The sequence below is a fragment of the Pelodiscus sinensis genome, chromosome 17 (genome assembly GCF_052426305.1).
Source record: "Pelodiscus sinensis isolate ZL-2025 chromosome 17, ASM5242630v1, whole genome shotgun sequence".
In the NCBI taxonomy this organism is placed as follows: Eukaryota; Metazoa; Chordata; order Testudines; family Trionychidae; genus Pelodiscus; species Pelodiscus sinensis.
Genome location: NC_143068.1, coordinates 21,917,580 through 21,978,527, shown reverse-complemented (window position 1 = coordinate 21,978,527; position 60,948 = coordinate 21,917,580). Strand labels below are relative to the sequence as shown.

At 49.0% G+C, this 60,948-nt stretch overlaps 1 protein-coding gene across 1 annotated transcript; it reads right to left on the bottom strand.

Moving 5' to 3' along the window:
* Window positions 1-1,741: 1,741 nt before the first annotated feature.
* On the bottom strand, window positions 1,742-31,193 carry LOC102450506 (opsin-5-like). Its single transcript, XM_075901221.2, has 5 exons — window positions 31,106-31,193; window positions 23,140-23,302; window positions 21,250-21,377; window positions 10,371-10,699; window positions 1,742-5,898 (listed from the first exon to the last, which is right to left on the bottom strand). The coding sequence occupies exons 1-5, from the start codon at window positions 31,191-31,193 to the stop codon at window positions 5,320-5,322; spliced, it is 1,287 nt and encodes a 428-aa protein (XP_075757336.2). The 3' UTR covers window positions 1,742-5,319.
* Window positions 31,194-60,948: the final 29,755 nt, after the last annotated feature.

Here is a 60,948-nt window from a genome sequence, read left to right as displayed (position 1 = left end):
ACTTGGGCAGGACAAGTACGCAGCACAATTATAGTCCTGGTGAAAGCGCAGCACTTGGACCACAGGCCTGACTTTTATTCCCTGCTCTGCCACTAATTGACTGTGTGGCCTTGGGCAAGTCTCTCAACCTGTCTGTGCCTCAGTTTCCCGATATGCAAAATGTGGATTATCCTTTTCTTTCTTGTATGAAGCTCAAATTATTTAATATTTTAAGTGGTTTGTGCCCTCTGAATGACAGATTCTGCGACATATGTGTAAAGCATTAGTACCGCTGAAAAGGCCACACAAAGCTAAGAAAAGATAGCAGTATTCCATTGCTCAGAGAGTGCATTCTAAGAATAGCAATTTCTGTATCTTCAGAGAATAATCCATGAGAAAGAGATAAGAATCAGATTACAGAATATAGAAGACAAGTAATTTATCGTGAGCTGTGGAAAGAATACAGAGCAACATGTGATCACAGTAGCGCGGTGTATGTGAAATGAAATTTGCCAAGATCTCACTAGAGAGAAAATAATTTACCATACTAGTTAAGTGCCTTAATGGTCTAGTGCCACTCCCCTGCAGTGCTGCTGAATGGATTGAGGAGCAGGGTAGTTTTGTTAATTAACTAATGATACTGAAAAATTGATGTAGAAAATCACTGTTAGGAATAGCTCATTAAATGTGACCAGGAAGGCATCTTGCTGTAATCACTACATGAGGGAGCTTGGGTTTGATCCCACCTCTGCTACTGACTCTCTGTGTGACCTGGAGTGTGTCTCTTGACATCTTTGTTTCTTGGCTGACCCTTTTGCAGATAGATATAACAATTCTTCCCCCCATCACAGGACTGTAGGGAGGCTAACTCACTTGCTGACTTCAAAGCAATGGGAGCGCCTGTGATGAAAGGAGCTATGTGAGGAGCATCATGATTTCAGTGGTTAGCAAAACAGTGTGAGAGCATAGAAGGTTGGATTCTGAGCAGCACAGTGCAGTGGCCTTGCGATGGTTCTGTGCTGGTCTCAAAGTATTTCAGAGTTGCTCAAAATTAGTCTGGGTTCTAGGCACTGCATCTCTCAACCAGGGATTCCTGAAGAACATTGCATTCCGGCCCTGCCTCCATCATGGTGAGGCTGTGTAAAAGCTGCTATCCCTGCTCTGTGCCAACCGTGCCCTTCGCATGAGGGTTTCAAAGTGGAGAGAGAAAGTAACCTCTTTCTGACTTGTTCTATGGCCAATTACAATGTGGTCTAATGGCAGCTGGGGGGTGGGGGTTGTTATGGTTTTCTTGTTCTGCCAGGTGACTTTTGCAGGGTTGCCAACAATTTCACAATATTTGGGGTTTTTCTTAGAGCTCCAGCTCCCAGATTCCTGGAATCTCACTTTTCATTTATTTATTAGAGATGGTGATGAAGAAAAGCTTGCAACTCCCATGGAGGCTCAGCAACCAAAGGGAAGTAGAAAGTACTCCCAACTTTATTTAAATTTCATGATTTTTTTTAAAGCCAATCTCCTGGATTTCTGTGAACTGACTCAGGACTTTTGAACAATTGGCACTGGCAATTCTGCTCATGCATTTCTTATTGGTCGCTAGTGTCCTATGTGCCTCCACGTGAAACTGACTGGAGCAACTGTTACCAATGTTCCCTCTAATTTTTTCATCCAGGCGCACAAAAAAAGTATGTGCATTGTAGCATTTGCAGATGTGCACCACCGCTCTGCTAATCAGCTGGGTGGCACCTGAATCTCTCCTGGGTGGCTTCCCAAGTGCACTGCTATTATCCAGTCTCTGGCTCTGACAGTCCTGCATTTCTTAGTATTAAACAAAAGTAAATACTTAGAGATCCTGAGATAAATATCCTATCAACAATGCTTTGCCTTTCTAGGGCCCCTTTCATCAGAGGACCTAAAATATCTTTAGAAACCTTAGTCATAGTCAGGTTTTCATAGAGGCTAAACTATTTTACAGATGAGGAAACTGAGGCACAGAGAGGTAATACGAGTTACCCAAAGTGATGCAAAAACTGCACGGGATCCAATGCTGTGAATGATGCCTCCCAGCCCTGAGCATTACGTTAAAGTAATGGAGTCAGAGAAGGGGGGCAGAAACTTGCAATCTTATTTTAATCATGTTTGTCAAATTTATTCGGTCAAAGAGCCATTTTCATATTTTATGGGATTTTTTCTTTAAACATCTGATCAGCTGATTATTATTAGTTTGTACTGTGAGCCATTTTCTTAATGTCTGAGCTGCTCTGTCTTTCCAATAGATGGGAAAAATCTGTTGATTTAAGGCCAAATTTTGCCACCCATATTCACACTCAGTAAACCCTTACTCTGTGCATAACCCCCTTGAAATCAGTATAGCCAGCTGGGTTAGTAAGGCACAGTTCTGGCTTTTAGAATCTGGACCATTGCTGCTATCATAGGCAGGGGTACAAGGGGGTTCTGACTGAAGCACCCCCACATTTTGTGCCCAGCATCTCCATCACTGGTCCTGCACCAGGATCCCAGCCTATGCCTAGGGGCCCCTCTGCCACCCAGGGTCCTGGCTACTGACTGTGGAGGCTCTCCTGTAGGCATCGTAGTCCTGACAGCCAGGCCAGGGCCTACAGTCCAGCACCTGGGGCTCTGCAGGAGTGGGGCAGTGATGGGCATGGACAGTGGTGGTGGAGGCTGCATCTCCAATTCCATTGGCTGTTAAGAAATATGTATAATCTTCTCCCCCTGCCCTGCGATGGAGTGTAAATCCCACAGCAGTACTGAGAAGATTAACAGGAGCCTGTGGACTTGATTAGTCTGCTTGCTGCCACCTGTAGCCCCTGCCATAAGTATGTCAATTAACAGATACACCTGAAAAAGTCAGGTGTTCCTTAAAGGGACTGAGAGTGCAATGAGAGAGAAGGCTGGGGGCTTCTGTTTTTTGGAACTGGCTTGGTGGAAAATAAGGGAGACGGGATAGGAGGGAGTTAGTTCATTCCTAGGGAGTATTTCAAAATAGGGACATGACTCCAAGGGTAGCACGCTGGAGAGCTGGTGTTCAGCTAAGGCGAAGCAGGGAGGACTTGAGAAGGATTGAAGCTCACACCCAGTGGGGGTGCAGGTGGTTTAAATCTATAGGGTTGATTTGGGATTGTTTAGAGAATTCAGAGGGGGAATCCTGCCAACCTTGGCCGGATGGGTGAAGCCTGACCCCTTGGGGTGGGCATGAGGAATGTTGCTACATAAGGCCAAGGAAGGGCTGTAGAGGAGGCTTGTAGATGGCTGAGCTAGGGGTAGGAAAGAGCCCAAGAAGACAGACCTTGCTTGCTTTGTACCGGGTCCCTGGCTTGGAACCTAGAAGAAAGGGAGAGTCTGTGGTACCCTACCAACCACTGGAAAAGGTGGTTGAAGACCCCAGAGACTGGGGATGGCAAACTTGGGCCAAAGACTCAGCTTGAAGTCCTGCCATTGTTTGTGAGACCTGCAGCTCTCCTTGAAGAGGCGAAGAGCAGTCTGGCTGGAGGGCTGAGGCACAAGATGAGCCAGACCACAAGAGGGCCAGAGCTATTGTCAGCAGGGATCGCCAGGCCATGCTCAGTCGTGAGGTGGTGCTCCAGCGGTGAGTTTACTCTTCTACAGCTCTGTTCTTCTCTTATTTATTTTTTTATCTCTCAGCCTGAACCTATTATCACTTTCCCCCTGTATTTAGGGTAGAAATTTTTCTTAGCCAGTAGCTTCTTTCAAAATGCATTGACTTCCATGCATCCAGACTCTATATGAGTCGCTTGACTGGCTGCTCCCTTTCCATTGTGTACTATTTTCTCTCACTCCTCATTTGTTTAGCATTCTTGGTGGCCAAGAGAGTTTCTACAGGATCTTAGAAACATTCTGCATATTATACAGCAAGGCAGCTAGTGTTCCATGTGTTAAGGATGTTGTGTTCATATTTTTTTTTTATGGTCCGAGAAATGTAATTTCAATAGCCAACTCTATAGGAGAGCTATCGGGCATCTCTTTGTGTATTCCATGTACCCATTCTTTGTCCAGTCTGGGTCATCTTGCACACAGTAACTCTGCAGTTGTACATATTGATCTATATTTAATACTTAGATGTAATACTTAGATGTTTTTGTATCTGCTCAACATAGCAGCCTTTTTTCTGTCACTGAAGGATATTCTTGTTTTGTGATTCCCTTAAATATCCAAATGCTTCAGTAAATTGCTTTACTTTCCTAGCAGGGCTTGTGCAGGAGTGTTCTGCGCACACACATTTGAATAAATATATATATATATATATTGTGCCTACTTGGTCAGTGTTGCCAGTGGAGGGTGTGTTCTGAGATCAGGAAGCAATTCAAGCTGTCCAGATTGAGTGTATTGGAGTCTCACTTCCATCTTCTGCCTAATAAATTGCCCTGTGTCCGGGTTCAGCACGTAATCATGAATTTTTCCATCCTCTTCAATGGATTTTGGATCAAGTCATTTGATAAGCTCTCTGAGGTCCTTTACCCTGGTTCCTTCCCCTAGCAATGTATTGCCTCCATGTTTGAATTGCACCTGAAATCTAAATGGACAACAAAGCCCGGTCTTGCATTGCTGCAAGTCCACCTAAATGGATGTCGTGCACTTGCAGTCTTGCTGCTCACAGTGCGGAGAGCAGCACATGAAACCTGTATTAGCTGAAGGGGATCATCTTAGCCCCAAATTCTTAGGTGTGGGATACTGTTTTGTTTTATATTCATGGTAGTGGGTTGCATTAATGTGAGAAGATTGGGTACTACGGCATAAGCACCAGGTGTCTCTTGAGACGTAACATAACATTGAGGGCTCTTTGGAGTCGACATTTGCAGAGTGCCTTGTCGTCTTAATCTTTGCAAGCCCCTGTGAGGTAGATGAGTGGGAAAACTGACATGATTAAATGACTGGGCTGCAAAAGGCTACTGTAGTCTGTTGTAGCTGGGATCAGGACTTCTTGCACTCCACCCTGCATGCTAGATAATGCTTCTCAAGAGAATAAAGGTCATACTTGGCCATCAAAGCACCAGAATATGGAAAAGGGGCCCTGAGGAGCCTGTTGCTATAGAAACATCATCATTGTCATACACGGAGGGCCAGACTCCCAGGCACCACTGTCCATGTTTGTAGGGACAATCTATGGGCCCAGAATTGCAACAGTAAAAATGGAAGGCTGGTGTATGGTTTTTCTGAATCCCATAAAGGGCATTTTGCAGGTCAGGGCCCATCTGCCACATAAACAGATTATTTTTTTTAAAATATATGGAGCTAAAATATTCCCTGATGTCTAGAATGTGGGAGGCCTCATCCTGCTTGGGAGACCCTGGCCTCCCGAGATGCTCAGATAAGATCTTTCACAATGTCTGACGGCAGAATGGATCCTGCCATGCTTGTGGTCCCCATTCCCGATTTCTTCCTTGTCACTAGCACCATGACCGGCATGTTCCTCTTCAGAGCTGGCTGGCAGGCAGGCCCATCTGCCAGGGACTTAGGCCTGGCTGTTGGGGCAGGCTGCTGGGTGAGCTTATAGCACCTAGGATAGTTACTAAAACATTCGAAAGTGTCGTTGCAGTTCCTGCAAGGCCCGGGGGAGTCGGGGAAGGCTGTGGAGAGCCTGGCAGAGGTTCTGGCCTCTCTGGTCTGGAAAGACTGGAGCGGGATGACACTGTGGTGGCTGCAGCAGAGGATGGCGCAGATGGCCTGCAGGAGGGACAGCTCTTTGGAGAGGAACTTCTGGAAGTTGGGTTTGAAGAGCAGGTAGACCAGAGGGTTGTAGGTGGTGGAGGACTTGGCGAAAACGGCAGAGAGGGCAAAGGCCAGAGCTGGAACTTGGCTGGCATCTCCAAAGGCTGCCCACATGGCAACAATTGCATATGGGGTCCAGGCGGCCAGAAATCCAATGCACACAGCTACGCTAAGCTGGAAGAGAAAAGGAAATGATAATGGTAGAGAACACAGTATCCCCAACCCTCCTGCAGTGCACACCAGACAGGCCTATGCTCAAAATTGCATGTGTAAGCATCCCTAAGTGAGGAGAGGATGGGGGAGGGTTATACATCGACCTTAACCCCAAATCATTCAGCCATGGCCCCTAGGGGCCAGAGCCAGCTCTCTGGCTCAAACTTCTCCTCAGCAACCCAGCTGCAGCAATGCATCTAAGGGAGGAAATGATACCCTGGACATGAACAGGAGGTGGGTCTCTGTCTGTCATACTCCCTCCCAGTCACCAACAGACCACAAAAACTTCTAATAGGGATGGAGTCAGGAGACCTAAATGCAGGAAATAGCTCCTGAGAGAGGCCTGTCGAAATGAAACCAGGTGTGAGCGTAAGCACTCCTGTCTGCCCTCTCTTGCTCTGAGGTTTTAACCCTGCCTACATGTTGAAGGACCCAGAGGTTATCAGCAGGTGGGATTGAACTTGGGACCTTGGGGGGCTAAAGCCTTGCTGTAGAGCAGACGTCACACTCCTGCTCACTGGTCTTGTGCCTCTGGGTTACATGGGGTGGATGTCCAGGGGAGTGGTGTACTGAATGAAGTCTGAGAGCCCTACTCACCTGTTTCTTTAAATAGCTATGCTCTAGAACAGGGCTTTTCAAACTCTGCGTGGTGGCTTGGAAGGGCAAGCCGCTAGCCAGCTGTGAAATGCTTTGTTTACCTGTGCCTCCGCCAGTACAGATGATCACAGCTCCTGGGGGCTGCACATCCCTGTTCCTGGCCCGTGGGAGCTGTGGGAAGCTGCGTCCTGGTCCACATCAGCTCCCAGGGCTGGGAACAGTGATCTGAAGCCCATGGGGAATGCGATTGCCTGTACCTGCCGAGGGGCAGGTAAACACAGCATCTTGTGGCCAGCTAGCATCTTGCCCTTACATGCCATGGTCCAGTGTTTGAAAACTCCTGATCTAAAAAGCAGCATGCTGCTTGGACAAGCAGGAAGGTGCAGTATGTAAATGGCTACCCTGCCACCCGGCAACCTAACCAACACAGGCCAAGCAAGGCAGCATGTTTCAGCTCAGTCATATTAGACCTTCAATGGCATTAACCATATTGTTTTGTTCTACATAGCGCAGGACACTTGGTGGGGAAAGGGTAAGAATCCTGAGGCTTTCCTTAGCGTGAGGAGATGTGAAAGAGCACAAGTGGGCTGAACATAAGCTCTTTGGGACAGAAGAATTCTTGTATTAGTCACACCAAGAAGCCCTAAGTCAGCTCTGTGCTTCAACGTGCACAGTGAGAGACAGCTCCTGTCCCAAAGAACATACGTTCTACAGAGAAAGCGGAGGGGTGGGGGTATTCTCATTCCCATTTTACAGATGAAGAACAAAGGCACAAAAGAAGTTAACTCAGAGCCCTGCCATTACGTGCTGGCCCAGTTGCTTCCTCACAAGTTCACTCTTCTTCCAATACCAAACATATGTTTGAGTTTGTTAGAAAATCAAATTTTTTCCTTTAAAAAGGGCATCAATCTCTTGGCAGACTTCCCCTCCCTCCCCCCAGCCCCTGGTAAATTACAGTATTAGCATGTAGACTGGGGAATAGTGAGTCATGAAGGCAGCCCTTTTTTTTTTTATTTCCAATGTAATTTAATAGAGGAAAACAAAGCCATCAGATGACTTTAAAGGAGGTAGGCAAGGGCTGTATTAGCACCATGCACATACACACCTAGAATATTAATTGGGCTTGGCAAACACTTTTCCTTTCCAGAAGCTTTCAAGGAGTCTCATTAGTTTAGGGGCACAGAAATATGGACTCCCTCAAATGTTTGACTCGGAGCTCCAAACAAATTGTTGTTTCAGTGAGCAAGAGCCTAGCATGTCTGAAGATGGCCTCCAGGAAGCTGCCTCCATCTGTCACTAGTGAAGGTGGCTTTGCCTTTCTGGCTCCAAACTGCTCCATAATAAAAGGAGAATGTTTGCCAGCAAATCAAGGCAGCTCTGGGAACAGTCTGAGATGCTGAAGCACTAGAGAGTCAGGAGATGCTCAGATTTTGAGATGCAAAGGGACGGAAGAGAATCACATTTTCAGCCTTCACTTCCCTTTTGTTTTAAGGTTTCGTGCCTGGGGAATGTGGGGGAGGGAAGGAATAGTTTCAGACAAGATTTGTTGCTGATCGAATGAGAATTTCTTTCAGTCGATGAGCCTGTGTGTTTCATTCATATGTCACTATGCAGGGAAATGGCAACCTCCATCTTTTCCCTTCCCACTTTCATGTTGTCAATTATTTATTACCTACACTTTCCCAATCCTCCACCATGTGTCTTGACTGCCATTGTGCCTAAGGAGGATTTGAAGAGTAGTGTCTGTTTCTTCTTTGAAAGAAGAGAAGGGGGAGAGCTAGGAAATTTCGAGCAAGGATTTGGATCAAATTTTGGGTGACATTTAGATGGTATAGCATCTGGCTTTTGGTTCAGATCTATTTCTAGTGCAGAGCAAGTGGTTTCAGAATTTAGTCTTCTGATGAGTTTGTCTGGATATGCCAGATCTTCATAGATTCAGCAGCTACAGGCATAGTGCTGTGTGTGTTACCTGGTTTGATTGAACAGTGGCAGTAAACTGAGCATTGAATGTTGCGAAGTGTCCATGTGAATGCATATATTTGCATGCCTAGCTTGTTTGAGAATCTAACCCTCAAGTCTTGGAGTATTTGAGGCATCTTGGCTACTAGTTACTCAGGAAAGGTAATGAAACCTGATACTTCTGGCGTCAGCTGATCCCTGCTGGGGTTAGAAAGGAATGGCCTAACATGATCAATTGGCCAGCAGCATGGAGGAAAGGAGGGCACACTGCTCTGGTGCTCAACCTATTTACCACTGTGGACTGCACACCCAGCTCTGTTATGTGGGCCGCTCCATGCAGTGTCTATCCTACCTGTATGGCCCTGAAGGTTGCATGAGCACAGCTATGCGCTGATTGGGCCCCAGGTTGGGAATCACTACTCTAAAGCATGAGGTGCTGGACTTGCAGTACTAGTGACGTGCTGCAGTAAAGCAAATCGTGTTGAATGCTACATACTGCATCGTCTTCAACCAATGACCTGGACAGGCATTCCAGCTGCACTAGAGGGTCACAGCAGTGAGAGATCACAGAGTCCGGTCCCCTGCAAGCTCTTCCAGCCCCTACAAGAGGTGTATCAATAGGGCCCTACCAAATCCACGGCTGTGAACAACGTCGTGGACTGTGAAACTTGGTATCACCCTACGAAATCTGCTGTCTTGTGTGCCATACAGTTTTCACAGGCAAGACCAGCATTTCTCAAATTGGGGCTCTTGGTCTAAAGGGGAGTTCTGGGGGAGGGGGGGTTGTCCTAAGATTATTTTAGGAAGAGGTGGAAGTAACTTCAATTGCTTACCAGTACAGCCGTAGCACCATTCTCCTATACACTTAACTTTGTGGCTTCCTCCGTGTGCCTTTGGTACAGAAATTAAAGCTACTCCTGCCAGTGCTCTAGAATTAAACTTTTAATATTGGAATAAAAGCCCGAACTCACTGTCACAATTCTCTCCTCTCCTCCAGCTTAAGGGATTCCCTATGGAAAGCAGATAGCATAGGGCGGAGGTGGAGAGAACCACATTCAAGAGAAATGTGGAAGGAGGGAGCCAACCCCACTAAGCCCAGGTGCAAGAGAAGACCCCGCAGGCTCTGAGCCCCATTCCACAGCATGGGATCCTGCACCGGTCCTCACCACTCCCACCCTTTCCAATCATGGCCAAAGCAATGGGCTCCACCACCCTGAGCTCTCCCCTCCCCCCACCTTCATGCAGCAGCAGCCATGGTTCCTCTCCAGCATGCGGCAAGGAGGAGGGGGGTTGGCAGGTGGAGAAGCCCAGCACTTCCAGGAATATTTCCAGCTTCAGCTGCTGCTGTGTTGCCAGGCTGCAGGAGCTGTCTATGAGGGAGGAGTTGGTGGTCTGGGGGTGGCAGCAGCACACACAGCAATGAGGGAGCTGCAGCTCCAGAGGGAGCCCACAGCAAAGCTACCCCGGCCCCTCCCCATCAGCAGCTTGGTCCTGGCTGGAGGGTATGAGCCCAGGCATCCCGGAGAGGAAGCAACAAGAGGTGAAAATAAGCCAGTAGTGAATGCTTTGGCCAGTTTTCTTACTAGTTCGCTGTACTAGCTGGTACCAGCTCATTTTAACCTCTGGTTTTTAGGGGAGGGGATTTCCAGTATCTCACCCTTACTTATGTGCTGCCTTAAGAGTTGGGCAACCAGAGAGTATCATCCCCATTTTACAGGTAGGAAAACGGAGGCACAGAAAGGGGATTGTCCTGGCCTCATGGGGTCCAGCATCCCAGTCTGCACTGTATCCCCTTAGTAATGCTTTCCCCACCTGGGGTGAGCGCCCCTGCAAAGCCCCTATGCTGTCTCTGCTGCTCGCCCACCCGCTTGCCCTACCTTTACAATCAAGCTGTGCACGCTGTTGGCTTTGCTCTGCGGTGACATGTGCTGCTTCACGGCTCTTCGGGCCACTTTCACAGTCCACAGGATGAGTGAGTAGGAGAAGAGGATCAGGAGGCAGGGGAAGAGGTAACAGAAGACGAAGAGCGCCACGATGTAGATCACTGCCTCCCTGGTCGTAGCTTTCCACTTCAGGCAACAAGCTGTCCCGTAGGGCTCTGGGCCATAACTGCCCCAGTTGGCCAGAGGAGCTACGGCAAAGACAAGGGCGTACGCCCAGACACACAGTAGCAGGACTCCAGCATGGGTGGGGGAGAACTTATTGCCTGCAAGAGAGAAATGGCAGCTGTTGGCAGGCATTCGAAGACCAGGGCTGAGGCTGACCTCTCTGCGTTCTGGTGGGTTGGCTTTCCGAAAAGGCCTGGAATCTGGAGCCATTTCTCTGAGCCAGCCCAACACGCAGGGCATTGATCTAGAATAGGCCCTACCCACGAACCACCCCTCTCCCTGGGCATTTCTGGCAGAGCAGACTTAGAAAAGGGGTGAGTCCTCCTTGTAAAGATAGTGAAACTGGGGCACAGCCAGGCGACTTGCCTGTCACCTTGGGCAGGAGGCAGAGCTAAGACCAGAACTTATCTTCTACTCCTCCACTCAAAGCATGTCTGCGGGTACATGCTGCTTTCCCTGCTGGTAGCAAAGGCTCTTATGGAGGAGATTTAATTTTTAATTTTTTTTTTTTTTTTTTTTTTTTTTTTTTTGGTACAAACCAAACTACCCTTAGCAGAGGCTCCTTCCCCTCCCCCACTGCTCTTAGCTCAGTCAGTAGCATTTCTTGAAGAACTGTTGCTCTCTGCTTTCGTTTTCTGAGGTACTCTGGGAGAGAGGGTTGGCAACTACTCCACCAAAGGCTTTAGACAAAGCTTTGCACTCTGGACCTTTAAATGTCCATGGGCTCAGGACCGTGTTTTCAAAGGGCCTCTGGCAATGCGGTGTTTAATGCACAGTAAATAGTGTGCACTTCTGTGCATGGAACTGGATTTACACACATCCGCTGTTACACCTGCAAATACTTTCAGAAGCCCTTTGATCCTGTGTCCCTTATTGTCCATGCTGATGGAAAGCTCCAGCCCCAAGCAGTAGGGCTTCTTGATATGTGCCACTCATGTCCATTTGTCTAGATATTAGTCACAGGATGGAGAATAGCAGATTAGGTCCCCCACTCTAGCAAGGCTGGCTGTAACAAGGAAACTGTGCACTATGGCAGAACAAAGGCAGCAGGCTGCAGGAGTTTGGTGGAGGGCCCCGTCATGAGAACTACATGCACAGGTACACCAGTCTGTCCCTCTGGGTTCTGAGCATGAGACTGACTCTGGCCTTCTCCAGTAAGGGTCACTTCCAAGACCCTGAGGAAAGCAGCTGTGGAGGGACTGGAAGGTCATTGTTACAGGAAGGGGCTCTGTGAAGTATCCCAGGACGATCCCAGGCAAGGCTTTGGAGCTTAACTCTGAGACCTTGAATTCGATGCAGAGTTCCACCGGGATCCAGAGTGGTAACTCCTGGTGGCTGGTGTTGCTGAGAAGAAGGTTGCTGTGCTATGGAGTTGGTAAAGGCTTCAAGCTTTCCTGATGTCCAAGCCCTCGTCTCTAGATGAAGCCTGTGGCCAGCACCCAGCCTGGAGGGCCAGAGGGCTTCGGTCTCTGCAACCAGGCCTCTTGCTGAGAGGAGGTGCAGTTCTCTGGCTGCTCACATGTGAACGAGAGCGCTGTGTGTGTGGTCATCCTATGGTGCGCACTTCTCAGCAGCCCGCCGCCCCGGAGCGCTGATGTAACAGTCTTCAGCAGACCCCTTTGAGCCAGGGTAAGGTGAAGGTGGTAGATAGGTGTCTACAATGTTTCCGTCCTCTGTGTTATGCTTGGTTCTTGTCCCACCAGGCGGAAGGCAATGGAGCTATTTACAATGATGCACAGATGACATCCTCTCTGTGTTTTGGCATTAGCGGCTATGGCATTTCATAGTTTCCCACAATGCCTCCAAAGAGCTGGAGAAGGGGGTCTGAGTTTTGTGGGACTCCACAGGAACTCAGTCTGAACGGGGAGGAAGATTTGCCTACCACCATTCTCTCTAAGCGTCCCACAAGGTAGGACGAGAGCTGTTCCACAGCAGTCCTATCAACTTCTGGTACAAATCAGGAGGCCTTCTGGAAATGTAGGCTTGAAGTCATTACAGTTTGCAGGCACATGATCCTAGCTCCAGTGGGTTAAAGTTACCCCTGGTGTAACTCCACATGGGAGAGAACAATAAGCTGTTAGTAGCTGGTTGTTGCGGAGTGAATCTTCCAGGGAGAGGAGCTGAGATGCTGATTGTTACGGGAAGCTCTAGGAGCGTAACACACTCTGGCCTAAGGCCTTGCTGCCTGCCATTCACCACTCTGCCTTGCGTCCAGCCAGGAGCATGTCTCCATGGACACCGTGCACAGTACGCTTTAGCTCAGGAGCACCGATCAGCCACGGCACTGCAGAGAGCTGCCTGGTGGAGAACCGCAATCGGCAATGAGCGGAGGACCTCAGACTTGAACAAATACTAACCAGGGAAGCGTCACCAAGCTCTGGGCAGCAGGCCCACTGATAGGGGTGAGGAACAAAGGGGACAACTGCTCCTGGGCCCAGCAATAGAGAAGGTCCTGGAGATGCTGACCACCACCACTAGTGCAGCAGCGGCGGCTGGAGCCCCAGGCCTTAAATCACTGCTGGAGTGCTGTGGGGAGCAGGGAGCATGGTGCTGAGAGCTGCCTTGCTCCAACCCCGTCCTTTCCACTTGAGGCCCCTCCCCTTCTGGGGCACAGAGCATGCCCCTCCCCACCTTGACCAGGGGCCCAGCGAGCCTGTGGGTCTCACTGCTGGGCGGGGCAATACAGCAGGGCTGAATTTTGTTTTGAAAGAGGTGCTGGGGCCTGAGCACCTTTTTAAGGTTCATAACTGATGCGCCAAGCACAGAGGTGCCGGGACTATGACCTGCCAAGCTTAGAAGTGCTGGGGCTGAGCCCTGTCCTAAATTAAGCCCTGCAGTGTAACGTGCTCTTAGTCTCATCTGACAGGCTGGAAAAATGAGGCCCAGGAGGAAAGAGGAATGATGTGCCCCAGTTAGTGGGTAAAACCCTGACTGGCTAACAGGTAGAAAGCCTGGCCTTCCTCTTCCACAGAATGGGTGGCCTATAGCATTCATGGTGAAATACTTCACTTTCTCCTGGTTATGTAACAGGAGACATACCCCAGTGAGATCTATTAGTCTCACATGCGAGACCTGGTGAGCATTGCCAGTCAATCAGCATTTATATTATTAAACCTGGACCAAGCACTTATACTTTGTAATAGTCCCTTTCCCCCATTCCTTGCCTTCTAGGGCTTACCTACCCAGGGAAAGGAGGTGGAGTTTACTATGCACGAATTTGGGGTGGAGTTCATTGAAATGGCCTGTGTACATATAGCCCACATACTGAGTGGGTATGGTTCAGTGTCCCATGGAGTGGCCCTTAGCCCGCTTACAGGAAGAGATGAGAATGAGTGAGCTCTACAGCCATTTTCCTTGACACAAATAAGGATTTGGAGGAGGTGCCTTGGGGGATTTGCATCTGGAAACGTAGAGATCAGAACTTTTATGTAAATTTAAATCCACAGCCTTATCAGAGTTTTCTTCAGAAAACCCAGTCAATGAAACACAAGTTGGCTTTTTCTCTGCTCCCTCTCCCTCCCCTAAATCCTAAACTCTCTCATCTTCTAAGGGCTTAATTTTAAAGAGCCCAATCTTCAGACATATGTTGAAAACTTTTCTTTGAAATGAAGCAATTAAAAATATGCTGAGATTAGTCATTTCCTAGTGGAAAATGCACAAGTGCATTACAGAAAAAGATAAGCTTGAGAAGCCACATAACCAAGTGCAGTAATAATCTAGAGAGCAGAAACAGAAATTGCAGAGGGAAAAGATGTCTGCCTTTTAATGGCCAAATTTAATCTCTCTTTTTTTTTTTTTTCCCCATCTTTTGTGATCAATTTCTGCAGCTATAAAAAGTGATCCCATAAGCTTTGTGCTGGCTGCTTAACTGAGGCGATTTCCTTCCAGTGCTGTCTCTCTGCATGGGATTGTTTGCCTCTATAGAACATCTGCTTTGTGTCCCTCCCCCGTCATGCATCTGTTAAAGTTTGCAAGCAAGTCAGTGTCTCCCTGCAGACAGGCAGTTGAGTGTGCAGGTACCAGCCTAGCTGTGGTGAAGGAGGGAGCTACATTGTGCAGTATGGAGGCCCAATCCTGACATGAATTAATGAGAACTCAACGGAAAGTTTGGCTCTGACTTGCATCAAGTAATGCGTTAAGTAACAGTGGCACTTCGCTAGTGTCCTTCATTTCTTCCAAAGTACTTTACATACAAACGATTAATCATTGCAAATCCCCAAATAGCAGGTCACTATTTATTATCTCCATTATACAGCTGGCAGAAACACAAACAATCAAATTACTGCTGCCAGTGTACTATGGGGAGACATTGGCAGAAATGGAACTAGAATCCACGCGTCCCTACTCTAGTTCTCGAGAGTCACTTTCTGCTACCACTAAGGGCTAGCTCTCCAAAGAGACCAAAAACGTGCCTCCTGGCGAGTGAATAGGCATTTGGCACACACGTATTGGGTGTTTCTGCAGTCAGTATTTCTGTGCATCTGGGATCTGGCCCCTGGGGGAGGGGTGTGAAAGTGTGAGGCTGCCAGTGCCTTGTGCCTCTCAAATCGAAGAATGTGACCACTCGTGGCACTTGCCAAACAAAGTTCACTGGGAAACTTTGTGTGTTAATTTTAAAGCTGGCAGGAAAATTTCTTCTCTCCTTTTGGTTCTGTTTCCTCCCACTGTTGCTGGGATGGGGAGAGTATGGGGGGGGGGGAGGAAGAGAAGTATTGAGACTAGGGGTGTAAATGGTTACCTGGTAAGCCTCACCCTTAATGGATGAGGTTTGCCAGCTTGGGTTAACCAGTAAGGGCTGGAGCAGCTCCCTGCCAACCCTGGGCAAAGGGCTGCTCCAGCCCCATGGTGTCCTCTGTAGGCTGGGGCTGCTCCAGACAATTGGCCAGAGCAGCCCCTGTCCATGGAGAGCCCACCCAGCTCTCTTGCCTCAGGCCACACACTGGCTTCCAGAGAGGCTTCGCTGGAGGCTCTGCAGGATAAAGCTTATTTAAGCTTGAGTCCACAGCACGTGGTTTTTAGTGGTTACCCAGTTACATTTTTAAATGACTTTTTACATCCCTAATTGAGAAGGGACGTGCCTGATAGAACAGAGGGCACATTTCCAATCTGTCTGGAGGGACGTGCTCCCAAGCAGGGTTCAGGCAGCTGCCACTGGTTGCCTAAGGCTTAGGTCAAGGGCTGCATAAGCTCATCAGCCTGTTCATCAGGTACTTCTACATCATCAAGAGGGACACCAATGTATGCACTTGTTTGGACTTCATTGGTGCCACATCAGGCTCTAATAACCCAGCATCATGGTCTCCATTGAGATGCTGCTTTGTGGACAGGCCTGGGCTTCCCTTCCCAGGACCTCCATTGCAGAAGTATGTTGCTGTGCATTTGTGGGTGGGTAAATCACCAATCCACCAAACTCTGGCACAAGATGGAGACACGTTCAACAAGTGACTGAAATGAGCTACTTGGGTCCTTCCTGGGCTGCTACATTTATTTATTGGAGACTATATCTTGGAGGATCTGTCTGAAAATCAAGTTAATATGGTTGGGCTTTGATATTCATATTTGTCTGAAATCCAAAATCTGTGAAGATATACCTTGGTTGACAGGTTCAGCTGTCTGAATGAGAAAATGTAAGTCATTCCTTCAGGACAGTATAAAAACATCTAGGATACATGTCTAGACAGGTATCTAGACCTCAGCTGCCCTTTGGATGTGATTTGTACCCGGTGTGTTTTGGTGGGTAGGGGGAGGGAGGTTGGGGGTGTGGGGGGGGGGGTGGTGTGGGTGTGTGTGTGTGTGTTTTTGTACCCAGACCATGAACTGCAGGTACAACTCTAAGTATGTCTCTTTAACTACCTAATTCCCACCCAAATTTGGGTGGAGTTGCAAGCAGTTAGATTAGCATCTAGAACTACAGGTGAAGGTGAAGATGGTGCTGCCAAAGGGAGTTGTCCCATTGTGCACTTGGGCCAGCAATGTTAGTTATTACCCAGCGTTAAATTTGCCAGTGGTGGAATAAATAAAAGGTCGGCGCTCAACTTCTCACAGTTAGACCAGCTCTCCGTGCCATCCTGATACAGCCATAGGGGAAATACGACACTTTCTTGCAATACTATGGTTAGGAAAAATATCAACAATTTAGAGCCAGAATTTCATGCCCGATGCCTCATCTGCATGCACAAGGCTGGCATACGCTCACTACAATGTGCCTATGTATAGAGGCTTAGGCTGTAGTGTGCACCACTCATTTTATTGCTTCATGAATCAATCTCCTTAAAATACACCCCATGAGACTAATGCTCCTACTGGGGTGAATGTTATGTCAATTACTGTCTCATGTTATGAAACTCACCCTCCCTGCCCAAAGGCTCAATGGAATTTAGCCCAGCCTGCCGCCTCTGTGCAGCCACCACTAACTTGCCTTTGCTGTGCCACAGCCCCTGGCTCAAGCCCTCCTCTTGGGGGAGGCAGGTTCCGTGTGTGTGTGTGTGTGTGTGTGTGTCCGTCCAGTAGCTCCTCCTCCAGCCATCCTCAGCTGCCCACTGCACTGTCATATCTAGAGCAGGCAGGGAGCCCCTCTCCAGAGCATGCAGAGGATTCCCAGGCTCCCATAGGCAACTGGTCTTCCTGAGGCCCTCACCTACAGCCCTGCATGGATACAGAATTGGTATCTGCCTCTGCAGACATGACCGGCAGATAACCACGTCCGCAGAGGTGGCTACCTGCGGATCTCTGCAAGTGGGAAGGGCTCCAGATGCAATATTTGTATCGGCAAAAATGAGTCGCAGCTGCAGATAGTGACAGATATAAAGCAAAGATCCTTGGATTTGCAGGGCTCTACCCGTATATGACCCCCACTGTGGGGTTGAAGTGGGGTAGAAAGTGGCTGTTACCCACCATGACTACATCTGCCATCCCTCCTCCTCATGTGCTTATGAGAACAGCTCTAATCCTCTAGTGTCCCCTGGCCCTGCTATGGAAGCTCCTTCCTTGGGCACTAGCTAAAACTCACCCCTTTGCCAGAAAAGTCCAGACTGTTGTCTTTTCTGGTGCCCCTGGGCTCACTGCCCTGGTGGCTGTATGGAGGAGCAGTGCTGGTGCTTGGGCAGGGATGGGAGCATGAGTCTTTACTTTAATGGAGAGTAGCCTTCTGACAATCAAATGCAGATGGACAACTAAGGATCCCAGCTGCCTCCCCACTCAGTCTTCCCCCAGACATCCCAGCCCCTAACAAGCCCTGCCTCCTAACATGTTTGGAGCCTGATTCTGCCACCCTTACTCCCATGGGCTAGCATCTGACTATTCAAGAGCCTCAGAAACCGGTGGAAGCAGTGTCTACACAGCAGCGTTACTGCAGAATAACTAGTGTTATTCCGAAATAACAAAACGCATCTACACTGCAAGCTATTATTTCAAATGTCGAGCTGGAGGACTTCTTATTCCAACTCCTGTAACCCTCATTTCACGAGGAGGGGGGGAGTCGAAGGGAGAGTGCTCTTCCTTTTGGCTTCCTGCTGCACAGATAAAAGCCGAATTAAGCTATTTCAGTTTGAGCTATGTCAACTGTGTAACTCAAGTTGCATAGCTTAATTCAACTTCTTTGCCCTGCTGTGTAGACATGCCCCGAGTGACTCCTTGGAGTCAGGTACTACTCCATGTGGCTAAGGCATTGGAACTGGGCTCTCCATAAATGCTTATGTCCTGAATTGGGCCCTGAAGGTTAATTGACCTGAGGCATTTCAGATTGAAGATCAGAGCTGTCCCTAGGGGGACACGGTGCCTGGAGCAACCCCTGTGCCACCCTACCCCACTGCACCCCTTGCCCCAAGCCCTACCACTGCTCTGCCTCTTCCTGCTCCTGCTTTGCCCCTCCCATCCCCATTGCACCCCTTCACCAAAGCCGCCTCCACCCACGCTACACGACCGTGGGATTACCGGGTGGCCTGGTGTTAGGCCAACAGCAGGGTCCAGCCCCCACCACACTCACTGCTGCAGTGAGAGCCACGGAAAGTGGAGCAATGCAGCACCCTGCTCCACTCTGCCGCCATCTCCCAGCTGGGTTGCAGCACGTCAGTGCAGGGGCAGGAAGCAGAGTGACCCGATCCCAGGTTGGGCCCACTGCGCTCTGCTCCCCTAAGCCCTGCATTGCTTAGGGGGGAGAGGTGGGCCAGAGCTGCAGCACTCTGCTTTCCATCACTGCCATGGACTGGAGCGACCCAGCTGGGAGATAGCGATGCAGCAGCCTGCTCCACTCCCCTCTGCTTCCCATGTCTCCCACCACCGTGGTGAGTAGGGGGATGGCGACTGCTGCCGGTCCCAGGCCTGTCAGATAACCCCCCACCATGCCCGGGGCCCCGGGGCTAACCTAACTATCCCATCCATAGGATGGCTGAGGGGGTCGCCACAGGGCCCTCCAAAGCATGGGGCTTGGGGCAGCTGCCCCAAACTGTTCTGTGGATGAGACTGTTCTGCTAAGGGCCTGAGGCATACAGGGGTTGCCAACTCCCTGATCATGTCTGTTGATCTAATGCAGTCGTGCCACCGATAGGGCTTCCCTACCTTGAAGAGCGCCTCTCCCACAAGACTGCTACACTCCATGTTTCACATAGAAATATGTGAGAAAAGAAGTTTGAGCTCCCTCTGTCCAGGGGAAATGAAGGCCCAGATGCACCGAATTATGAGTGTTCCTCTGCGTGTGCTGCCTGTACACCTAATGTGGGTCCGTGGCTCATAATCATCCCCCAGAATGGCAATCACCATTTACATGTCCAATCACAATCAGTGTGTGTACCAATTAGGTGTGAAAGTGCATGCAAACTTCTGCATGCACAGTCCTAAAAGTCTATACCTAGAACACATTTTTCATTTGCAATCTCTGTAGTGTAATGTGTCATAAGGATCAATCTGCACAAATCCAGCTATGATTTTTCTCCTTATTTCTGTCTTGCACAGCATCAGCCATGTGGCTAACAGTAGGATTGACAGCCCTCCAGAAGTGTGCTGGAATCTCCAGGTGTTAAGGATTAATCTTTAATTAAAGATTGTCATGTGACAACCTCCAAGAATACATCGAATCAAAATTGGCAACTCTAGAACCCGGAAATGTCCTAAAGCGGACATGTAGGCTATGTCTACACTCACAGCTTCTAGCACAAGTACAGCCGTTCTTGCGCAAGAATCTGCAGAGCGTCCACACTGCCCGCCTGCTCTTCCGCGAGTAAATTTACAGTACAGTGTGGTAAGAGAGGGCTCCTTGTACAAGAGCTATGCTTTTTTTTTATATATAACAGGTGTAAGCCCTCTTGCACAGGAGATCTTGCACAAGAGGGCAGTGTGGACGCTCAGCAGGGATTTCTTGCGCAAGAAAGCCCTATGGCTAAAATGGCCATCAGAGCTTTCTTGCACAAGAAAGCGTCCACGCTGCCATGGGTGCTCTTGCACAAAAGCACAGCTTTCACATGGCACTGTGGACATTTTCTTGTGCAAGAGTTCTTGCACAAGAAGCTGCAAGTGTAGTCAGTCGTAGTGTTTCCACTGGGCGAAGATAGTCAGCCGTGAAACCGACCCAACCTGACCCAGACACAGAATATGCACTTGTACAGAGTACCTGAAAATTTGGGGCAGCAGTGGGTCTTCCTGTCCACCCACTGCATCTTCCTGTCCCTGTTTTGTGGCTTGGCTTCCTTGGGAGAGGATCTAGTTAACTTACAAGTGAGAGAGCCTGACAGACCTATTAGCATAATATCCAACCTGTGAAAGAGCCGTTCAAGTGGCAATGAAGCCATTTAACAGGCATTTGCCAATCCCAAGTATATCCTGTCAATTTACTGTGTTAGTTGACAAGACCTTGGTTTAAAATTTGTTTTAAAAATATTTCATTTGCGATCATTATAAAACCACATCTCTAAAAAACTGCTCTCCTAGGCTGCCATCAGGCAAAGGGGCACAATTTTAATAGTACTGCATAGAGCCCCATAAACCCTGAGGCTGGCCCTGCATGCAATGTGTGTTAATGTTAAGGCAGGAGCTCACACATGCAGTAACTGTTTTTATCTGCAGCCCAGCACTCAGACTAATGTGGAATTGCCTGCCCTGAAACAGTCTATGAAATCCTACCTAGTCTGATCCTAACAAACAAAAGTCACACAGCAATGTGGGCAAATGGGCAAGAAACACATTGGCATACCCAGGAATTGGCTTTTGGAAAGTGACTGCTGAGTCACACCCCAAAGTTCTCTGGAAGCTTTGAGACCCTGTTGCATGTACAATTAGCACATGGCAGGGATACTGGCGCTCAAACACATCCCCCTATTTAATTAGGGGCTGGGACATAATAAATCGAACTTCTTCCCACCCACACATCTAAGGACCTGCTGCGTTGATTGTATGGCACCAAACAGTAAATGGGATGGTGATGAATTTACATACACAAATTAAAAGAGGAAAACTAGTAGCTGTGGTATTATTGCTTGTGTTAATTAGGGTAATTTAAAATGTTTATGAGTATGTTCCCTAATGGAGAGTTTTCCAGAGCGAGGTTGCCGAGAGATTTGTGACCAACCTAATTGTGAAAGAATGGGGAAGATGGAATGAGTTACTGGTGGTGTAACAAGGAGGTGAGAGTAACGAAGTTACATGTCCCAGCACCTACCACATGCTGGATAACAGACCTTCAGGCAGCAAACCGTGCTTAGCACTGTCAGGCTGGTAAGACTGCAGAGGCCAAAGAACATGCCAGAGAATGCGTAGAATGTGCACACCGCATGGTTAAACAGCCATCTGGAAGGGAAAAAATGATTAAGTAAAATCAAAACCTTCACGTTTACATCAAGTGCTGCGCTTGCACTTCTTGTGACGTGGTGGGAGGGAACTTGTCTGAGTTGTTCTGTGCAGTTCATAGAGTCACATGAGTCTTTCCCTCCCAGCATTTCAAACCAGACCCCAACTGCAGAAGCTTGGCATTCCTCCATCTCATGGTTTGACCCGGGAAACAAAACTACATCGATTGCTTCTTGCGGCTGCAACAGATTGGGGAAATAAATACCTAGGGCCTGATTGACTAAGGCGTTGGGCACATGACTGTGCCCCTACATTACACGCACAATTACCATGGCTATGAGCACAAATGAAGTTATTGTGAATACAAATTATCTTGATTAGCTGTTCATACATGCAGCTATACCTATAAACTGCATTTGCTGAAACAGTTTAACTCTTTGGACATGAATATCTGAGTGACAAGGAAGTAATAATAGCACTTACAGAGCACCCTTCATCCACAGACTTCAAAGATCTTTACAAAGGCTGGTTACTATCATCAGCCCCATTTTACAAATGGGGGGGGGAAAACCGAGGCGAAGTGACTTGCCCCATGTCACACAGCGAGTCAGTGGCAGAGATGGAAATAATCTCAAGTCTCTTGCCTCCCATGTCCTACCTATTGGTCCACACTACCACCCTCAAAAGGTGATTGGTAGAGTGTAGTGTTGGGCAAACATTGCACAAGGCTGAAAGGTTTTATCCGAGCAAAGCTCCATTTAAATATGCTACAGGACCTGCTGGTTCCCTTTCTCTTCTCCCCCTCCCCCTCCCCACTCCTCACTGCCATACCACCTGCCAAAGGAGGGAGCCATATTAGAGGTCTGCTTGGACCTAATTTTAAAGCCCAACCTAGACCCAAACCTGATCTGAGCTCACCAACCCAACTGCAAAGTGTCAGGTCAGTTCTGAAAATGGTTTCCCCCAAATCCAACACTTTACACGGCACGGCCTGGAGGCTTGGCTTGGGCCTGACTGGGGGGGGCAGAGGGGGGCTTCCTGCTCTCTAAATCCCATGCTCATGATCTGTCTCTGGCTGTGAGGCTGGTGTGGTGTGGTGCAGCGTGTGCTGCAGAGAGAGGTGCTGCGACTCATCACCCCACCCAGCAAGCAGCGAGGTGGGGCCAGCCAGCAGGAGGGAGGTGAGCAGAGACGACCTAGCCTGAGGCTGAGCAGGTTGGGATGTTTTCATACCCGAGCTGAGCCTGATGCTTGTTGCCGTGTCCTGCAGAGTGGCCAGGCTCCAGAGCAGGGGACCTACAGCTCATGGACCAATTGTATGACTCTTCCCCACAATGCCACATGGATTCAAATGGACTCGAACTGGAGCCCCTGCCTCTGAGAGGAGCAGACGTGGTGGTCTCTGTACAGCCAGCAGCACTAGCTTATGTCCCAGGAGGGAGTTGGCGAGGGAAGGGAAGGGGAGGGGATGGCTCTATCTGTTGAGGTGGCTCATATCCAGTTTCATGTGGCGCTCTCCCTTGAGAATGATCCCTATTCCCAGAGAAGAGCATGAGTTCCCATTAGGAAAAATCTAGGGCCACTCTTTTCTCCCACTTTCCTCTGTGTAACTCTCTTGCCTCCAATGGGATTTTTCCAAACTTACACTGGTGTGATGGTGCTCAGACTTTGGCTCCACCCTTCAGTCCCACTCCTGCTCCACGCAGGATTTGCAAACTGAGACTCGGCGAAATCCCTGTTAAAGGCCGTGTAAACGAGCTACCTGTGTGCAAAGAAGGATGGCGTGGCAAATGGGAAGAGTGTCACCGTCATGCCCAGGTCACTGATAGCCAGGTTCACAATGAAGAATTCAGCAGGTTTCAAAATGGATCTCTTCCGATAGGCCACCAGCAAGAGCAGGGAATTTCCAAAGAGAGAGACAATGCCTGAAAAAAGGCAGAGACACACCCCATGTAGGACTGGATACTCAAGCTCACCAGCAGCAATTCAGTGAATGTCAGAGGGCCAGGAGGACAAGGTATGTCTTGCTGGTCACCTACAGTCGTCAGACACTGATGGGTTGTGTGTGTTTGGTAGCCAGGTACATGCAGAGATGCCACTCGCTGCCTGTATAAATGTGCAAAGGGAAAAACAGACACAGATTGCACACACTGATTTCACACTTTAGGGTCTGTGGGGCCCTATAGCAATCTGAGCCACATCCCTTCTTCATTGCTAAGCTGGACATGGAAACATGCACAGAAAAAACTGCTTCTTAGCTGTTACACAGAGTTCACTGTGTGCTCCTGGTACAGGAATTTGGAGTAGAGAGAGTACTGGGGAATACTCAGCCAGGATCGATGTGATCAATAAAACACCTTGTGCTGTGGTTAGTGAGCCCTGGGCAGGCAGGCGGGGGACAAGAGGCCGGGCTTTACATGGACGATATGAGCACTGAGTTCAAACTGTCTGTCCTAGCTCTTGGAATGCTCAAACACAATCGCTCCCACACTGGCATTACCCCGTCTCCTCTGCATAGTCATGGTCATTTTGGTAACTGTCCTTTTGCTTTAAGGAGCTCCAGGTAACCAGACATAGGGTGAGAGCTAGGCAACTCTCCAGGCTCTCCTGGAAGTAGAGCCCTGCAAATCTGCAGTTAGCCATGGGTATCTGCTTCCTTGGATGTGATTACGGATATCTGTGGCTCATTTTTGCAGATGTGGATGCAGATACAAATTTTGTATCTAGAACCCTGTAAATCTATGGATATCCCCTTTACATCTGTGAGGATCTGCATCCGTGGGTATGGACGTGGCTATCCATATATCATTTTGGCAGATGTGGCTGCAGATACCAATGCTATATTCATGCAGGGCTCTACCTGGAAGCATCATTTTCACTCCGTACAAAAGATAGAAGTCTCTTCAAGCTTTTCAAGGCTGGTCACATCCTGGTGTATGATCTGCTTCCAGGATTTGCTGTACTTTGCAAAAACAGTGTCTTCAGCTGGCAGTGAATAATAACCATTAAACACCCAAGGGCAACTTTTAATGGGAATGTAATTGTTAGAAGCATTTGGGGATGGGGCAGCAGGCAGCATGTCAGTGAAACGGTCTCTAGGAGCAGAGTCTGAGACGGAGTTGAATTCCTGTGACTGAAGACCGAGTGGGGCATGTTCTGTGTCTAATTTCTTCCTGGCAATCTCTTTAGTGTGAGTCTGTTCTGTACGATATTGTGTTTACAAAGGAACCAAGACGGACATTATGATGATTAGGGTAAATCAATGTTCATACCAACAGCTTTCTTCCGTTAAGTAACCCTGGTATCATTTAAAGGTGTTTTTCCTGTGTGTTGACAAAGGGGAACCTAGCTACTTGAGGGCAGACTATGGTACTGGAATGAATTCCTAGTGAATTAGCTTTTAAATGCAATACAGTGGTTACAATTACATGCCAAAGCTAATACAAACATGTTATCCTCAATAAGTAGGATTCCTGCAGGGGAGAGTTGCTCCCAAACACATAGTTTTTGAATGCTTTTTATTGGCCTCTTAAGGGGAATTTGCAAATGTATATCCTTGTTTCCAGCACTGCTAGAGGAATCTACCACAAAGCTAATTTGACTCTTTCCCTCACCTCTTTATTAGTTGTTTTCTACCAGCTTTATTATCTGCTAGTCTCTTTCTTAGCTGCTTGCAAGAGCTGCTGACTTTCTCCGTCTTTCCACCTCCAGCGTGCTCAGGATGGGGTGAAGAAGGCTGTTGTTCCCCTTGTCTGCCACTTCATAATGTGTGTGGGTACACTCCTGTCTGCCTGTTTGTTCCTCCATATCTGTTTCTACATGTCTGTGGGTGTGAGTGCTCTGGTGTGCACAGGTGTGGTCATTTGTATAGCTGTGAGTGCATGTGTTTGCATTCCTGGTGTGATTGTGCACTCTTGTGTGCGCATTTCTGTGCATTGTTTGCACACCTCTCATCTTACAGAGGTCAACACATGAGAGGCCAAGGCCCCTAACATAGGCGTGCGCAGCACATTTCATTAGGGTGTGCTCCCAAAGAATTTTTAAAAAATGTACTCTTTGACCTCCATTAGCCACACCCCTAACCCCCCATTAGCCATGCCTCTGGAGGCAACACTCCCGGGGCAAGATGGACACATGACCAGAAGTAAAGGGTGTCACGTGACCCCCTCAAGGACTTTTCCCACCATCTTCCTACCAACAGGGATTAGTTTGGCCCTCACCAAACCCCCTGCATGCAACTATCCTGCAATTGCATTAACCCAATGTGTGACATTAACTCGGAGGCGGAGAGGCTGGGGGAAGTGTTCCCTCTAAGAGTTTCCTCCCATAAGCAGAATGAATTTTGTGTTGTTCACCAGTACTGAGTTCATGTGGCTTGTTTGGACGTGCCACTGTGGCACCCAAGTTATTAATGAATATCTTATAAATGTCTGCCTTTTCCCTCTGCTGCCATGTCTCCTCCCCTAGCTCCATCAGCTCCCCTGGTGCCTGCTGCCCCCAACCCCTCACCCTCATCTGCTGTCCTGACTCCTGCTCTTCTCACTGCCCTCAGACTTCCTGAGACCTGCCCCCCTCCACCAGCCCTTCTCTCCCTCCTGTGCCCACTCCTCCAGTAGCCCCACTCTGATCATATGAGCTACCCCTCCTCATCCCCTCTCCTAATACCTCCCTCTACACACCTGCCCTGCCTCTCTCCTCCGGTACTGGTCCATCCCCTGCAGGTGTCTGCCCTTCTGCTTCATCCCCAGGCACCTGCACCTTCCCGGTGCCTCCCCCTTCCCTCACTGCCCCTGCCCCCTTTGCCCTCTTTTCCCCTGATGCCTACCCCCTCACCATCCTCGACCTCCGTTCCCCTCATGCCCCTGTGCCCTCACACATGCCTTGCTCCATCCCCACTTTCCTTATGCCCACCCCTTCTTTCAAGCCTTCTCCCAGCACCTCCTCCCATCTAGTCCCCAGTGCCCTTACCCTCTCCTCTCCCAGCATCACCCTGTCCCCCCTCCCACTGACACCTCCCCTCCTGGCTCCTGCCCTTTTCCTCATTGTCTCCACTTACCTCCCCCCCACCCCCCGCATTTGTCTCTCCTCCACCCTGTCCCTTGGTGTCTTCTTTTCCTGACCTGCCCCCCTTCCATCAGCACAAGCCCCTTCCTCTCCCACCCCTTCTCCCTATTTTTCCCCCTTCCTCTCCCCTCCCCTCCCCTCGCCTACCTTCTGCCTTCCAGTTTGCAGGGCTGGAGTCTGCTGCAATCGGACCCCAGAAGTCCCCGCAGCCCAGGCTCCAGACCACATACCGGACCTGGAGCTGGGCCGCTTGGCATTCGCAGCCCCAGCCCAGCTGCCGTCCCACCTCTAGCCAGGCTGTGCTCCCCCACGCCCCACTCGGTGCGTCTCCTTCCACAATCCGCGGCTTGGCCATTTTTAAAAACGGCGCTGCAATGCCACACCAATGTGGCACCGCCCCCTCCAGCGTGCCACACATGACCCCATCCCCGGCGCAGCCCTGGCTCCTCCTGACACTGCCGCCTGGGTTGACGGCTTCCCTTTCCCCGGCCCGGTACCTTCCCCAGCCGGGATCAGCTTGCCGTCCTCCTTGCCGGTGCCCCTACCGGCTCCAGTGCAGGGGTGCAGAGCCCAGTGGCTCCGTCCCGCCGGGCCAGTCTGCCTCTGCATTAGGGTGTGCCTAGGCACACCCGGCACACCCTGTTCGCACACCTATGGACCCTAATGAATGTATGAGCTCAGGCTGTTTAAAATGATGTGGGATCCATTTCTTCAGCATAAGTGCAGATAAGATTTCTTATGACCATGCTTTGTAATTAGCTTCTGAAGTGAGTTAACTCTGGTACAAGTGGAATATCACAACATTTAGATGGGATTGGGTGGAGGAAAATTAGAATATGCATCCCAGGGAGGGGTGTGGGCAGACGGCTCCTTCCTTCCCTGGCTTTGTCTGAAAAATCAGCTCCTGCAGTATTGCTTACCCTCATGCATTCAAAAATCACAAGCTGGGTGCCTAAAAATCATGAGGTTTAAACAACCCAAACAAGCGAGGTTGTTTTTCTTTTGCCTGGTGGTTCTTGAGCCTTCAGAGCACATTTTCAAGGTTTTCCTCTACCCAAAGAGCCAGAAACTTTGTTGAAAGATGCAATCGCATGATTGCCCGCACCTGGCTTCTGTAAGAAACACTAGATGTCACAAAACCCATGATTAAATTATGACAGCTGGCAATGCTACTGTTGGCAATCTTAGGCCAGGTCTACATTAGGCCCTGCAGGTCAACTTAAGGCAGTGATCACCAACCAGTAGATCAAGATCTACCAGTAGATCCAGAGCCTCTGACAGGTGTTCCTGACTGGTTTGGCACAGTGGCTATCAAGTGCCAACACTTTAGCTGTTCCTCTGCCCACTGCTGCGCACCTCTGGCACTTTGCCTTGGAGCTGTTCCCCCAGAAGCCTCCTGCTTGCTGTGCAGAGTAGGGGAAGCAAAAGAGGGCGCTGATGTCAAGGTGCCCCCTTGTCCCACCCTGTATCCTATCTCCACAGAGAAGGGGGGGCACAACAGGACTAGGGATAGAGTAAGTTTGCTGGCAGCTTTTGGGAATGGTGCAGGGACAGGGCAGGAGTGAGCCTGCCTTAGCCCCACTGAACCGCCACCCAGGAGCCACCTGAGGTAAGCAGAGCCCAGCTGGAGTCCACATTCTGAACCCCTACCCATCATGAACTGCCTCCTATACCTTAAGACCCTGGCTGGGTGCTGGCAGGCTTGCACGTGGCACGGGCACCGTAGCCAGACCGTGCCCCTTTAAGGGCTCCGGGGCCGGGAGGGGGGCAGAAGAGTTTCCCTGGTTGTGCCTAGAGTGGCCACCAGGGCAAGCTGGGGAGGCCTAGCCTCCCACTAGTTCGGATTAAGTGGCTACACAGCCCTTAATTCGAACTAGGCGTTAGTCCTCGTAGAATGAGGTTTACCTAGTTCGAATTAAGCGCTCCGCTAGTTTGAATTAAGTTCGAACTAGCGGTTTGCCTGTGTAGCGCCTATTAAAGTTAATTCGAACTAACGGCTGTTAGTTCGAATTAACTTTGTAGTGTAGACATACCCTAGCATTTTCTGACCTACTTTCTCCAACAGGTCATGATTTTATAGAAATCAATCATATTCCCCCTCCCCTTAATCTTTCAGCTTTAGTATAACCTACAGACACAACTCACAAGAATGAAAGTATAAGAACTTGACCAGTTTGGCTGTAGGGGGTGGGGAGGAGGCGTGCAGAGGAATGGCACAAGGTGGGCTCATTGGTCGGGGACAAAATTCTGACCTAGGGAGTGGTCTTTGAGCTGTATGGTCAGTGTGATCCGTCTCTAGGTCTGGAGCCCATGCCTCATCGGATACCCTGCGTGATCCCTTAATGTTACAAACTATTATTTCCAGAGGTATCCAAGCCATTAATTTCTTCTCTCCCTGATAGCAGAGCTCTTTTGTTCAGTGCATCATTAAGCATCTCCTAGCAGTAGACAGAGAGGCTAATTAATTTCCCTTGCTACCTATCAAAACCTATAATGGATAAGTTATTGAGAAGGCAGTTGTGTGGGACTGTGTCAAATCCTGCTTTCAGTTACACTAACTCTGCAGCCTGCAGAGTTATCTTCCAAACTGTTATTTCCACTCCAATTCATCTGATGAAGCGGGTTTTACCCACAAAAATTTATGAGCCTAAATATTTTTGTTAGTCTCTAAGGTGCCACAGGACTACTTTTGTTTTGAAAGTTACAAACCGAGGCTCTGTTTAGACTACGGAGTTTTTCTGGGATACATCCAGGGAATGCGTCTGCTCTTCTGACATTTTTTATGGAAAGGCAGACGTGCTCTTCCAGAATCCCTGTCTCCTTCATTTCATGAGGAAGAAGGGCTCTTCTGAAAGGAGGTTTTTCCAAAATTTGGAAAATTGATGGGCCAAATTTTGGAAAAGCATCTTCTAAAAAAACTATTGGAAAAGGTACGCAAATTGCAGAGCACAATTTGTGTACCTTTTTCCGATTTTTAACATGGCTACCCCTCTGAGACAGTTCTACACCAGCAGAACAAAGAGCAGGATATCACCCTATGAACATTTGGCTGTCTCAGCACTGCCTGCTGATTATCCTTAATTTTCTTTCAGCATTGATTCACCTCTCCCCACACCTCAGTGTGTGTCACAAAGCTTCTCTCACTGCTCACACTCATCCCTAGGCAAAGAGAGTGAATTCTTTCCTAGAGAATTTTGATATTTCAACATTTGATTTCATCCTAGTCAGAAACTAAATAAAAAATTATTATGTTCTCTTCAAAAGCAACCGGAGCCCCAGCCTCCAGGATGGTCTGCCTGGTGAGCCGCCTTGCAGTCATCCCCTGCAATCCGAAAGGTTCCCATCCCCAGGGCAGTCTTCTGGGGTGTCCTTCCCCAGAGCCACGGACCCTAGCAATTCAGCTTCCCCAGCAGTGTACCAAGTACGTTGCCCAGCATCCAAAAGGACCAGCTGGCAGGAAGCCAGGCAGGTTACTTGCAGAAACCCCAGTAAATTCTGTCAGAACTTCAGCCAAATTGAACCATCTCCCCAGAACTTTTTAATTTTGCTGAATTGACCAATTCTGACACAACCTTGTTTTATTGGCATTTTTCTGACCAGCTTTTTGCCTTCTCTAATTCTTATTTTTACAGGCAAAACATTGCATGCCTTACTCACGTGAGCATCCCCATGGGAATAAATAGTTTTGCTCACTTTAGGCAGGGCTAGGCCTGGTCCGACCATTTACACCTCAGTTTTGTTCATTGGCTTTCAGGCGCCCCCTGCTGCTAAGAAAGGGCAGTTCTGAGGTGTACACACTCCTTAAAGGTAATAGTGATAGAAATGTAGCCGTGTTAGTCTGGTGTAGCTGAAACAAAATACAGGACTATGTAGCACTTTAAAGACTAACAAGATGGTTTATTAGATTATGAGCTTTTGTGGGCCAGACCCACTTCCTCAGATCAAATAGTGGAAGAAAATTGGCATGACCGTATATACCAAAGGATACATTGCAGGCGGAGTAATGGCAGTTCGAATTAGGAGCTTTAATTCGAACTACCTAGCCCGTGCTGCGTGTAGCTGTGGGCAGGTAGTTCGAACTACGGGGCATTTAAAAATGGTGGTGCCCGGGAAAATGCAAATAAAGCCTGGGATATTTAAATCCCGGACTTCATTTGCAAGTTCGAATGACTACATTAGTCACCCTAGTTCAAACTAGGGTGTCATTGTAAACATACCCTTAGGTATTTGAGGTCTGCTCCTGCTCCCAGTGTCTGGCTGTGACAGGAATTGTATCAAGGCCTATATATCACTCTTCCACTTCAAAGCATTTTATAATAATAAATCCTCACACCCCTCTGAGGGAGATATTGTGCTATTTGCCTCACTTTGCACATGGAGAAATTGAGGCACAGAGCACTGATGGGGCTTGCCCAAAGACCCAAAGGAAATCGGTGTCTGGAGAAGAACCTGGAAAGTCCTGTGACTTGTTTGTGATGAAGGAGAGTGTGGGTGGGGTGAGCCCAGATGAATGCAAAGACCATGAAACATTTTTCTAGAAGTAATACACTGATAGAAGTGACTGCATGGTGCCTGAATCTCTCTGACAGACCTATCTGTAGCTTGTGCCATCCTTGATGGCAATGGGTGTAAGCTCACTTGCCTGACATGATGTCTCTCCTTACCAAAGAGCAAATAGAGTGTGCCGAAAATCAGGTCTTCTCTCTCCGATAAGGTGGATGTGAACGCTGAGGAGTCGGAAGCATTTCCCATCTACAAAATAGAATGCAAATGTAAGGGGAGGTGAATTTTGATTCTAAGCCTCACAATAAGACAATTACTCACAGGTACACCAGTGCGAGGGCCTGAGCCAGAGGATTGGGTTGGGAGTATGCCCCTGTGACGGGTCTGCCAGGACCCGCACTGCATCCCGCGGGGAGGGGTGTCGCCTGGGAATGGCGCAGTGAGCGGCGAACCCTCCGCCGCTTTGCAGGGAGGTGGGGGAAGCCCTGCGCAGCCACCGGCAATGGCCAACTGGGGAAATCGTGTTATTCCGGGGACTGTCGTGTAATACAAAAACGTTCCCTAAAAAAAAAATGGTGCTATCGCGAAAACATGTTAAGCGGGCACGTGCTAAATGAGGAATTACTGTACCATGCTCTGAGTGAGCTGACCAGTCCAAAATGTGATTTTTTTCCAACAGCCGTGCTCCCCCAGGAAAAGCTGGACATGTCTTGGGGTTTGTTTTTATTAAGTTTTATGGAAGATTTTTCGTCTCATGGACCATGTGGGTTTGTGGACTATTCCCGCGAACAAGTATTAGACAATATTTTTCCTTAGGCTTCACCCACATCCTGTCTCCAACAAAACAATCAACTTTGTATGCAGTTAGAGGGCAGCCGGAAGACCATTTAACAATGTGGTGTGTGGTTAACACAGGCGGTGAGTTATATGGGCCTGTGGTGCCCCTGCTCCACCAATATTGTGGAACCTGGGACTCCACCAATGCGTGGTTTTCTATTTTCAGAGCCATCCTGTCCACAGGATGGGCCAGGGCAATCACCCCGACCCTGCACTTTGCGTGGTCCTACACTTCAGAGGGACGCATGGTTCAGGAGGGCCTGGAGGGCTAGTAGGGGGCCTGCTGCTGGCTGCAGCGAGCAACCCAGCCTCTCTGCTCTGCCCCTTCCTGCCCCCATTCCACCCCCTTCTTCAAACCCTGCCCTGCCTCTTTCTGGTTTCCATCCCTGCCCCCAAGCGACACTGGGAATCAGAAGGGTGGGGTCACTTGCTGATGCCAGAGCCAGGCCCCATGCTAATCTCCCAAGCCACCCTGGATCCATGTCCCTCTGAAGTGCAGGTTCCAGGTTGGCTGCCCAAGTCCACCCTCTGTATGGTACAGCTCTGCTTGGGCTGTTCTGGGCATCACCCAAAATTATGCAAACCTGGCACCCAAGGTGGTTAAGTCTCTGTGAGTGCTGCATGAAACTTGTTTGTCGTTGTTTGATGCCGCTCCTTTCAGTGCTTTTCTGATGGCCATAGAACAAGAACGTGTGCAAAGCAGCATAGAATGTTCTGCCCCATCAAAGCTGCTGCTGGCTCATTAACCCCAAAGCAAGACCCCCCATGGGACATGACCAGGCCAGCTCCACAGCTATCCGCAGATGTGGGCCAATTTATCCAGCTGAGCTATGGCTCCAAGTTCTAGGAAAGCGAAGACTGTTCCCACTGGAAACAAACTGTGATCATTCTTCTCTGCAAAACACAGCTCTTGGTTTGTACTTTTCATTTGGGACAATGGGATGCCAATGGGAAACACAATCCATCCATATCTTTATTTGCTTCTTCCCAGTGCCTGCAGCATCTTCCAGAATCCCATGTAGTGTGCACCCTTGCTCCCGCCACCAAGTCCCTCTTAAAGACTCATTTTGTAAAGACAGCACTGACCTCCTGTTTTGCTTTTGCCCATTTCTGTCCTCACACCCCATGCTGCAGTAACAAACAAATGATGCCATTTTATTCTGAAATGATTGGCTCCTCTCTACCTTTTAAAAAAAAAAAAAAGTAACCTTCTTGGCTGAGGCCATGCAGTGAGAGAGTGACAGAGCTGGGAAGAGAGCGCCAAGGTCTGTTTTACACTAGTGTTTCGCACCTATAGCTCCAGCAGATTTCAATAGGAGCAGCAATTGCTCGTCCCCTCTGAAACCCAGACACCAAGGAGTTCCGGCCACTGTGGGCCAGATTTTCAGTCACAGGTGCACTCTATGTGGTGCATACACTTGTGTATCCTGATTTACACCTGCAAATGTCCGCACACGCATGCATGCAGCAACTTAGAAAATGTCTATCGGATACTGGAGTGAATTGTGCCTGCCCCTTCCCACAGATGTGCAGTGGTGCAGGAGGAGTGTATCTAACAACTAGGCACAATTGAAGTTCTGCTGCTCTGAGGAGATCAGGGACTGCTCCCTGTCTGCTCCCATGGAGAGTGCCCTGTGGTCTCAAAGGGACTGTGGCCCCATCTTACCAGCCCACAAAGAATGACTGGCATGTGGGGGGAAGGGTACAGAGGACGCCACAAAGAGATGTAGCTTGCAGGTGCCTTCCTACCGCTCAGCAGGAAGTTCTAGAGGGTGTTGTGCCTCCAAGAGCCCATCCTCCACTGCTGCAGCACCTCTTCAGCCGCCCCTCTCCCCAACAGAGATGTGCCTTCCAAACCCTGAGAGCCTCATAACATTTGGTAAAGAAGTAGCCAGTGAGCATTCCGTAAAACATGTCTTTATCCGGAGATCGCACGCACAGCCATGCCGTATGATTGCAGCTGCTCATGGCTGTTTCCATAGCGCCTCCCGTCTTACAGGCACCCAGGGTAGGTTCACCATCTGCGGAAGCTCTGCCATGTGTTACTCTTTCCATGAGTTGCTGCACCTACAGTGCAAAGAGGCTGGATTCCAATATGGGCTTTTTGGAAAGCGATGAAGCTTCATACCATGAAAACGCCTTCTGCCGCCAAGGATGTATGGCTGCATCTTGAAGATGCTCCAAGGACCAGTATTGGTACCTTAGCTGGAGGGTGTTTTTAATGAGGATCCTTTCTTAGGCAATTCAGATAACTGCTATCCTGCCAGGAAAGCAGATTCCCAAACCATGGAAGGCTAAAGGATTTGCACTTGGCAACCCGACAGTTTCTAGTTGTGGCATTTGTTCTAAAGCATTTTTATTCAAACGATTGCTCAGAACTGCTTTATGGAGATTCCTGCTCCATAACAGGACTTTGATTTTTACAGCCAGAAGGATTCAATTAAAGGAATTGTCTGTTTAATATCCTTGGAGCCCACATTAAAAAAAAAAACCCTTGTTGTTTCCTGAACTATCCACCAGGAGCCAGATCCGCAGCAGGTGTAACTCAGCATTGTTCCACTCAATTCAGTACAGTGATACCAATTTTACACCAGCTGCGGCCCTGGCCCCAGATCTTCATTTTGTGACACGCTGTGAAACTTCCAAAGCCATCAGAACCTTTTCTCATTTCCATCCCATGTGATAGCTGAGATGGTACAAGAAAGAAGCTGATGCAGACACCTCTGTTTGTAAAGAGCTGTTGAATCACACACTGTTCCCACATTTCATGGCGGTTTCTGGCTGCTAATTGGTTTGTTTTACTCCAAGTACTTCCTCCTTTAAAAGCCTGGCAGGACAGACAGTAAGCTTGCTGATAGAAGTGTATTTAAAAAAAAAAGTTAAAAAGTTATGTTTGCTTTCTTAGGATGCCGAAGTCATCATGTTTTATTGGTCTAATTAGTTTTTGTGTTGTTTCGTGCAGCTGCACCTTGAAACCTTTGGCTCTTAGAAAGTTAATAGGGGGTAATAAAGTGGAACGTTTGATGCTTTTCAGACTACTCATTCCCTCTGCTAGTAACATAAATGGAAAAATATTTTACTCGTTTAAAAAAAAACTAAGGAAGGGAGGGGAGAAAATAATGAGATAATTATGTTTTAATGGCTGCTGGCCTGCTTCTGGGAGGTTTAATACCGGCATTATTTCTGTTCCTTCCTCTCTGCCCTCCCCCCACCTGTGTACCATATGAGCACCTAATAAATAGGAGCCGTGCCAATGAATAATAGAGTAGCAGGTGTTGTAAAAGCAATTCAGCTGACGACCATGCCTGGAGAGGTGTTCCCATGTGTCAGGCATCACAACTGACACCAGCACAGGCTGTGGTCAGAATGAGAAGTTCCCATCTGGCAATGAAGTGTGAAGCCAGAGGTGATAGGTGTGTTAGGTGAGTTCTGCTATTAGTCATCTTCAAACTAGTGCGTACTGGAGGTAACTGGTCTTCCAGTAGGCACCTCCTTGCCCCAGGCAGTGCAGTGTAAGAACGTTGTTATCCATTTGGGACAGACAGTGCTATCCTAGATGCACAACCGTCTGTCCCCCATGATGGGAGCACCCAGAAATAACTATCTCCAAAAAAAGAGAAAGTGAGAGCATGCTAGGGTGAGAACCTACATCCCCACCGGTCCTTCAACCCAGCAACAGCTTGTCGGTGTCTCTTCATCGCGTTGACTAGCAGGGCCTTATTTTCAGAGACATGAAATGTGACAGACTAGCCAAATGCAGGGTTGGAAAGCCCCAGTCAAAAGGACAGCTAAGTGCTGAATTGCGCTTCCATGTGCAGGATTTCAATGTCTCAGTACGGTGCCAGCAGATGTGAACATGATAAAAAATTTGGCTCTGTCTCTTTTTGGTTCTTGAATTATTTAGGAGGCACCCCTCTGGGGATACGACCAGGACTAATGGGCTGGAACTGAGAGAGGAGAAATGTGAGCTGAATATCAGGAAAGACTTCTTGACAGGGATTTGTGTCAAGCAAAGAATTGTCTCCAAGGGGAGGGAAGGAGTGGAAACCCCAGTGCTTAGAATTTTAAAGTTGGACTGGATAAAGAAATAGGAAACGTACTGTAGAGGGAAAGTGTGTATTGCTCTCATGAATATGGGCTAGTTCTTTTCCACCTTCAACTTCTATGATTCCGCAAGCAAGATAAGGAGTATTACTTCCTTTTTACTGATGGGGAAACAGGCATAGAATGGTGAAGTAATTTTTGCCCCAGAGTACAAAAGTCAATATCAGACTAGAATTCAAACCTGCAAGTTCCTGGCTGCCAGTCCTGTGTTTACATCACTAGGCCATGTTGCTCACTGTGGGATGCTAGGAAACTGCTAACGGGCTTTTATCTGCAGCATTTCAATCCAGACACAAGACTACGTAGGGGATACTATTGGGCTAGTATCCCTGGGGAATACTGTCTTTCTTTTCATGAACTACTGATGACATTGGGTCTCTCAAATGGAGCAACCACTAATTATTTATACATGGTTAAAAATGCCAGACTCCTATCCAAAACTGCACTCAGACAGATGAGCCTAATTACTTCAAGTAGCAACTCAATTGGCATTGAGTGTAAATCTATTTTAAGGCACTAACTGGTGTTAAACTGCCAATAGATCTTCATTCCCTGAGTTTCTGGTCCCTATAGGCCACTTCACTGTGAACTCTAATTAGTTTGGCTTGTTTCGTGACTTTCTCAAGACATTGGGTAGGTTTTGTACACAAGTCGCAGGGTTGTTGTTGCTCGGGTAGCTTTCTTCATTGCTTATCACTATGAGGAGTTAACTGGGAACAATTCAAAGGCTTTGTAGGTGGCACTGATTAAGATAGAGGTTATGCCTTAGCCAGCTAATAAAAATGGATGAATGTTCAAGCATTTTTAAAATTGTAGAGTTGCCTGGAAAAATTAGAATGCTGGTCAAGGTCATTAGGGTAAGTTATAGTGTGCACATTAACCCACATTGTGAACTCAGCTGTTAAGAATGATGTAAAAGTTCCTAAAATACAACAATAACCCAGATCAATGATATTCACATTTCAAAGTGGTTCCAGGGCCAAATTAGCGCTTAACATGATGCAAAAGATCCATTCACTCTATACTGCTATATTAAATGAAACATACAACTGGTTAATAGCACAGTAAAAGCACCCTGACTAGTTAGTAACTTGGATCAGTTAATAATTAAATCACGCAGGATTTTTTAATATCACATACTGCAAAGAGGATGTGATATTAAAGAGACTTGTAGCTCCTCAGCCTTGGTCTCAGAAGAACAAATGACGATGGGAGAAGGTATGAAAAGGAGATAGAACAACTGAGTTAGTCTAAACAAAAAGGCCCAGGGGATATGATTCAAGGATTGTATTGAAATGATGCTTGTTAAAAACAGGACCCCTCCTGATCCTGAGAGGGGTTGTGACCAGAACAGGCCAGAGAGAGTCAGACCCCAGATACCACTACCATCCCTGCCAGTCCCACCGGATCCCCAGCACGCTGTGCGATGACCGTTCTTACCATCTCTGAGAAGAGACCGTTACCGAAGGGGTTTTTTCCTGCTCAGATTGGGCTTTAATAACAACAGGAGCATCATCTTCAGCCCAATTCAACTAACTGCTCTTTCCCCAGATAAGCAATTATTACCATCTTGGCTACCCCATAAGCAGAGGTGAGTGGTGAGGGAGGAGCTGGGAGGCCATTGTCCATCCATTACCCGCCCCCCGCCTCAGGGAAGGGCCAGGACAACCCACTCAGCCTTAGGCCCTGCCTCTCCCTGCCTCCACCCCACCCTTGCTCTGCCCTCTCTCCTCCTCTTCTCCGCCTTTGTCTCTTCCCCCACCTGAGGTGGCCTGGGGGCCGAGTGCAGCACCAGCAGCAGTGGTTCAACTCCCCATCCCTGCACTTACCAGCAGTGGCAGGGGATGTGAAGCAGAGTGAGCTGGGTCCGCATTGCTCTGCTTTCCCCACCGCTGCTGGTGAAGGCAGGGAGGCCAGACCCCTGCTGCAGGCCCTCCCTGCTAGTCTCCCCGCCGGCTGCTAGCTGGTCCCTTTCCCTTCCCACCCACGGTGCTTGGGGCATGCGACCTTTTGTGCTCCCCCACGCATCACCCCTGCATCCAGGGCTGGACCAAGCCATTCCGGTGCCCCAAGCAGACAGTATAATTGCACCCCGGGTTGTGGGAGGGTGCATGCACGGCCCTGCCCCTGCACCGGCACGTGGGAGAGGGCGGCACGTAGGGGAGGGCGCACGGGGCGGGCCGAGCCTGGCCATGCAGGGCCCTGCGGCTGTGGAGGGAAGGGCGCTGCTGGCCGGCGCTGCGGGGGTTAACATGACCCCTGCCCCGGGCGGCCACTGCAAGGTGGCCGCTGGGAGCTGCTGCAGCCGGCGCCCCTTACAGCTGCCATCAGGCGCCCCCCCGTAGGTTGGCACCCCAGGCAGCTGCCTGGCTAGCCAATGCCTTAATCCAGCCCTGCCTGCATCTAAGGGTATGTCTACACTACCACCCCAGTTCGATCTAGGGTGCTAACGTAGGCAACCGGAGTTGCAAATGAAGCCCGGGATTTGAATTTCCTGGGCGTCATCTGCATAAAGCTGGGCGCTGCCATTTTTAAATGTTCGCTAGTGCGGACTCCGTGTTGCGTGGCTTGGTCATGGGGGGGTCCCTTCTCTAGACTCTCCCACTAAAGGAAAGGGAACAAGGAACAGGGTTAAATTGAAAGTGTTATTTCATACTTCACATTTTAAACGCTTTGACTGCTTGTCCGTCTTTTCTGTCTCTTTTTAATAAACACTTGAAAAGGCTGTTAATGAAGTGCTTCCCATGGGGCTGAGCAGACGGAGGGCTGTGCGTACCAGCCCCCGAACCTTGTCTAACACTCTTGACTATTGGACAGCGACTGGGTTATGACAGAACCTTTTGCCCATTTATCCCATGTAAATAGCATAACAGTGCCTTTCTGCATGGCTTGTTTCGAAACCTAAGCCCCCACACACTAGAAACCTAAGCCCCCACCCACTGGACATCTAGATTCCTTGGGAAAATGTGTTCATCTGCCAGAGCCCTTCATCACTCCATGGTGGATTTTAGGATAATGCAAGTTTCTGTCTATGGACCTTCAACACGCTGTCGTCGTCCTTTGGGGCTTGCTGGGAGAACTCATCAAGGGCTAATCTATCCTAAGATGATCCCTCCAAAGGACTCAATTACACCTTAGGGCAGAGCCATCCTGGGGGGCACAGAGACAAGCAAATGCCCCCCGTGCCCAACATGTGGGGCTCAGGGCAACACACCCCATCATAGGCCCTGTTCCTGCTCCACCTCTTGCCCCAAGCCCTGGCCCCACACCAACCCCTCTCTCAAGCAATTTGAGTTAAGGCATTATGGGGCCTGGCATGAGTGGCAGCAGGAGTCACCCTCCCCACTCACCAGTAGGGCAGGAGTTGGAGTGGCTCAGCAGCCTGCCCCGCCATGCCCCACCTCCTCTCCCAGGCCTCTGCGCCCTAGTTCCCTGCAGCGACGGGAAGCAAAGTGCCCCATGGCCAATGCGCTCTGCTTCCCACTGCTTAAAAAAGTAGAGTGCAATAGACTGGGAAAGGACGGCAGGGTGGGGTGAAGTGGAGCAGCTCGCTCTGGCTCTGGCTCCCACTGCCACTGTGAGTGTGGGAAGGGGGAACCAAACCAGGCTGTTGCCCTGCCCCCCCAGATAACTCCCAGGCCACCTTGGGACCCATCCATAGGGGCCCCCCAAAGCATGAAGCCTGGTGGGGCCACCCTGATTCATCCTAGGGACAGGGCAGCTCTGCCTCAGGCAGGTGTGCGGGCCCAGCACAGGTTAAGTTGGAGGGGTCCAATTACACCATCTGTTGGGTGGGGAGTCAGGAGGGTCTCAGAGAGCCTGTATCCAAGATGGCCGTGTTGCCTTTGGAAAGCAAGGTGAGATTATAGGGCGGTATTAGCAATAATGGAATGGATATGGGCCACGTGGTATTGGAAATGCATTAAAAAGGTCATTGGACCAAGGAGGACGTGCCTGGCTCTGCGTTAATCTGAGTTGAGGATTAGATTTTGCTCTGAGACAGAACCATACAAATATAGGGCTTGAAGGGAGGTCCCCTCATCCGTCCCCCACACTCAGGCAGGATTCTGTGTAGCCCATCCAGATGAGGATTTGTCTTTGGACTAGAGATGTATGCGAGCCGAGGCTTAGCGGGTAGTTGAGTCAACTACTCACATTCCTCTCCCCTCCCCCAATTGCCTCTGTATTAGAGGCAGCAAGGAGGGTGGAAGCAGGAGCCGGCTTAAAAGCACTGCCCCAGCACTGTCTCTAAAGAGCTACCTCCCCCACCCCCTGCGCTGCCGCTTCTATAAGAGGCGGCAGTGAGACAGGGGAGGTTGCTGCGAAACAGCCCCTATCCACAGAGGCCAGGATTGGGTGTGAACCGGGGCTGCTGCTGGAGCAGCAGCCCCTGTCTGCGGGGGATCCCAGGTCCCCATTGAGAACCCCTGTGGACAGTGGCTGCTAAACCCAGCACAAGCCAGGACTGAATAAGCCCGGCTTAGTCCCAGCTCCAGGAGTTACCCCTGCTGTGGCTCTGCAGTTTAAATGTAGTAAGAGCCAGGCAGGCAGCTTACTACACTCAAACTGTAGAGCCTCAATTGGAGTTTAACTCTCAGGGTACATCTACACTACATGCCACTGTCGGCAGAGGCATGTAGATTTGTTTATTCGGCAAAGGCAAATGAAGCCGTGATTTAAATGATCGCGGCTTCATTTACATTTACATGGCTGCCGCGCTGAGCCGACAAACAGCTGATCAGCTGTTTGTCGGCTCGCCGCTAGTCTGGACGTTCCCCCATCGACATCAAAGCCCTTTGTCGGCAGCCCCGGTAAACCTCATTCCACGAGGAATAACGGGGCTGCCGACAAAGGGCTTTGATGTCGACAGGGGGAACGTCCAGACTAGCGGTGAGCCAACAAACTCATCAGCTGTTTGTCGGCTTAGCGCAGCAGCCATGTAAATGTAAATGAAGCCGCGATCATTTAAATCACGGCTTCATTTGCCTTTGCTGATCTGTCTAATCTACATGCCTCTGCCGACAGAGGCATGTAGTCTAAACACAGCCTCAGAGGCTTCCTCCCTTATCAACTAGTTGTATAGTCGATAGAATTTCTTTCGACTACACGATTTGCTATTTACTTGGTTCCTAACATCCCTAATTTGGACACACATTGGCTGTGTCTAGACTGGCAAGTGAAAAACTCGCCAGCTGTCTACACTGTCCGTTTGAATTTCCGGAAAAGAACTGACGATCTCATGTAAGATCGTCAGTGATTTTTCCGGAAAAACTATGCTGCTCCCATTTTGGCAAAAGTCTTTTTCCGAAAGACTTTTGCCCAAAAGGACCAGTGTAAACAGCACAGTAGTGTTTTCTACAAAAAAGCCCCGATCGCGAAAATGGCGATCGGGGCTTTTTTGCGGAAAACCGCATCTAGATTGACCACAGACGCTTTTCCGGAAAAAGTGCTTTTGCAGAAAAGCATCCTGCCAATCTAGATGTGCTTTTCCGAAAATGCTTTTAACGGAAAACTTTTCCGTTAAAAGCATTTTCGGAAATTCATGCCAGTCTAGACATAGCCATGAGTTTTCAGATCAGGAAAGGTCACTAGCAAAGCTGGGTAAAGGGGCAATTTCACCTCCTTTTCTTCATTTCTTTTCACGAAATACGCATCAGTTCGGTTTGACTGCTGCTGGGGCTATGTGAGCAGAGCCGCAGGAGAGGGGACTTGTTTGCCTAGAAACACAGACATCTAAGGAACGGGGCCCCCACTTCAGTCAGCAGTGGAGAAAGGTGCCTTTGTCCGTTACTGGGAAATGGAAATAAGCCTGCAATGCCAGTGTCTGCAGGGGAGTTCTCGGCACCTGGGGGAGCCATTTCTCTCACTTGGATCAGGCAGATGGAAGCTGTTTAATCCCTGAATTAAAGCTTTCACAGACACAAATCAAGAGAAGACCATTAAGGGCAGGCGGCTGCAGGGGAATACTCAGGAAGGATCTTTGACTCCTGCAGGATCCTTAGGATTTGGTGAAAGGAGCGTGCCCTTTGGGATGTATTTGGGGACGGGACAATTGCTCACCCATCACACTGGCAGGTGCACATGGCCAGGGCAGGGAGATGCCCCTTTTCTTTCCACCTTCATGCTGCTCCATTGCAACAGGTGTTTATCTGAGCCAAGTGTCACATCAAACCCTTTCCCTGTGCCAAGGAAGCGCTCGTTGACCAATGCTGCAGGTAGCAGCTCCTGGTGCCCCTCGTTGCGGAAAATCTCAGCACACAGAGCTAGCAAATCCTGTCGGTTTCCTCCAGCTCGCCCTGCCAGATGCCCCCGAAACTCCCTGCACAATTGTAGCCCCGTGTGCGCTCTCCAGGTTCCGCTCGCCTCCCTTTCCTGCAGCAGAACCATCCCAGCTCCATCATGCCTGGGAGAACCTCTGCAGCCATGGAGAGGAAGGGGCCGGATTTGTCTATTGGAAAGGCCCTTACAGCGCCAAGGCGACAGAGAACTCCCCTAACTGGAAAGACGAGGGATGCAGAGTTACGCCTCTGCCTCCCCCGCCCGCCCCGGGAGCAGCTAAACAGCCAACACAGGCTGCCCAGAGCAGGAGCTGGGTGGTGGTAGTAAAACCAGAGGACCGGTGTAACCCAGAGCAGAAGACCACAATCCAAGGTTGCTGTAAATTAAGTTGGGACCATTTTGCCCTGCCCCCCTCAGGCTGGAACAGGAGAACTGCCTTTCTGCCCCCACACCAGGTTGGGTGCTGAGTGCAGCTCTGCTGAATACAGGGCCCTGGGTCTGAATTATAAAGCTCAGTCAAAGAAGCCAAACAAACGTAACATATTTCAGCAAAAGCCCTTCCAGCCAAAATCCACTATTGAGCTGCTCCATTTTCACAGATACCATTTTACATTCTAACAAAGGCTGAAGGAACTGGGCTTGTTTAGTTTGGAAAAGAGAAGACTGAGATGGGACATGGTAGCAGTTTTCAGGTATCTAAAAAGGTGTCACAGGGAGGAGGGGGAAATTGTTCTCCTGGGCCTCTGGTGATAGGACAAGAAGCAATGGGCTTAAATTGCAGCAATGAGGTTTAGGTTGAACATTAGGAAAAACTTCCTAACTGTCAGGGTGGTTAAACACTAGGACTGTGTCTCGACTGGCCAGTTTTTCCAGAAAATCAGCTGTTTTTCCAGAAAAACTTGCCAGCTGTCTACACTGGCCGCTTGAATTTCCGCAAAAGCACTGACTTCCTACTGTAAGAAATCAGTGCTTTTTGCAGAAATACTATGCTGCTCCCGTTCGGGCAAAAGTCCCTTTTGCGCAAAAGGGCCAATATAGACAGCTGAGATTTGTTTTCCGCAAAAAAGCCCCGATGGCAAAAATGGCGATCGGGGCTTTTTTGCGCAAAAGCGTGTCTAGATTGGCACGGACGCTTTGCCGCAAAAAGTGCTTTTGCAGAAAAGCGTCCGTGCCAATCTAGACGCTCTTTTCCGAAAATGCTTTTAATGGAAAACTTTTCCGTTAAAAGCATTTCTGGAAAATCATGCCAGTCTACACGTAGCCTAGAATAAGTTGCTTAGGGAGGTTGTGGAATCTGCATCTCTGGAGATATTTAAGTGCATGTTAGACATCTATTAGGGATGGTCTAGATGGTACTGGGTCCTGCCATGAGGGCAGGGGACTGGACTCGACCTCTTGAAGTCCCCTCAAGTTCTAGTGTTCTACAATTCTATGGTTCTATTACATGGACTCTCAGCTAATATCATCCAGTTTTTCCTTGTATTGTCTTGTTCAGTGAGTGTTGCTGGTTGCTCTGCAGTGCTTATCTTCGCATTACAATAGTTCCTACTGATAATCCACTCCATCTTTGTTTAAATGTACAGGGGGTCCTCACTATAAGTCCGAGATACGTTTAAAAAAACTTGGACTTATAGCGAAACAACTTAAAGAGGGGAATTTTTTCCCTGTGGCTGACTTCCATTTAAGCAAATTGGGGAGGGGGGAAGTGTTTTGCACGACTTACAGTGGGAAATGGGGGGACTTATAACACATCAGTTCCTACAAATGTCAACAACGTTAGTGTGGAACGGATATATACCGGGGCTACTTATAGCAGGGCCCCCTGTACTCATTGGCATGATTGCTGGTTTTTAAAGCATTTGTAATTCACAAGTGTTAGATTTATTCCCTTTTCCCCTCCCTATTCTTCTGGAGCTTTCCTACTGGCTTGCAACAAATGTGTCTGACACAAATATCTATGCAATAGCAGAATACATCCATAAGAAGGTTATAAATTTGAGGCCCCATTTGTCCACTTATGTTCCATAGTTGTTCTGGGCGGAGCAGAAACTCCTGATCCTCCCTAGGTAAATGTTCACATAGTGTAATGAGCTAGATACATAAGTCCACCGTAAGAAACAGGATGCAAAAAGTCACCATGTGCTGTGTTTGCAGAATAAAAGTAGAATGAGATCTGCACAGGAAATCAATGCAACTAATGGTAACTCCTTGACACTGCATACTTGTTCTTAGCATGAGCTAAATCACTGGCTTTCAAACTTTTTTTTTTTTTCTCATGACTCAGTTGAAAAAAATTGTCAATGCCCGTGATCCAACACAATTCTATCTTTTGACTAGAGTGCAGGCTTTGGGATGGGGCTGGGGATAAGGGGTGATGGAGGGGGCTCTGGACTTGGGTGAGGTCTTGTTTCCACTGGATCCCATGCAGCAGTGCTGTGGAGGTGCTAAAGCAGGTTTCCTGCCTGTCCTGGCACTGTGGTATGCCCTGTGCCACAGAAGTGGCCAGCAGCAGGTCCAGCTCCTATCTGGAGGCATGCACGAGGCTTTCTGCACACTGCTCCTGCCTGTAGGCACTCCCCATCCCCACCATCTGGCTCCCATGCCCAAACTCTGCTGCTGGTCACTTCCAAGGCACAGTGCAGGACAGGCAGGAAACCTGCCTTAGTACCCCCGCAGGTCACCTTACAGGAAGCCGACCTCGTGCTTGGCATTACGCAACCCAGTACTGGGTCGCTACCCGTTGTTTGAAAACCACTGAGCTAAATAACCAAGGGAATCAATCGACTCCCTCCACACTTATATCATGCTGAGTGTGCCTGACCTTTCCTGCATTGATCTATAGTGAGAATGACAGTCCCTTCTCTGTATCCTCTGTGAGACTGATGGAAACTAGGGATCCAGCAAGCTTCCTTTTGCTAACTGCTGGGTCAGATAGGTGTGACCTGCAGATGTACAGCCCGAGAGACTTTTTTCCTCTTGTAAATGGTGAGGGATAGTGAGAGTTGAATGGATGGAGCTATTTAATCCATGTCCACAGCATGAGTCCCAGTCAAGCACTCAGGATACATTAAGAAATGGAGCACAAAGTGGGTTGTTCTGTGCTGTGCCAGGCTTCCAGAATAGCTAAGAGCAGCCTGAAAATGGCTGTAATGTTTTTCCTGGCTGCCAGCGGCACCACGGGCCCTTCATAATCCTCAGCCACATCGCTTTTCTGCCCAGTTACGTCCTCGTATGTTCCAAAACAAATTGGGCAAGTGTTTTGTTCATTTCATTATGATGGATAAAAAGAAGCTTTTAAAATACTATTTATTTTCTTACCCCAGAAAAATTAGCAGGTCGGGTCTTCCTTGGTATTGCTTGAGAACCACTGGGAAGTCTCAGTTGTTTTTTCCTCCAGTAACTTAATTGAAGGGGTGAGGATTCTGGATCTTTCACAAAAATTTCCTTTAGCCAAAAATGTTAACTATCCATTAATGATAAGAAGTATTAAAAATACAAACAAGCCCATCTCCAGAACTTTAACTAGCCTATCCAAAAGACACTTCTCTTAATAGTTCAGCTATTGCTCTCTTGCCTCTGGTCTACACTAGGGGTATGTCTACACAGCAAACTTATTTTGAACTGATAGAATACTAGGACTGGAAGGAACCTCAAGAAGTCAAGTCCAGTCCCCTGCCCTCATGGCAGGACCAAATACTGTCTAGATCCTTATTTCGAAATAACTTTACTAGCATCTACACAGCCAAACCGCTATTTCAAAATAAATTTGAAATAGCAGATCGCTTATTTTGAATTTGGTAAACCTCATTCTACGAGGAATAAAGCCAAATTCAAAATAGCTATTTTGAAGTTAGTGCTGTGTAGACACTTATTTCAAAATAGGGGGCTTCTAGCCTTCCCAGGGTGCCCTGGTGGACACTCCAGCCTCAACCAAGAACACTCCACTCCCTCCTCCGCTCCCTGGAGCCCTTAAAGGGGTAGACTCTGGCCACAGTACCTGTGCCAGCTCCAAGCCTGCCAGCCCAGAGCCAGCAGTCCCTGCCCCTGACCCAGTGGCCCCAAAACATGAGCCAACAAGCCGCTGGCAGCCAGCCTTCCACTGCTCCCCAGGAGCAGCCTGCTAGCTCCCAGGAGCCTGCCAGGGCCCGGAGAAAGCGGGCGCCTTCATGGTCCAGGATGGAGATCATGGACCTTATTCAGGTTTGGTGGGGATGCCCCCAATGTCCATGATCTCCTCACTAGATGGAGGAACGCAATTGTCTGTGGCAGGATAGCTGCCAGCCTGGCCACCAAAGGCCATATGTGAACCCAGGAGCAGGTTCGCAAGACAATCAAGTTGGTCCAGCGAGATCCCCAACCCTGAGCTTCCCGTCCCCCTTCTTCCCCCTTCCAGCTACCTCCTCCTAGGTTTCCCCCTCTCCTCTCCCACCCTCTTTTCTCCCACCTCCTTTCCCCAGTCTTACCAGAGTTTCATTCCCTCCTCCCCCCCCCCCCAGTTTTGTTAAATAAAGAGAAATGAAAATGTTCATGAAAATTTATTTTATCTGACATCAGGAAGGGGGGGTTAGAGGCGGGTAAGTGCAATGGTGGCCTGTCAATACAGGCGAACTAGGCGGTTGCCGAGGGTGCCAAGATAAATGACCATTGAAGGCTTTGGAGACAGGGGCGCCCATTGCTCACCAATCGCGCATTTTGCCTAGGGCGCCAGTTGCTGGCAGCTCGTCTAGGGCTGCTACTGGGTAAGTGGGAGGACGTGAGGGAGGAATGACGCACGAGCCCCCAGTGGGGCAGACCAGGAAGACTGTTAGTGCTCCTCAGGGTGGAAGCTCTCCCGCAGGGCCCCCTGGATACTGACAGCCCTGATGGACCTCCCAGATGGCAGCCTGCAGAAAGTGCAGCCAGGCTCGCAGCAACATGTCCAAGAGAAGCACCAGAGTACCCAGGGGCAGCTCTGGCTCCATGTTGCAGAGTGCTGTGATGTTCCGAGTGAGGGCAACCAGACCACGCAGAGACAAAATGCTTTGCTGTCTCTCATTGAGGTAGACAAGCAAGCAGGGAAATCTGAGAACTGGCTGTCCGGGGTGGGGGTCCCTTTAAGCACAGACCTCAGATAGCCTCAGGCAGCAGCCCTACACAATAAGTCCTGACCTGGTACCCTGCTGGAACTGGTTCCGGCCAGCCTTAAATGAGATTCAGCGTCCACTCAGTGTGCACGTGCTACTTCAAAATTGCAAAATGCTATTTTGAAATGCATTTTGTGTGTAGATGTGTTATTTCAAAATAAGATATTTTGAAATAACTATTTCGAAATAAGATATTTCAAAATAACACTGTAATGTAGACATACCTTAGGAGATAAACTGGAATTAAGAGACACAACTTCAGCTACGTTAATTGCAAAGCTTAAATTGAGGTATCTTAAGTCAAATTTTGGCACTGTCCACACTGCGGGAAGTCAAAAGGAGCACACTCTGCCTTCGACATCCCTGCCTTCGACTCCTCATAGAAGCAGGACTGCCAACATCAATGGGAGCATCCCTCTTAACTGGAATTACTGGGTCTTCACTAGAACCACTAATTCAACCCCCAGAAAATCAACTGTGGCAGTGTTGTGTCCAGTTCTGGGGCCCCCACTCCAATGCGTCCACATCCTTTTTGTAGAGGGTCCAGAGGAGGGCAACCAAAATGATTAGGGGGCTGGAGCATATGACTTATGAGGAGAGGCTGAGGGACTTGGGTCTGTTTAGTCTGCAGAAGCGAAGAGTGAGGGGGGATTTGATAGCAGCCTTCAACTTCCTGAAGGGAGGTTCCAAAGAGGATGGAGAGAGGCTGTTCTCAGTAGTGACAGATGGCAGAACAAGGAGCAATGGTCTAAAGTTGTGGTGGGAGAGGTCCAGGTTGGATATTAGGAAAAACTATTTCACTAGGAGGGTGGTGAAGCACTGGAATGGGTTACCTAGGGAAGTAGTGGAGTCTCCATCCCTAGAGGTGTTTAAGTCTCGGCTTGACAAAGCCCTGGCTGGGTTGATTTAGTTGGGATTGGTCCTGCCTAGAGCAGGGGGCTGGACTTGATGCCCTCCTGAGGTATCTTCCAGCTCTATGGTTCTATGATTCTATGGGTACATCTAGACTACCGCGTTTTGTCGACGGAAGTTTTGTCGACAGATACTGTCGACAAAACTTCCGTCGACAATTTGCGTCCAGACACATGGAGTTCTGTCAACAAAGCAAGCCGCTTTGTCGACAGAACTCCGTAGTCTGGACGCAACGTTACAGGCAATAACACCTTCTGTCGACAGAAGTCTGTCGACAGAAGGTGTTTTGCCTCGTAAAATGAGGTTTACCAGCGTCGACAAAACCGCGGAGTTCTGTCGACGTTATGTCGACAGAACTCCGCGGTAGTGTAGATGCTGGTATTGTTTTGTCGACAAAAGTCCACTTTTGTCGACAAAACTAGGTAGTCTAGACACACCCTTTGCTTCAATCTTATCTGTAGTGTAGACATGGCCTTGGATCTTGTGATGTCACCAGTTCACTAGTGCTTGAGTCATTATGGTCTGCCTAGGCAGGTGCTTTTTAATGTAAAAAGCAAGCAGAATTTAAAAAAATGGAAAGACTTTTGGGATTAACCTTCTCTATCACAAAGAAGCAGAAAGGGGCACAAGACCAAGCCGCCCCCCCCCCCCCCCCGCCTCCCTCTTCACATCACTTTTAATACATTTCTGAATTGTTGGAGCTCTCTTGCAGCACAGTGGCACCCAGCTGGGCTCTTCTTCCTACTTGAATGTACCAAAAGGAGCATGAGAACTGGGATGAAAACACTGCTTTCTTAAGGTGTTTTCATAATTGTCAGAATGAAAAAGCTGCTTCACGGTATTTAATTCCACAGCTAATGACAACCCAATCTCACTGTACTTTGTATGATGAATGTCCTTAGGCGCTCACCCCTCATTTCCTTTTGTGTCTAAGCATTTTAATTGATGCTTAGGCTAAACGTATCAGACCCCTAAGTTATAAGAGCCACAGTGTGAGCATGTTAATGCTGGAAAAGGTAAGATAACCATTTCTCTTCCCTCCCCTCCCCCGCCCCACTATGTAGTATTAATCAACTTTTAAATTCCTTTTTGGAATTTCATGACAAAGTGACTCATTTATTTTCTCAAAAGCATAATAGAAAATGCAAGGAACCTGCAAAAGACACACATTCAGATTAGGGCTGTCGATTAATCGCAGTTAACTCGCACAATTAACGCAAAAAATGAATTGTGATTAATAGCAGCTTTACTTGTGCTGTTAAATAATAGAATACTAATTTAAGTTTATTAATTAGTTTGGATATTTTTCTACATTTTCAAATGCATTGATTTCAATAACAAAACAGAATAAGAAGTATACATTGCTGACATTGTATTACTATACTAGAAAATTTACTCAAGTCTTTAACTCAAATATGTTTTAGTGTCTCAGAGTGGTAGCTGTGTTAGTCTGTATCTCAAAAAAAAAAAAAAAACCCTTAAAATACAATGGCTATGTCTACACTGGCGGGTTCTTGTGCAAAAATGGCCGTTCTTCCACAGCATGTCCACACTGCCCGCTCGCTCTTGTGCAAGAAGATTTACACTAAAGCGTGGTAAGAGAGGGATTCTTGTGCAAGAGCTACACTCTTTTCTAAGAAGTGTAAGCCCTCTTGTGCAAGAACTCCTGCGCAAGAGGGCAGTGTGGACACGCAGCAGGGGTTTCTTGAGCAAGAAAGCCCTATGGCTAAAATGGTCATCAGAGCTTTCTTGTGCAAGAGAGTATCCACACTGCCATGGATGCTCTCGCACAAAAGCACATATTTGGCACAAAAGCACAAGGCCGTGTGGACGTGTTCTTGTGCAAGAGTTCTTGAGCAAGAACCCGCCAGTGTAGACATAGCCAATGAGTGGTCCTGTCACTCCTTAGAGACTAACAAAAGAATATATATAGCATTATGTACTTTCGTGGGCACAACCCACTTCTTCAGATGAGCAGTTTTGTCGTTCTTCATTTAAATCATTGTTCTAGGGTGAGGGTGGAGATGAGGGGTTCAGTGCTCAGACTGCCCCAGGAAGAGAGGACAATCCCAGCCCCTTCTTACTGCAGCAGTTTCAGGCCAGATGAGAAGCACTTGTCCATGGCTGCTGCAGTAGGCCCAGCTGGGAGAGGGATGCATGTCCCCCAGATGGGGGACAGACATACACACAGCAAATAGACACACAAATGGACAAAGTCTCTGAAAGATACAGTAGTCCCTTTCTCCTCTCTTGCCCCCTGCTGGGCCAATGGGGTTATACCTGCCTAGTCCCCACCTCTGGCCCCCTGCTGTCTGCCGGTGGTCATTCTGCAGTATAACTCCCTTCTATCAGACCCCTTCCTTTCCACTGTTTGAGAAACAAGCGAATTCTACATACATCAAATAAACCTGGCACAGCCAAACCCTGACTTGCTTTAAGTTATGATAAGAGGAAGCTACACACCACATTTGGCGGTCCTAGTCTTACTGTTTAGGATGGGGTGGACAAATACTGGCCTGTAGGCCTGATCCAGTCTGCAAAGGTTAGCCCCTAGCAGGACCCCACACTGCCTTGTTTACCTGTGCCTCTGCCAGTATGTCTACACTGCATTCCTCTTTCGAGAGAGTAATGCAATTGCAGCCAAGCAAAATTGCAAATGAAGCATGGATTTGAATTTCCTGCATTTCATTTGCATAATCGCGTTCAGCCACTATTTCAAAATACCCTATTTCGAAATAAAAAATGCTGTGTAGACACGGTTATTTTGAAAGAAGCCCCTTCTTTCAAAAAACTCTTACTCCTAAAAAATAAGGTTTAACAGTTATTTCGAAAGAAGGGGTTTCTTTCAAAATAAACTTGTTTACACAGCGTTTTTTATTTCGAAATACGGTTTTTTGAAATAGCAGTCGGACGCGATTATGCAAATGAAGCACGGGAAATTCAAATCCGCACTTCATTTGCAATTTCGCTCGGCTGCATTTGTATTCCTCTCTCAAAAGAGGAATGCAGTATAGACATATCCTCCAAGAATGGAGGATCATAGCTTCCATTGGCCACAGATCATGGTTCCCAGCTAATGGGAGCTGCAATTGCCCAGACCTGCAGAGGTGCAGGTAAATATAGTGGCAATGGCCCACCAGAGGCTAACCCTCATGAACTGCTACTGTTTTATTGCCCACCCCAGGTTCAGGAGGAGTTCTTGAAGAAACAGACACAGAGATGGATGGATAGACAGATGCACATTTCTAAAATATATAGTAAAAAGATCTGATTATAAATATTTGCATTGTATAGCATTTCTCAGCTTAAATTACATTGTAATGTAATTACTTTATCATGAATGTGCAATTTTTTATAAATGTAGAATTTTTTATTACATAACTGCATTCAAAAGCAAAAACAATAAGAATCTTTAGAGCCTACAAGTCCGCTCAGTCTTACTTCTTGTTCAGCCAGTCACTTAGACAAGTTTGTTTATATTCATGGCAGATAATGTTGCCTACTTCTTATTTACAATGTCACCAGAAATGAAAACAGATGTTCTCATGGGACGTTTGTAGGTATTTACATGCCAGATATACTAAACATTCATGTGCTCCTTTATGCGTTGGCCATCATTCCAGAGGACATGCTTCCATGCAGATGATGTTTGTTAAAAAAAAGTGCTACTTAAATTTGTGATTGAAGTCCATGAGTGAGAATTGCATGTCTCCAACTCTGTTTTACTCACATTCTGCCATCTATTTTATGTTATAGTAGTTTTGGATGATGATTCAGCACCTCTCTCTCTCTCTCTCTCTCACTCTCACTCAATTTTCCTGTGAGATTATCATGTCACTCTGTGTCACCGTGCCCACAACTCCAAGCCCAGAACATGTCCCCAACACCCAGAACTGGCTTCTTGCCATACTACCAGCTCCACCGGCAGGCTTGCCAATGATGGGCCTCTTTGCCCACAGCACTACCCAGCTGCAGCCCCATACACCCCCCCATGGCCTTCGAAGTAAGCATGAGGCTAGAGTGGCATGTTACCTTAGCCTCCCTCTCCCCTGCTCCGAGGGAGGGGGCAGAAGCTGCGAGCCACCATGCAGCCTCTCTCCTCCCCTCTCCCAACTACTGTGAGGGGCAGAAGCCACGAGCCATGCAGCCTCTCTCCTCCCCTCTCCCAGCTACTGTGGGGGGCAGAAGCCACAAGCCATGCAGCCTCAGGAGTTGTGTAGCCCATCCCCTCCCCAGTGCTCCCGGGGGATGGGAGCTGCAAGCCACACAGTCCCAGAAGTTACGCGGCCTCTCCCCTCCCCCTTCCCCTGTGCTCTGCGGTGGGGGCGGGGAGGGCAGAAGCTGCTAGCCACATGACCTCAGGAGTCATGCAGCCTCTCCCCTCTCTCCCCACCCCCTGCAAGAGTGGTGAGAGAGCCGGGGAGACCTGGGGGCGGGGGAGGAGAGGCTGGCAGCCGAGGGGGGGGGGAAGCTGGACCCTCCCCAGCCAAGAGGCAGGTTGTCAAGCATAGCAAGCAGGGGATATAGTCCCCTAATGTTTGTTTTAAGAACAGTTTAGCTGCAGATTTGACAAAACACAAAGAAGGTACCAATGCGAGATTTCTAAAGAGACACACAGCACTCGATCCCCCAAGTTTAAGAATCTGAAGTGCCTTCCAAAATGTAAGAGGGCCAAGGGGTGGAGCATGTTTACAGACGTTTTAAAAGAGCAACACTCCAATGTGGAAACTACAGAACCCAAACCACCAAAAAAGAAAATCCACCTTGGGCCACACTGGTTTGGATTGTTATCGAACAGAAGAACCCATGGTCAGCATGTCTTTTGGAATGGTGGTGGAAGTAGGAAGGGACATATAAATCCTTAGTGCATCTAGCATGTAAATACCACCAGCTACATCAGTCCCATGCAAACACTTCTCATTTTCAGGTGACATTGTGAACAAGTAGTGGGCAGCATTATCTCCTGCTGTGGGAACAGGGGCCGGATTCACCCTCCAAGAAATTTGATATGAGTCACAGACAATCCAGTTGGGGATGAGATTGCAGCAATGCCAGGTGCCTGACATCTCCCTTCTTCTATGATGGAAATGAAGGGATGCATTGGTGTGGAAAGGGGAGTGGCTAGAATATTCAGGGAATGATTTGTGGGATCAAAATGCTGCTCTCCATGAAATATAAAGTGCCTAGCCCCCACTGGAAAACATAACCTGACTCCCTTAGAGTTAGAGCAAAAACAGAGTGAATTCTCCCTTTGGGAGAGCTTCACTGGAATAGGGAGGTGTAATGTATACTTCCCTGAGCAAGCTCCAGTGAATCTGGCTCATAGAATATGGCCCTTCTGAAGCTTCATTAAAATAATTGGAAACACCCTTTATTTGGTGCCATGCAAGTAATTTCTAAAATCATAGGAATGGAAGGGTCCTAAAGAGGTCTTCTACTCCAGACCCGTGCACTCAATCCAGGCTGCAGGACTAAGTATAAGACCCTTCCTTTAGCTATTTGTCTTACCAGGTCTTAAAATCTCCAGTGATGGAGATTCCACAACCTCTCTAGGCAATTTATTCCAGTCCTTAGATACTCTGACAATTAAGAATTTTTCCGTAATGTCCAACCTTGCTGCAATTTAAGCCCATTGCTTCTTGTCCTGTCCTCAGACATTAAAGAAAACCATTTTTCTCCCTCCTCCTTGTAAGAATCTTTTATTTACTGGGAAAATGTTATCAAATCCCCCATCAGTCGTCTTTTCTCCAGTCTAAACAAACCCATTTTGCCCAATCTTCCCTCATAAGTCATGTTTTCTAGACCTTTAATCATCTCTATTGCTCTTCTCTGGACTTTCTTCAATTTGTCCACATCTTACCTGAAACGTGGTTCCCAGAAGTGGACACAATACTCCAGCTGAGGCCTAATCAGTGCAAAATAGAGGGCAGAATTACTTCTTGTGTCTTGCTTACAACACTCCAATTAATACATCCCAGGGTGATGTTTATTTTTTTTCACAACAGTGTTACACTGTTGACTCAAATTTAGTTTGTGATCCTCTATGATCCCTTTCTACAATACTCCTTCCAAGGCAGTCTTTTCCAGTTTTCCCTGTGTGCAATTAATAGTTCCTTCCTAAGTGGAGTACTTTGCATTTGTCCTTATTGAATTTCATCCTATTTACTTCCGACCATTTCTCCAATTTGTCCAGATTATTTTGAACTTTAATCCTAACTTCCAAAACACTTGTAACCCCTAACATCTTGGTATCCTCTGCAAACTTTATAAGCATACTCTCTATTATCTAAATCATTCAGGAAGATATGGAGCAGAACCAGACCCAGAACTAATCCCTGCAGGACCCCACTTGATATGCCCTTCCCAGGGCCATCGCTGGAGCTGGGGAGTCAGGGTCTGTGACATAGGTGTCAATTTTTTTCTGTTAGTGGGTGTTCCCTGACCCCACCCAGGCCCCACCCCTTCTCCCAAGCCCCACCTCTGTTCCGCCTCTTCCTGTCTCTGCCCCACACACCCCTCTTCCCCATCCAGTTCTGCCTGCTCCCCTGAGCATGCTATGCCCTCACTCCTCTCCCTTCCCCCCACAGTGCCTCCTGATACCACGAAACAGCTGATTCTCAGCACAGGAGAGGGAAATTATGATTGAGGCCACCGGTGGGCAGGAGGCACTGGGTAGAAGGGGAGGTTCTGGTAGAGGCCTGAAGTGTGAGCCCCCCGAAGTGCTGGGCCTAGGGTGGTCATTCTGATTTGCCATTCCCTGGGATGACTCTGGCCCATCCACCTTGACTGTGAACCACTGATAACTACTCTCTGGGGATGCTTTTCCAACCAGTTATGTACCCACTTTACAGTAGCTCCAGCTAGGTTTTATTTCTGAGACTGCTTTATGCATGGTTCTGTTTTAGAGCCATATTTCATTCTCCCTTGGGAGCACTTGATTGAGACATGCACTACAGTATATAGCATGTTATTGCATGATTGAGATTTTCCTGCTAGGCATGCACAAATTAACAACATTCCAATAAAAAGATTATTTAATTAGATGACATGGAGCATGTTGATATGGGAAGGGAGAAAAGGGAACCCTGTCATAGGTATAAATTGGAGATAAATGTATAGGGTACACTACATTATGGGAGCCACAGGTGTCCTTCCATGACATCAAACCGGCAGAAAACAAACATAGGAAACCAAAAACCACCTAAAATATTAAGTTTCATTTATATAGATCCTAGTTTTATGGTTGTGCTTGCCCCATTTATAAACGTACTTTTATCCATGCTGATAGATGCATCTATTACAGAGATATCAACATGCTGATTACAAATGAGTTGTGGAGAAATAAGAAAATCTGTCAGTTTTGAACACTAAAGTAGACAGTAGAGGAGAGCCTGAACACTTACCTTGCTCTGGATTCTGGTGGGCAAGTTAAACTAGAATCAGTGGAGAAAATGTCAGGAAAAAATATCAAAGTCTTTTATTAGCTGCTTTAGTTCTGAGATCCTCAAGTCTTTCCTTCCCCAACCTAACAGATAGGAGGAAGTGCAATGGATTTGTTTTTATTTAAGTGATTAGAAGGCTCTAGGGAGATTGGCCAGGATTGGATATGAATGTTCCAAACCTGGCTTAGAGAGGTAGTCACCAAAACCCATTGCACTTGGATGGTGTTTTAGGAACCAAAGAATGAATTGGTGGGTCTCAGACCAGTTCCTAATTCATGTCCCAGTAAAATCACAGAAACCTCCCTTCTACATGCTGGAAATCTATGCACAGGGCTCACATAGTATCTCACCAACAACCCCAGCTGGTCCCTTAGACGCGGGCTCGCTGCACGTCCCTGCTCTATGCTTTGGACCTGTTGTGCTGGCAGCTCCGGAGCCCGAAGTCCTCTCTCCCTCATAACCCCCAATCAGGATTTTGACCGTGGAGGTTTTCGTGTGTGTGTGTGTGTGTGTGTGTGTGTGTGTGTGTGTGTGTGTGTGTGTAAAACACACTTGAGTCACCCTAAATATTCTTTGCCTGCGTGGGGGGGGGGGGGGGGGGGGAGCTCCCTCTTGCCCCTTGTGCCCTGGCCACAGAACTGCTCCTTTCAGAATAAAACTGCGCAGCCCCTTCTCCTTGGCGGCGCAAAGCCGCTGTTGGGTTGGATTTAGGCCGCACGGCTCGGTCCGGTTCCGAAGGGAAGGTCCGGGAAGCTCCTTTCCCGCGGTGCGGTCCGACTGCAAAAGGCGGGGAAGTTTTCCGAGCCGCCGCGGGTGCATTAGCGGGAAGCCCAGACTTTCCTCGGCTGTCGCTCGCCGGCGGCGCCCCGCGCAGAGAGAGGGCAACGACCCGCGCCAGTGGAGACCCTGCGAGCGCCCCTGTGTGCCCCGCAGTGCACGGGGGTGGCTGACTGGCCGGGTCCCTGGCGAAGGGGGAAGCCAAGCCCTACCCCGGGGCTGTGCCTAGCAAGTCGGGGCACATGCCTGGCAGCCTCGGGAATGCCCGGGGGTGGGGAAACATTTCCCCCCGCTGGCAGGCTGCGGGACGCTTGCAGCGGGGAAGCGGGTTTTCCCCCGGCTGCCCCACCCTCGCCCCGACAAGCCCATCGCTGCGTAGCTGGGCACCCCCGGGGGGGCGGGGGGGTTACCCCGCAGGAATAAGTCGAGTCCCGTCTTCACCTCGCGCGGTCAGAGCCCCCGCGCCCGGGTCCTGCGGGACGCCCCGCACCTGCCCCTGGCGGGCGGGCGCTCGCTCGCTCTCACTCCCACGGCAACAGATGCTCTGGGGGGCTTGACGCCCCGGGGCTGGGGGCTCGCTCGCTTTCTCCCACGGAGGCAGAGCCAGCTCTGCGCATGGGAGGGGGTCAGCTGGGGACAGCCTAGCACACACGCACTGCCACACTCACCCCCACCCTCACCCTTGGGGTCTCTCACACCCACACGCCGCTGGGGGGAGGGATCACCCGCACAGTGCTGGCTTGGGGGGCTCTCGGACACATGCAGAACTCGGGGGGGGTCCCCTGACACTCACACCCAGTCCCAGCTTGGGGGGCGCTCACGCACACCCGGCCATGGGGGAGGGCTCTCCCGCACGGTCCTTGGGGGGGGTCTCCCCCGCAGTCCTGCTGGGGTCTCACCCCGCCTCCGCGCCAGCCCCGGGGCGCCCCTTACCTTTCCCGCGTGGGCTCCTCGGCGCCGTCCCGCCCTCAGCCGGGCCGGCCCGTGCCCCGCAGCACCAAACTTTCGCCCGCCCCGGCGGCGCCCATGGCCGCGGCTGAACGCGGGCGCAGGAAGGGGCCGAGCGGGCTCACGGAGCCGAGCCGAGCCCCATCAGCACCAGCAGCCAGCGGACAGCGCTCGCAGCCGCCGGCTCCCGGGCGCCGCAGGCTGGGGCTGGGGCGGGGGGGAGGGCGGGAAGGGACGCGATGCCTGCAGCGCGGAAGGGCCTCGGGGATGGGGGACTCCGTCCCTCTGCCAGCTGCGGGGCTTTTCCTGGCGGCCCCTCCTCTCCCACGCCAGGCAGCTCTGCCTGAGCGCCCCAGGCCCGGAGCCAGGAAAGGGTGGGGGGTCTCGGACAGACCCTTCCAGCCCGGGCTCCCGCAGCACTTTACCTCCCCCCGCCAAGTGCTATTGTAGAGGGGAAACTGAGGCACGGAGCGCTGACGTAAACCTTGGCAGAGCTGGCAATAGCCCCCTAGAGTACTGAGGCCCCGCCCCCTGCTCTAGACATCAGAGCCCCCTGCCTCGCCCGCTTGTTTGGGATTCTGCACTAGTGAAGGATGCAACACGGGGATTAGCGCCCTCTCCCTCGAGCTCTCCAGCCCACCCCTAGTCTGCCTCCCCGGACAGAGCCCTGCGGGGACGCAACATTCGTACGGCCTCTGCACCACGGCTCCGGGGACGCGGATCCCCACCGACAGAGAGCGGAGACCTGCACGTTTGCATCTGCGTCCACATCCCCAACATGATCCGCGGGCACCCTCCGCCCCGTGAATCTGGGGGTTTGCAGGGCTGCAGCCCATGGGGCTGTCACAAACACCTGCCGGGGAAACTTCAACACTCAGCCCGGCCTTAGGGCGAGCCGTGCTGCCCGGTGCCCGGCCGCTCACTCGCTCCCCTGGCTGCAAACCGCCCAGCCGCGTGGGGCAGCCAACCACAGAGACAAACTTTGTCATCCCCTGTCCCGCTCCCTCTCCCGGCAGGTGCCCGGGAGAAGCGCTGGGCTCTGGCCCCCGCCCCGTAAAAGGGGAGGAGACAGAGACAGCTACCGGCCCGTCCTGCAACTGCTCGCAACAGACCTCCGCCCACACCCGTGTCTGCCCTGCGGAGGGGATGCCCTGGCCAGGCAGAAGAGTTTCCCAGTCTGGGGTCACTCCTGCCTAGGGGGATGCCCTGGTCAGAGTGGGGGGAAAGAAACCTTGCTCCATTGAGAGAATCTCCCCTCTTTTCCCATATCCTGTAACATGTTGTGGGGGTCTCCCATGCAAGGGGCAGGAACAGGGGAAGGGACCCCTGGGTAAACTTACCCCAGCTTACTGAAACACGGAGTTGAGGCAATTGTCTTCAACCGTATTGAAAATGGTCTCAAATCACAGAAAATCGAACAATAACTTCCAAAACAAAAACATTTCCCTTAAATACCAGTCTTTTGCTCTGTTAGATGCCAGGAGTACTGACGAGGCGTTTTGATAGAGTGGGGACTGTCAAATAAAGACATATTAGAGACCCCCGTCTCTAATACAAGCCTGGTCTGGGATGGTTTGTGCTAATAGATGTTGGGGGCTTCTACTGGATGTTTTACGGTAGTGTATAATGACGTCATAGCGCACAGAAAAAGTATGGCCGATGACATTGAAATATATGCCAGTTAAAATTTTTCTTAAATCTAGAAGTGTTGAGGAATATGCCCACTGAGCCACTTGTGCTGCCTGGGCTGGACTCTGTCACCCCTCAGCTGGGTTTGACTTAAACTAGAGCATCCACCGGCCAGGCCCTGCTGTCAGCGTGCCGCCTTGGGCCCCACAAACTCTTTGGCTGGGCCTGTCTACAGGGTGAATGAAGTGTCCCTTGCTGAGGCAGCTGTGATTAGGGCCAACTTCTGTTTTGCATTGAAAGCAGTTGGCCCAGCCTTGCTTGGCGCATCCCTCGTCAGTCCATCACTTACCCATATGCTACTGTTCCTCCTCCCCACGGTAAGATCTTTTCCTGGATTGCCAGTTAGCGAAGGGAGCCATTTCAAAAATCCTGCTTTTCATTTTCAAAGCCCCACACAAGGTAAGTATTGCCAGCGAACTGTGATTTGGGCTCCTCCGCTATACTTCCTAAGATCCTCCAAATCTGGTTAACTGTACAGCATGTTAGACACTGTTTAGAGACAGTCCTCTTATGAGACAATGTTTTTATGCCCTAATCAACATGATAAATAGAAAGGCAGGCCTTTATATCCTGATAGATTTCATTAGCTGTACTCCAGAAACACACTGCAATAAAACATCCACAGATAGCCAGGGTCAGCGGGCTTCAGCTTGGGGCTATAAAATAGCAGTGTAGATGTTCAGCCAGGCTGGAGCCCATGATCCAACACCTCACCAGGTGGGAGGGGCCAGGAGCTCCAGTGTCTATGCTACAATTTTATAGCCTGCAACTCAGCCCAAGTTAGCTGACTCAGGCCAGCTGCTTGCATTTTATTGCAACATGGAAATACCCACAGGTTCCAGCCAAATTTGGGACAAGTGTCCTCTGTAAGCTGTGCAAAGCTGAGAGCTTCTGCAGCCACTCAGAAGAGAGTCAAATGCCAGCCAGCTGATTAGCAGAGCGCACACCTAGGTTTTTGTTTCTACTGATGGTGCACATTCACACATGCCTTGGTGCACATAAAAAATTATTTTCCACATGGATGGAAAAGATCAGAGGGAACATTATGTGGGACCCCGTTGCACTACTCATTTCTTCATACCTACTATGTACCCACAGAACCTATGGTCTAATGTAGTGTTTCTCAACCTTTTTTTATAAAGTATCCCTTTTTTTAAAAAAAATTGTAAGTACCCCCAGTAGCTACAGTTTTCAGACATACAATTTTTTTTCTACCATTGCAACACATTTGTTTAAACAACTTAATCATAGCCAGGTGGGCAATGAAATTTTTGAGTGTAAAAAGTACACAAATAATAAAGCGTTGTAAAACTTAAAACAAAAATTCAGTTTTCTCCAAATTTCAGTTGCATTGACATACCCCCCAATTTCTCTCAAGTACCCCTAAGGGTAGTGGTACCACTGGTTGAGAAACACTGATCTAATGTGACAAAAGGTGTGAGAAAGGAAATATTATCCCTGTTTTACAGATGGGGAACTGCGGCACAGAGAGATAAAGTGGCTTGCATGAGGTTACCCAGGAAATCTATGACAGAGCAGGAAACTGAATACAGATCACATGAGTTCCAGTCCAATGCCTAAACCACAAAACTATCCAGATATATGGATTCTGAATTACAGAAATTATCTATTATCTGCTATGGAGTGTGTGTTTGTATACACACAATTACATGTATCTTTTTCTGATGATATAAGCAATAGTTTTAGGTCACTTTATGCAAATATTTCCTAGCTTTTTGTATTTAAATTGTAGATTATTGCATTCTTTTGACATTCTCTTTCCCACCATATAAAAGCAAATAACTAAAGCTTTAATTAATTCCTTTTTTAAAGGAATTCCATTAATAGTGTAGTTCCTGAGTAGGCAAACCCTCCCAAATAGACTTGAGCCAC

Bases quoted from the DNA above. Each gene is read 5' to 3' on its own strand.
- LOC102450506 (XM_075901221.2), bottom strand. From the start codon at position 31,193: ATGGGAAATGCTTCCGACTCCTCAGCGTTCACATCCACCTTATCGGAG. The intron at 10,700-21,249 runs GTAGGTGCTGGG...TCTCTCTTGCAG, and splicing joins GGTCTGTTATCCAGCATGTG to GCAATAAGTTCTCCCCCACC. The intron at 5,899-10,370 runs GTAGGGCAAGCG...TTTCTCTTCCAG, and splicing joins TGCACAGCTTGATTGTAAAG to CTTAGCGTAGCTGTGTGCAT.